This window comes from Musca autumnalis, unplaced genomic scaffold (assembly GCF_047663935.1).
Source record: "Musca autumnalis isolate F117 unplaced genomic scaffold, ASM4766393v1 scaffold_3, whole genome shotgun sequence".
NCBI classification, from domain to species: Eukaryota; Metazoa; Arthropoda; class Insecta; order Diptera; family Muscidae; genus Musca; species Musca autumnalis.
The window spans coordinates 162626803-162698891 of NW_027411866.1; positions in this window are offsets into that span (position 1 = coordinate 162626803).

The following is a 72089-nucleotide window of genomic DNA, read 5'->3' on the forward strand; positions in this document are numbered from 1 at the left end:
AAAATATCTTAAAGTGACGCGTACGATATATGGGGCGTTATATGGGGGCTATACCAAAATGTGGACCTATATAAACAAACTTTTGTAGAAATGTTTTTTAGCCTCTGGAGACACAAAATACCAAATTACAACCAATTCGGTGCTCAAATGGGACTAATACATTCAAAATATCTTAAAATGACGCGTACTATACATATGTATATGGGACGTTATATGGGGGCTACACCAAAACGTGGACCTATGTAAACATTTTATGGTAGATATGTTTCTTAGCCTCTTGAAACGCAAAATGCAAAGTTACAACCGATTCTGTGGTCAAATGGGTCTAATACATTCAAAATATCTTAAAATGACGCGTACTATATATGGGGCCTTATATGGGGGCTATACTAAAACGTGGACCTATATCAATAAAATTTCAGCCTCCAAAGACACAAAAATGGGACAACTGTGTTAAAATTTCCTTAAAACGACGACGTGTCACTTGTCACTTTGTATGGGGGCTATACGAAAACGTGGACCTACATAGCCCGCTTTCAATACCAAAAGTCCTACATACATATAATAAATTTTACCAAAATTTCATCCACCTACTTCAATCCGTTCGGACGCTAGAGTGATTTCCACAGACGGACAGACGGACATGGTTATATCGATGTAGAAATGCACGCCGATCAAGTTTATATATAGTTTGTGGGGAATGACGGAATGACAAACTTAATTTACCTCCCATCCTATGGTGGAGGGTATAAAAGGAACATAGAGATGCGTACCTATTAGATTTAAGCACATCGGTAAGCTGCAAGCACAACATACTCGTATAGCTAGAGCTCAGCTGGCCCAAATGCTTGATCAAAGTACTCATACGAGGGGCACTAGAAAACCTTTTGGCCCAGGTAAGACACAGTGCAGCCAGGCACCATTTGACATGCTTTTGGAAAGTTTGACAATTTTTAGCCTAAGCGTACCCAGGACAGTTCGAACTGCGACCATGTACTGGGTTGTTTTCAGTGGCTTGATTGAGACACCTCCAAAACTTGATTTTTGAACGCTTTTACAGCAACTTCTGGCGACGAAAATCGTTGAACACGCATTGTCATGATGCAGAGCGATTCGTTTTCTCTTGACCATTTTTCGAATACTTCGGGAGACTTCAGGCAAGCAAATCGTAGTGTAACACTCAGAATTAACCGTCCTACATTTCTCAATCCATACAGTCGCCACACGGTCAGTTTTGCCGAAGAAACAGGCGACCATTGGCTTCGAAGGTCTTCTTCCATGAACCACTTTCGTTGATTCCTGTTTTGTTTCGGGCTCCTAACCATAAATCCAAGATTCGACGTGTGTAAGGATCTTATAAATGTAAAATTTCTACCAGACTTAGATGAGGTTCTAGTATGGACACAATCGGTCCAATCCTTCTGGTGCCTCCCACACAAAATTTCGGAAAAGTTGAATTTAGGACCTGTTCTCGAATCTATTTGATTTTTGCTGTAGCAATTTGTATTCACTGTCCCGCTTACTACGGTACATGTCTCATTAGTCCATACTTCCTGAGCAAATAGCTTGAAAGTTGCAGAAAACCCCCATGACACCGTGCGTAGTGGTTGAAGCGCAAGACAATTCCCGAACGGATCAACCGATTTGGTCCAAAATTTGGCCTTCGTAATATTTTGTCCAAACATAGTTTAAGTTCGAACATAAACCATAGCGGTCCACTCCTTCAGGTACCTCCCCCACAAAAGTTCAAAAATGTTCGGAAAAATTGTTCGCACGAAGGGAGTGACGGATTTGGTCCATACTTTACACATCCTAATATATCTACCAGATATAGATCAGATTCGAATACCAATCACACAAAATTACGGATAAGTTCAATTAAATACCTGTTCTCGTATCACTTTGATTTTTTTGAAGCAACTTGCATTCGCTGCCAAATATTTAAAAAGGTCACTTAAATAGTATGCACGATATCTCTTGAACAAATTTGGTCCAAACTTTGGATCTCCTAATGTTTTGTCCAAATTAAGTTTAACTTCTAAAATGGAGGTACCTACTCCTCTATAAAAGTTCAACATTTGCGTCTAAGTCCAGTTTCAGGTCTGTTCGAAGATCCTTTGGAAATGTATGACGATGCAGTTTGTTCTTGTCCTGCTTACAACGGTATTATGTTTTCCATGGACAAGACCATACTTCCTGGCATAGTGGTGCAATGCAAAGGCATATATGGTTAGGATGGTCGTAGAGAAAATCTGATTAGACAGAAACTAGTTTTATCACAAAATAAAACGAATTAGGCCAAGATTTGTTTGCATATATTGCATATCGTGCATATTTTGACATATTTCTTCATATTTGCATAAAATGAGCATATGCAAAACCATATGCAAAAATATATACAAGGATTTTTTATTGTTGGACTGCAGAATTTTACATCTTTGTGTTTATTTCAGCTTTAGTCCATATTTTGTTGTATTCAAGTATTTGAATAACAACAAAATGTTTTACAGTGGATATGAAATTGATTAGTTGCGGGCGGAGGGTAGGGAATACTATAGTTTCAGTTGTCACCAAACAACTTCATCAGTTCCCTTTTCCGCCGACTCTGTATCGATAAACAGGTCAATAAGCCCATCCAGCAAATTAAACAAAATGATAAATTTGCTATATGGCCCTAAAACTGATTACCCTACAATTTGAGTCGAACTAAAGAATTTTATATCCACCACTGTTTTTATGTCGTCTTTGCTTTGCAAAGAATACGAACATAGGAGTGTTGCTTCAATAAGCGGGGGTAAAACAACGAGAAAGTTGTTGTTTTTGCATTATATGGACTAAAGCTGAAATAAACACAAAGATGTAAAATTCTGCAGTCCAACAATAAAAAACGCCAACAACAATAATAGGCATCAGCACGGCCTTGTTGATCAATGAGTATATACAAGGATATGTGGTCTAAAAATCCCACTGAAATGGCTGAAATGTGGTATTAAGTCTTCGTTAGGGGTATGAAACTTTACACCTGAAATTTGTCCGGATGGGTCCACGTCTTCATATAGCCCCCATAGAACAGTACCTCCCGATTTTCGATATTTTGAAAGTTGTATCGTCAATAACCCACCGAAAGTACTGAAAATTGGTATTTAGTCTTCGTTGGGGGTATAAAACTTTCCACCTGAAATTTCTCGGTATAGGTTCACATCTTCATGTAGCCCCCATAGAACGGTACCTCCGGATTTCTGGTACTTTGAAGGTTGTGGCCTCACTATCCCTCCGAAATGGCTTTAAATGAAATGGTATTAAGTCTTGCTTGGCGGTATAAAACATTCCGAACGGTACCTCCGGATTTCTGGTATTTAGAAGGTTGTGGCCTCAATATCCATCCGAAATGGGTGAAATTTGGTATTAAGTCTTACTTGGGGGGTATAAAACTTTCCACTTGAAATTTGTCGGTTTAGGTTCAGGCCATCATCTAGCCACCATAGAACGATACCTCCCGATTTTCGATATTTTGAAGGTTGAGGCTGTGGTTATATATTTCTCTATTTTATTGACTTGTCTGAAAAGAATTTTAAACAGAAAAATTTTACATACAAACATTTTTTTTTACCTATTTTTGAAATATTTGTTGCATAAGAAAATATGTAAGATGCATAAATTTTGCATATGTCATATGTTTCGATTGCAATTAAATCAGAAGCCAAAAATATGCCTAATCCCAAAATTTGACATGAATCGGACCAAAAATAGGGGTTGCATAAAACTTCCGCTGTCTATCCATAAGTTATACGATTACCCACTGAAATGATATCTATCAAAAAGATATGAGTCTAAAATAAGATCCACTTCCATTATGGACTATGTCAGTCCTTTCCTTTAAGTACCTCCTCTGCAACACTTTTGAACTTTAATCCTAATCCATATTCGGCAAGTTCAAATGTCCAAAATAAGGCCACAAAATAATGGAAAGACCATACATATATTCGATCTGACCGTAGATTAAAGTTTCAATTCACATAGGCCGAGGGTATATCTCTGTCGGCAAAGCCGACTGATAGTTTTTTGCTTGTTTTTGTATGAAAAAGGCAATAACTTGTTTCAATAAGTCAACAAATTTTATTCGACCAAAACAGTTCGTACGTCCCTGCTACCGAGTGTGGGAATTAGCTAAAGCGAATGGACTATTTTTAAATCCACTTAAATCAAAATGTTTAATCGTTGATAAAAAAAAAGTTTCACTGCCACACTTTGATATCCTTGTCAACAACGTAAAAATTTAAATAGGACTCATTCTGTTTCTTTGAAAATGTGAAATGAAAACTTTTATAAAGGAGAATACTGTCAAATGAAAAAAAACAAGTAAGCAAGCGCTATAGTCGTACGGGGCCGACCATGTGATACCCTACACCACTTCCCCTGCAATTAGCTACTAGCACATCAAAATTTAACAAATTAACTTATTGTAAGAAATAACGTTATGGATTCTACCGTGTCCTAAGACTCCACTTGTAAAGTAGTTGTTCATGGCTGAAATACTCAGGAAATATCGCCAACATTACTGAGGGCATTTTGCACCATTAAAAATTGTATGTTGCCTGACCGGAAAAATTCATATTCAATTATACGTCAGGAGGCTGTGGGTGCCTTCGCCTTCATCAAAATTAATATTAAAAAAACTTTAACGACAGCTACACCGAGTACATTTTGCAAAAAGTGGCTAAGCGACCCCATGCTGCAATATATGTATAAAAATCTAATTGGACAATTAATACGAGGCTCCACGTAATTTGCAATAATGCCATAACTGGGAATTTCTCTGTCATGATAGAGACAATTTGTAGCATGGGAGGAAACTGTGGTTATCTACAAAAAAAAACCCACTATATATTAGGGAGTATGCCCGTTATCTAACAGACACATTATCGCAATTTACATCAGGGGAAGCGTCAGTATCTCTTTTTTTCATATGTAATCTACTATACGAGGGGCACTAAAAATCCTTCTAGCCATGTGTTGTGTTGTTAACAGTGACTTGAAAAAATCACTTTGCACAAAAATGGAATTTACTTGTGAACAGTTTCGTCCTATAATTTTTCACAAATTTCGACATGGATAATCACGGCAAGAGTGCATCGACCAAATTAAATCTGTGTATGTCGATAAAGGGCCATCCTATATCACTATGAAAAGCTGGCTTAATAAATTCAATCGTGGCCGACAATCCCAAAAAACCGAAGTTCGTGAGAGCCGTACGTGAACAGATAATGCAAGATCGCCATATTATATACCGTGAGATAAAGGCATTCTTGGGCATTTCTTCCACCAACTAAGATTTGATATTGCATTTCCACAAAAATGGATTTTTCTCGCTGGATCCAGCAAATTGGTCAATCGTAAAAACGATCGTTGAGCTTCAAACGACGTTTATAAGGTCGTCACAAACAACGAATCTTGGATCTATGCTTAGGAGACCGAAACATAACAGGAATCGACCATTTGGGTCTTCGAAAGCGAGCCCATTCCATCGAAAGCTGTTCATGGAAGAAGACCTTTGAAGCAAATGGTCCCCTGTTTTTTCTGTGTCTAGTGAGAAATGCGAAGAACGAACAAGAGAAATCGAATCGTTCTGCATCACGATAATGCGAGTTCTGACACATCGACTTAAACCAGCGCCTGTTTGACCGGACAAAACGTTCAATTGACCCATCAACCGTACAGCCCTGACTGGGGAACCAATGACTTCAACGATTTTCGTCGTCAGAAGATGCTGGTAAAGCGTTCAAAAATCATGTTTTGGAGGTGTCTCCTCAAACCACTGAAAACAACCCAACACATGGTTGCATGTCAATCTGTCCTAAGTACGCCTGTCAAACTTTCCAAAAAGTCAAATAACGCCTGGCGACACTGCGTGTTGCCTAGGCCAGAAGGTTTTTTAGTGTCCCTCGTATGCCCTTCAGGAATTAAAATATGGACCAAAATTAATTTTTTATATCTTTCATACAAAAGTAATGGTCCACTTCACGCGCTAAATAATATCAGATCATCGTTTAAAATTGTAGGCATCTTCTTAGACCTAAACTCTTACATCGTGCAAAATTTCGTGACTAATGAGCTATCCCAATAAAAAAACGCCACAATGCTTCAAATTGAAGACACTGGCACGACGTGTGTTGTTTTGCTGTAAAGCAGACCAACCAAATTTTGGTGTGTGCATTCGTCTAAATTCGACGACACATACAAGTGGAAGAGGTTTGAATTGTTTTCGCAGACACTTTCGTCGGAGTTGTATGAGGTTGCCAAGGAAAAACTTCTCATTGAACTTTTTTCTTCGCTTACCTTTATACTTCGAGCTGACGATTGATGTTTGGGTATAAAAAGTTTCTTGTTGAAGAAGTTATTGAAAAATAACTTCGGTGGAGAATATCCACAAACAAGAAACAAGGGAACTGATGAGATCCAGTGGCGTGGATCGAAACTATAGTATCCCCTGCCTTACCCCTTGGCGAACAATGCCAAATCTTTTCCACTAATAAAATAGTTGTTTTAAAATATTAAAACAACAACAATGGGATTAAGCCAGACTATTTTGAAAAAACAAAATATATCTTTCATACAAAAGTAATGGTCCACTTCACGCGCTAAATAATATCAGATCATCGTTTAAAATTGTAGGCATCTTCTTAGACCTAAACTCTTACCTCGTGCAAAATTTCGTGACTAATGAGCTATAATTGTGACAAACAAACAGATAACACGATATATTAGGCTTTAGCTCTGTTATCTGACCTCGTACATCAACATAATTGGCATCAATGCAAAGGTCGAGAGATCGTCTTCCAAACATAACTCACGTGGGCGAAATATGCCTTCCAGAAATAACGATTTAAGCTGAATATTAAAAATTTTCACAATTTTCACACAACTGTCGTGGTCCATTTAACCCTCTAAATATTATCTGATCATCATCTCAATTTGCAAGCTTCTTCTTGGTCATATACTCGTACCTTACTTAAAATTTCTAGGAGATCGGACTATTATTGTGACCTACAGAGCCGCTACAACATTGGATAAAAATAATGTTTTTGGTCCATTTCACCCGCTAAATATTTCTATTCTGTCTATGTCTATTCTGGTCTGAACCCGACATCCTGTAAAATTTCGTGACGATCGGTCCCTAATTGCGGCCTGGAGTTTGATTACAATTTATAATGGACAGACGGACGGGCGGACGGAGCGACGGACGGACGGACGGAGGGACACACATCTCAAAATCGCTTTATCTCGTCGAGATATGAAGATTGGTATACCACATTGGGGGTCACCGACGAAGATTTCGCGGTGTTACATGAATTTTTGCCAAAACAAACAAAACCCTTTCCACATAGTGGTGTAGGGTATAATTATAAAGGAAATATTTTCATTTCAAATTTTCATAGAACAAGAATCCAGCGTCAAAAATCTTGGCGTAATTTCCCCTAAACTGGAACATCCATATAAACGCTGTCGTTGGACAAACCTACTCCAAACTTCGCGCATTTTAGCTCCTCTCAGCATTCTTGATGCCAGGTTTATTGTATGGGTGTGAAATATTTGCTAATTGCGATTCACTGAGTCGTCATAAACTGAATGCGTCATTTAATAACATAACATGTTATGTATACGGTTCAAGAAAAAGACAAAATGTCACACAATTCTCCAAATCCCTTTATGGGATAAATTTCGACACTCTTCTTAAAACACTGTGCGACAACAAACAAATGACAAGGAAAATCGAGTAGATTATGAAAGTAGAGCTAAAAATATGAGACACGTGTATCGGCGTTTTTAAAGTTTACGTCGGAAAGTAACCAAAATAGGCGGGGCAAATTCCGCCCATTTTAAAATTTTTCGAAATATTCGAGTATAGATATCTTTGAATCCTTGCATTTCAGGTATATAGTGTCTTTGGCAACTTTATTTAGAAGGGTTTGGGAAATATTTTTGTTAAAAATTTTAACCCTCATGCGGTTCATCAAAGTGGTCATTTCTGTCCTTTTTTCGAAAATCTTTCAAAAATTCATTAAAAATATGATCGTATCAAATCCGAATATTCTACAAAATTGTTCGCCATAAAATTTTACTATCTGTCTCAGAATACACCAAATGTGTAACTCTTGTCTAATCGCCAGGAATCTCTAAAAATGAAAAACACGTTTTAGGGTTAAAGTCGGACTTCATCTGAGTTTATTCAAAATTGTCCCACAAAACATAATTTTAGAGAGATGATGTCAGAGACAAAAGTATTCTTCGTCAAATTCCACCATAGGTCACCAAAGAAATGAATTGTCTATTTACATTCTATAGCATAAAAATATCAGTATCAATTTTGCTGAAAAAACATGAAAGTATTTCCCAATTTTTTTGATGAAAATTTTTTCCTTCTTTTTTCTAGTTGATACATGGAAGTAATATAAAACTTGGTTATAGGTGAAAAGTGTCAAAGGATGAAAAATTCTACACAAAATTTCACTATGAGTTTCAAAATACACCATAAATCTGTCTACACTATTTCCATTAAAAAATTAGATTACAAATTTATATATATTAGGATGAAATTATATGTTTTAATTTTGGACTGTTAATTTTACATAATTCTATACTGGATCAAAATTTAGCAAAATCCTTTACTTTTTGGGAATATTGTTAAAGAAAGAAATGTTCTAAATGAAATTTCATCTGTCTCAGAATACACCAAATCTGTAACTCTTGTCTAATCGCCAGGAATCTCTAAAAATGAAAAACACGTTTTAGGGTTAAAGTCGGACTTCATCTGAGTTTATTCAAAATTGTCCCACAAAACATAATTTTAGAGAGATGATGTCAGAGACAAAAGTATTCTTCGTCAAATTCCACCATAGGTCACCAAAGAAATGAATTGTCTATTTACATTCTATAGCATAAAAATATCAGTATCAATTTTGCTGAAAAAACATGAAAGTATTTCCCAATTTTTTTGATGAAAATTTTTTCCTTCTTTTTTCTAGTTGATACATGGAAGTAATATAAAACTTGGTTATAGGTGAAAAGTGTCAAAGGATGAAAAATTCTACACAAAATTTCACTATGAGTTTTAAAATACACCATATATCTGTCTACACTATTTCCTTTAAAAAATTAGATTACAAATTTATATATATTAGGATGAAATTATATGTTTTAATTTTGGACTGTTAATTTTACATAATTCTATACTGGATCAAAATTTAGCAAAATCCTTTACTGTCAATTGCTAGGGTTAATTCCGTAAATGCCACCAAAGTAGGAGTGAGTCCCATCATTGTAATTTTTTGGGTCACACCAAATTGTGCATGTGAGAGCCCATATGACACCTATATTTTCACTGGACCATAGCCGTAGACCTCTAATGTATTTTCGCATGCAATATAAGTAACCAATGGCTTATCCTAACTACGGAATTTAAGTTGAAAGTATTAAAAATACGCAATTTTGGCAGGTCCGATCTGGGTTTTTTTATATTTTTCAAATATATATTCACCACAAATGCTTTTAAAGCTGTTTCAATTGAACGCACAACATCTTCTGTATGAATTTAGAACGAAAGACCATCAATAAGATATTTATATTTTTCAATCACAACGACAATCTGTATGAAAATGGGAAAATATGGCCCTAAACCCTATGTATCAAAAACAAGTGCTGCTAAGAACGTTATATGTTATGGTTACAGATTTCTTTTATTCAGAGACTCATAATGAAATTTCATTTAGAACATTTCTTTCTTTAACAATATTCCCAAAAAGTAAAGGATTTTGCTAGATTTTGATCCAGTATGGAATTATGTAAAATTAGCAGTCCAAAATTAAAACATATAATTTCATCCTAATATATATAAATTTGTAATCTAATTTTTTAAAGGAAATAGTGTAGATAGATTTATGGTGTATTTTGAAACTCATAGTGAAATTTTGTGTAGAATTTTTCATCCTTTGACACTTTTCACCTATAACCAAGTTTTATATTACTTCCATGTATCAACTAGAAAAAAGAAGGAAAAAATTTTCATCAAAAAAATTGGGAAAAAAATTCATGTTTTTTCAGCAAAATTGATACTGATATTTTCATGCTATAGAAATTAAATAAACAATTCATTTCTTTGGTGACCGTTGGTGAAATTTGACGAAGAATATTTTAGTCTCTGACATCATCTCTCTAAAATTATGTTTTGTGGGACAATTTTGAATAAACTCAGATGAAGTCCGACTTAAACCCTAAAACGTGTTTTTCATTTTTAGAGATTCCTGGCGATTAGACAAGTGTTACAGATTTGGTGTATTCTGAGACATATAGTAAAATTTTGTAGAATATTCGGATTTGATACGATCACATTTTTAATGAGTTTTTGAAAGATTTTCGAAAAAAGGACAAAAATGACCCCTTTGATGAACCGCATGAGGGTAAAAATTTTTAACAAAAATATTTCCCAAACCCTCCTAAATACAGTTGCCAAAGACACTATATACCTGAAATGCAAGGATTCCAAGATATCTAAACTCGAATATTTCGAAAAATTTTAAAATGGGCGGAATTTGCCCCGCATATTTTTGTTACTTGCCGACGTAAACTTTAAAAACGCTGATACACGTTTCTCATATTTTTAGCTCTACTTTCATAATCTACTCGGTTTTTCCCATCATTTTGAAAAAAAAAATGAATTTTGTTGCACAGTGAAATTGAATCATTACAATTTCTTCATAAGCCTATTATCAAAGAAAAACCGAAGTATCTGTTTAAAAGACTAATATTTACAATAAATTTGCTGCCTATTGATAACTTACAAGAACGATCGATTCTGATATGGTATGTCTTAAATCAAATCGTTCCTTGGTTAAAGCAAAAGTGGAATATTTTCATATCATTCCCTCTGTGTCTCCCCCATGTGTGGGAAGAAGGCAAACAACTTTCGCTTACAATGTAATGCTCATAAGTGCGTCATCATTTGCATTCTTAAGTCCGATGACTTTCCATACAAATTTCCCTTTCTCATCTACATATTTTAAACGGTTTGTCCTCTTTGACTTCAGCTTCTCAATTATAAGAGCTAATAATGTAAAATAGCAAATATTCCCATTTACATTGTTGAATACGAACTTATTCAAAAATTTAAGATATGCAAACTTGAATTAGCCAATCAATTAACCACACTTATTACACAGCATCTAATATTCGTAAGAAGTCATCGTCTGAAATTCTTTGATTTGATGTCGTTACGCAGTTGGAATGTGAATGTGACAGACATTTCTTGGTACATATAACAACAAAGCCTCCGTCTCCACCGAACCGTACACTTGATGTTGTGTGTGCTTATATTGTGGCAAAATTGGCATTATAAGCAAAGAAGAATGTCAAATTTTCGCATGCGAACATGAAAGGATGCATAACTAAATGAAATTGTTTGGGCGAAAAAACAAAACAATTTTCGATTACACTCCCCTCCCGCCTTCATTTTGCATATTTTATAGATTTCTAGAACTAGCAAACGTTTGTGTCCACTTTCATTTCAATTTCAATACCAACACAATTTTTTTTTTTTGGTGGGGGTCGCTTTTTCTTGCACGATTCGCATGTTTTTTGTTTTACGCCCATTATCGGCAATTTCATTCTCGGTCTTCTTCTCTTGACAATTTCAGCATAACATGATTTTTTGTTTTCATGCACGTTTCTTGACCTTCTTATTTATTATGCATTCTAAGGACATTTTCATGTTAGAGTTTTTTGTGCTTGGTTTCATTTGCGTTTTAACCAATTTTGGTATTCTTCAAAAAAAAAAGAACGAAAAAACAAAGGCGTCCTTAATGGGTCTCAGTTTTTTAAGTGCTGTTGATTTTTGATAAACAGCACAATGCAAAAAAAGGCATTTCCAGATAAAAAGGTTTTAACAAAATTCGTGTTCAATTTTTTCTGCGAATTTGAGGCACTAGACAGACAGACCTTCAAGCCTCTCAATTGCCGCTCCATTGATTTTATGCTAAATAAATGGCCAAAATAAATAATTTGCAACTTTTAATGGACAAAAATGATGGCTTTTAATTTTTTTAACTGGTCCGCAAACATCAATTTCCGTCTTAACAAATTAGCTGTGCGCAACTTATTTCAACAATAAAATTCAAGCAGACTGTACTCCAGAACTGAAATAATTTATGACACCATTAAGTGAGGATAAGAGTTCGCAATAGCAAATATTTCAAATAAAAAAGGTACAAATTAAGCAAAGCACACATTTTGTTCCAATGAATTCATTGTATTTGTTTTCATTGAAAACAAATTAAATTTGCATTGGGTCATCTAAGATTGATTAATTAGGGCTGCCTTTTTTCAACAAAATATCGAAGAGTTCCCTTTAACTAAACCCTACATAATTTTATTTATATACAAGCCGACCCGGTCCGTGTTGCTGGCCCTTGAAACAGTTTTATGTTACCTTTTCTTAAGTCATCAACTATAAATAAAAAATCTTCAGAAATGTTGGTATCGATATGCAATTTCAACATACCGCCAAAGAACTGATGACTTGTGTCGTGCATTTATTTCATCTACTGGAATAGTATAGCTGGAAGTGTTTGTCTTAAATCTAAACATGAATTGTTCCTTAAATCCTTCAAGAATCCATTTATAGCTTCTAGGGAATGTTTATGTGTCATCGTACATTCGTTCCAGACGATAACTTATATTTAATATTGCATGTGTGCATTTCATTCAATGTCCAGTGACAACTTAGGGCCGACTGTGTCGTCCTTCCACCTTCTTATAATGTATCTTATATACCTGATGAAGCTATCGATATGTACTCTTCTAATCTAAACACTTGCATTCCAATAAGACCAACGTTTCGTTATGCATAACATCATGTATTTCCATTGATTTGTAACATTGAAAGTGGCAGTGGTCGGGTCTTATGGTCAAAATATGTCGGGAAAACGAACACGTTCGTAAGGTTTACATAAATATATTTCGCATTTAAAAAGCTAGTAAGAATGGCGTTACCCTCCACCACCAGTTGTACTAAAGGAAAATGGAACAATTAGTTTCCTTTCCTTTATGGAAAGACTATATAAAATTTCAGCAATTTCAAAATACCGAAATTCGGGAGGTACCGTTCTATGGGGACTATATCAAGACTTCGATTTATACCGAAAAATTTCTGACGGAAAGTTTTCAAGACTCACATAAGACTAAATACCAAACTTACGATTTTTCGTGCAGAAAATGTGGCTTAAACCTTCAAAATTCCGAAAATCAAGAGGTGCTCTTCTATAGGAAGACGTGGACCTATAATGATAATTCTCTTTTGGAATATTTCATAATCCCATGGAAGACTAAATAACAAATTTCAGTCATTTCGGTGGGATATTGACGTCACAGCCCTCAGAATTACGAAATTCGGGAGGTACCGTTCTATGAGGGCTATATCGAAACATTGACCTATAACGACGAATTTCAGTCGGAAAGGTTTTTACCTCCAACGTAGACTAAATATCAAATTTCAGAAATTTCGGTGGCTGATTTTCAGTATTTTGAAGGTTGTAGTTACAAACCTTCAAAATACCGAAAATCGGGATGCACCGTTCTATAAGGACAATAAGAAGGCGTGGACCTAGATCTAAAATTTTAGGTGCAAAGTTTGGTACCCCCAACGAAGACTAAATACAAAATTTCAGCCATTTCGGTGGAATATTGTGGCCACAACCTGTAAAATATCGAAAATTGGAATGTACCATTCTATGGGGCTATATGAAGGCGTGGAGCTATACCGACAGATTTAGAGTGGAAAGTTGAATACCCCAAACGGCGACTAAATACCAAATTTCAGCCATTTCTATAGATTATAGTGTTTACAACCTTCAAAATACAGGAAATCCGGAGGTACCGTTCTATGGGGGCTATATTAAGGCGTGGACCTGTACCGACAAAATTCTGGGGGAAAGTTTTATACCTTTAACGAATACTAGGTACCACATTTCAGCCATTTCTATAGATTATTGTGTTTAGAACCTTCAAAATACTGGAAATCCGGAGGTACTGTTCTATGGGGGCTATATTAAGGCGTGGACCTGTACCGACAAAATTCTGGGGGAAAGTTGTATACCCTTAACGAAGACTAGGTACCAAATTTCAGCCATTTCGCAGAAATATATTGCGACCACAACCTTCAAAATACCGGAAATCGGGAGGTATTGTTCTATGGAGGTTATATGAAGACGTGGACCTGTATCGACAATTTTAAGGTGGAAAGTTTTATAACCCCAAATGAAGACTAAATACCAAATTATAGCAATTTCTGTGGATTATTGTGGCCACAATCTTCAAAATACCGAACATCACTAGGTACCGTTCTATTGGGGGCTATATGAAGGCATGGACCTATACCCATAAAATTCTAGAAAGTTTTATGGCCCCAACGAAGACTAAGTACCATATTTAAGCCATTTCAGTGTGATAATGAAGCAAAAACCTTCAAAATACCGAAAATCGGGTGGTACCGTTCTATGGGGTCTATATCAAAACGTGGACCGATATAGCCCATTTACAATACCAAACATCTTAGGAGTAATAGAAACTTCTATACCAAATAACAAAGCTCTATCTTAAAAATTGCGAGCTGTATATTGATTTCAACAGACGGACGGACAGACGGACATGATTATATCGACTTAGAATTTTACCCTGATCAAGAATATACATACTTTATAGGGTCTCCGATGAATATTTCGATGTATTACAAACGGAATGACAAATTTAATTATACCCTCCATATTATGGTGAAGGGTATAAATAGGACACAGGGGATAACTCGCTCCTCCGAAACTCAACAAAATATGTTGCCTATTTTCACCAAGAGCCATCCCTGTACATCATAAATGATATACAAATCGGTCCAGAAGTTCTGAAGATATAACATATTTAACAAGTAAAAAAAGTATCAGTCGGCTTTGCCGACAGAGATATACTCTCAGCCTATGTGAATTGGAACTTTCATCTAAGAACAGATCGAATGTATTTATGGTATTTTCAGAATTTTGTGGCACTTTTTGAACATTTGAACTACAGACAAAAATGTGGATTATGATTAAGGTTGCACTTGAAGGAATGGACCGACATAGTCCATTATGAAAGTCGATATTATTTTGGGAGGAAGCATGAACTTGTCCACGGAACACATAATATCACTGTAAACAGGACCACAACCAATAGCATCCGTATACATTTCCAAAGGATATTCGAAGTTTTGCGGACAAAATAAATTTGGGCAAAATATTAGAAGATCCAAAGTTTGGACCAAATTGGTTACCCTGTTTACGAAAGTGCAACCTGCATACCATTTTAGTGACATTTTTAAATTTCGGTGGGAATCGCTGGAAGTTGTGGACCGGTATTGCCCATCTTCGAACTGAAACTCAGTTTGGACAAAACGAAGGCCAAATCTCGAACCAAATCCGTTGACCAGTTCGAGTGTTATAGTGTGCTCCAGCCACTACACCTAATGCCATAGGAATTTTTACAACTTTCGGGTTATTTTCTCAGAAAGTATTAACTTGCCCCTGAAAAAACTTGTACCATCGTAAAGGGGGTCAGTGAATGCAAGTTTCTTCAACAAAAACCAAAGTGATTCGAGAGCAGGTCTTAAAGTGAACTTATCCGAAATTTTGTGGGGGAGATACCCGAAGGTGTAGACAAATAGAATTCATATTCGCGACTGATCTATACGACTGATCTATACCAGGCAGATATATTCGGATGTGTAAAGTATGGACAAAATCGGTCACTCCCTTCAAGAGTTATCGTACGCACAAAATTTTTGAACTTTTATGGGGGAGGTACCTGAAGCAGTGGACCGACATGGCTTATATTCGAACTTAAACTATGCTTGTGCAAAATATTGCGAAGGTCAAATGTTGGACCGAATCGGCGAATCCGTTCGATAGTTATGTTGCGCTCCAACAACTACACACGGTGTAATAGGGGTTTTTTCACCTTTCAGGCTTTTTTGTCAGGAAGTGTAGGCTTGCCCCTGATGAAACTTGTACCGTCGTATGAAGGACAGTGAATACAAGTTGTTACAACAAAAATCAAAGTGATTTGTGAGCTGGTCTTAAACTGAACTTTTCCGAAACTGTGTGTGGGAGGTAGCCTTTTCAAAAAATAGGGCCTAGGGGAGTTACCCCGCCCCTCCGAAATTCAACAAAATATGTATTTTCACCAGGGATCATCCCCCAGTAAATTCTTTGAAATTGTTAGGAAAATTGGTTCAGTAGTTTATGAGGTATAACATACTTAAAAAGTGGGCGTGGTCGGGTCTTTAGGCCCCAACTAGGTACTTATGGTCGGAGTTTCAACCACCGCTTTATAACCGATAGGTTGGTAAGTTTTGCAAAAACAGCGTTTTTAAAAAATAGGGCCTAGGGGTGGTTCCCCGTCCCCTCTGAAATTTAACCAAATATTTAACCAAAGACTATAGTTTCAGATCTCGCCACAGATCTTCATCAGAAACTATAGTCTTCCCTGCCTTACCCCTTGGTAAACATAGCCAATTTTTTTCACTAATAAATTAAAGTTGTTTTTAATAAAATATTAAAACAATGACAATGGGATTAAGCCTGACTATTTTGAAAAGCAAAATAGAAGTCGTCATCCCAAATAAAAAACGTCAACTCTCCTAATATCGTTTTTCTTGATAAGGGACACAACCACCGTTGCCTCGAAAATTAGTTTGAAAGCCGATGCATTCATACGTTTAGCAAATATAGAGATTATAAAACAATAGGCTGCCGAAATTCGTCTACAAATATATATCATTTTGGACCACGGGATATTCCTGAACATTTTCTGAAAATTTCATGAAATTAGGTTCAGTAATTTTGGATAAATAGTGTATTTAAAAGAGTGGGCGTTGACATAAGTTTTCAAGATATAACATATTTAAAGAAGTGGGCGTGGACCGATATTTTGGCTCCAAATATGTACCTGGAGTACACACAACTCCACTGCCTCCCAAAATCTATGCTGAAACCGATATAATCATAAGTTTGGCTTATACGTATAGCGTTTAAAAGAAAGGCGTAGGGAAGTTACCCCACCACCTCCGAAATTCAAAAAATATACATAACAACAACAAACATTGAGTTCTTGCTGCAAATTTGATGGAATTCGTTTCAGTAGTATTGGAGATATAACATTTAAAAAACAGTCGTGGTCGGTTTTTAGGCGCCAAAGAAGTATTACATTGTAGATTAATCCGTAAATTTTTAAGCCAATACATGCTTAACTTTTGCAAATATGGCGTTTTTTCGCATTGGGGAGGTACACCGCCCTCTCTGCAATTCAATAAAATATGTAGCCTGTTTTCGGGGGCATCTTTGTACATTCCCTGACAATTTTAGGAAAATCGGTTCAGTAGTTTTTGCGGAAAAACTTAAAATTGCAAATTAAATATTGAAATTGAAATGAAAAATGAAAACAGTGGGCGCGGTAAAATTTTCTTTCCATAAAAACCTAAGTTATGTTATGACGGCATTTGATTTTTATTCATAAAAATATGTCGTTTTTTAAATATGGCAAAGGGAAGTACCCAGCCCCCTTCTAAATTCAAGAAAATATACATCCTATTTCCACTGGAGGCCATCCCTGTACATTCCCTGAATTTTTCAGGAAAATCGATTCAGTAGTTTTGTAGATGTAACATATTTTAAAAAGTGGGCGTGGTCAAGTCTTTGGGTCCTAGAAAAGTAGGAAAGGTCGAAGACACAACCACAATTGTCTCGCAAATTAATTTCCAAACCGATACATTCGTAATTATTTTAAATATAGCATTTTTAAAAAATAGGGTACAAGGGAAGTGTCCCGCCACCTCCGAAACTACATTTGTAGCCTATTTTCACCTAGGGTCATGCCTGTACATTCCATGACAATTTCAGGAAAATAAATTGAGAACTTTTTGTAGAAGAAATTAAAGTTGAATATTAAAAACAGTGGGCGTTATGAAATTTTTTTGCATAAAAACCTAAGCTGGGTTATGACGAACATTTCAAAAAATACGCTATGTACATATGTCCATTTTCAATAATATTCAGAATGTGTGACGGAATTTGCTATAGAAAAACTATTTCCAAATTATATTGAAATCGGTTCAGATTTTGATAAAGATCCCATATTAAAGGTATTTGTGCAACAAAGACAACATCTGTTCAATTTTCATATATATTTTCTGCCGATTCCATGTATTTGACGTACCAGACACAAAACTGGGGGCGATGTAGGGGATGGAAGATATCAAGGAACGGTCCTGACAGGCTTTAACAAGGCAAAGCCCAGGATTTTTCTTGGTCCCTCTTTCATCTCAAGTGGACACTGACCTCCCCGTGGTGTCACCTGGGGAGCTGCCTTTAACAACCTTTAAAGGTAGTGAGCTAACATGTGCCGCGCGCTCACCCATAAGAACGTTAAAAACGGGTTAGTAACCCTCCCCTAGAAAAAGCAGCCTACTATGAAAAAACGAAAGAAAAGGAAAACAAATCCCTCTAATGTTGACGAACCCCACAAACGTTTTAAGGACCATGATCTGTGAATCTGCACCTGGAAGAGAAGGTGCAGTTTACGCATTGGCAGATGAACTTGAAAAGTACAAGGCCGATATTTATGTCATACAGGAATTACGATGGATTGGGAAAGGCGTCACAACAACACCTAAAGGTGGCGCACTGTATTATAGCTGCCATGACACAATGCATGAGTTTGGTTGCGGATTTGTAGTTAGTCGGAGGTTAAAACATCTGGTCTCCAGCTTCACCCCAGTGAATCAAAGACTCGCTGCAACTCGATTAAAAGCAAAATTCTTCAACATCAGCTTTATTTGCGCTCATCCTCCCACTGAAGACAAGGACAAATAGACCAAAGTTAAATTTAAAAGAAACTTATAACCGTTGCCGTGCCCATGGAAAGGAGAATATCTTTTGGCCCAACAGTCGGGAAATTCAGTCTCCACAGTGAAACATCTGACAATGGTATGAGCCTGATAGACTTTGCAGCTGCAAAAAACATAGTAGTTAGCAGTACCAGATTTAAGCGTCTCGATATTTATAAGGGCACCTGGTTGTCTCCAGATCAAAGAACAAGTAATCAAATTGATCGTGTTGTGATAGATGGAAGACATTCATCGAGCGTGTTTGATGTACGATCGTTCCAAGGAACAAACATAGATTCAGACCACTACCTTGTTGCAGCAAATGTACGTACTCGTCTAAACATTGCAAATAAACAACGCGGAAGTTGGACATCGGTAAGCTGCAAACACAACAGATAGCCACAGCATATTCCACTCAACTGGCCCAATTGCTTAATCAAAGCACTCCTCGTCCCGATAACATATAAGGACAATGGCAAAACATTGCCGCTCCATGCAAACAGCCTCAAAATCACTACTTGGACACCAGATTCCTCCACCAAGGAATCCATGGTATGACCAGGAGTGTCGTGTTGCTACCAAAGAGAATAATACGGCATATAGGGCTACACTACTATCAGTAGCAACGCGTAGCGCACGAGAGGTATCGGGAGAAAAGGAGAGAGGAGAAACGCCTTTTCCGCAGGAAAAAGAGAGAATCGGAAAGACGAAAGTTCCACCAAAGAGTGAAACATCAAGCTGATGCTTTGATACAGGCACATCCTTCTGTAGAGACCAGCAAGGTAATTTTGTAACTGATACAGATAGTGTACTAAGGACATGGAAAGAACATTTCTCCAAACTGTTGGTATCGGATAGTAGTGAAGACGGAGAAAATACCACAGATCCAATTCCAGAAGATGGTATAGAATGTATACCGCCCAGCCAAGATGAGGTAAAGACAGCAATAAGTCGGCTGAAGAAAAATAAGGCAGCAGGAGCCGACGGCTTACCAGCCGAGCTGTTCAAAACTGGAGGCGACACGCTGATAAGGTGTATTCATCAGCTAGTTAGCACCATCTGGCAGGAAGAACGAGTACCCAACGATTGGAACCTGAGCGTCCTGTGCCCTGTCCACAAGAAAGGAGATAAGACTGTATGCTCTAACTATAGGGGCATAAGTCTTCTCCCTATTGCATATAAAATAGTGTCAGGGATAATGTGCGAACGACTAAAGCATATGGTCAATGAAATAATTGGGCTATATCAATGCGGCTTTAGACCTGGCAAATCCACCATTGGCCAGATATTTACCCTGCGGCGAATCCTGGAGAAGACCCAACAGATGCTGATGGACGCCTTCCACCTTTTTGTCGATTATAAAGCAGCCTTCGACAGCCCACTACGTTCAAAGGTATTCCAGGCCATGTCTGAATTTGGTATCACCGCAAAGCTCATTCGGCTTTGTAAAATGACTTTAACTGACACGAGATCCTCAGTTAAAATAGGAAAGAACCTCTCCGAAGAATTTTGTACCAAAAGAGGATTCAGGCAAGGATACAGCCTCTCGTGTGATCTCTTCAACATCCTGCTGGAAAAAGTTATTCGAGAGGCAAACGTCAAAAGAAGTGGCACAATCTACACCAATAGCCACATGTTACTTGCTTATGCTGATGATATAGACATCATAGCTCGATCGGTAAAGGAAGTAACTGATACCTTTGAAAAAGTCGAAAGAGATTCTGCTAAAGTGGGTTTGGCGGTAAACGGCGAAAAGACAAAGTTAATGGTGTCGTCGCGCAATGCGTCCATAGAGATCGGGCCAACTGTTAACGTTGGTTCCTATAATTTTGAGGGAGTAAGGGACTTCGTCTACCTCAGCACCGCCGTGAACTCAACCAACAACATCAGTTGTGAAATACGAAGAAGAATAGTGTTGGCCAACAGATGCTACTTCGTGCTGAGTAAGCAGTTTAGGAATAAAGCCACATCTCGTCAAACAAAAACAACGCTTTACAAACGCTGATAATACCCGTGCAGATGTATGGTTCAGAAGCCTGGGTACTTGCGCACGCAGACAAGGCAGTGCTTGGTGTGTTTGAGAGAAAAATTATTCGTATGAATCACGAGCTGTATCTGCTATACAACGACATCAGTATAGATAAACGTATCGAGATGCAACGATTGTGTTGGCTAGGCCATATCATAAGAATGAGCGATGATGAACCCGCTAAAAAGGTGTATAGATTCGGACCGCATGGCGGTGCACGCAGAATTGGCAGGCCAAAGAATAGATGGCGCAAACAAGTGGATGAATAGATGACAAGGTGCGGTATTCCAGAAAGCGAAGCACTAAACGGAGAGATTTGGAGATCTTTTCTTAGTTCGGCTTATGGAACAAATGTTCTGTAATGGGCCAGCTAAGTAAGTAAATAAGTAAGACACAAAACTGGATGGATAATTTAATGAAATTTGGAAAGTGTGACGCAATTTTGTCTTAAAAAATTTCGCCAAATTATATTAAACTCGGGTGCCACCATGGTGCAATGGTATGCACACCCGCTTTGCACGCTGAAGGTCGTGGGTTCGATTCCCCGGCCAAGAAACATCAAAGAATTTTAAACGGTGGCAAACTACCCCTCAGTAATGTTGGCGACATTTCCTGAGTATTTCAGCCATGTAAAACTTCTATACAAGTGGTGTCTTAAGACACGCCGTTCGGACTCGGCGATAAACAGTAGGTCCCATATCATTGACCTAATATGAATCGGGTTGCACTCATTGATATGAGGGAGAAGTCCCCCTTGTCCCATCTGGGATGTTTGTGGAACAATTATTATTATTTTATTAAAATCGTAGTGGTGGAGAACATCATATACTAGGTCCCATCCGACTTTGATTCTTTCCTTACTGATTTCTTTCATTTCTTCAATACAAAATGTATTTATTATATTAAAAGGTTTTCTTCATAAAACTGTTTTTGAACGCTTCACCTAAAACGCTTTCGTTCTTTATCAAGCAGCGACCCATTCTAGATTATTCCTTTAAAAACTTTAACAATGCAAAATTTAAATTTAAACACAAAATTAACTTATTTAAATTTCTTGTGAATATGTGACAGTATAAAACTAATAAATGTAAACACAATTAATTACTTCCGTTTTATTTCTTATTTTCTCGACAATATTTGCATTTCAGTCAATTAAAACTTATAAATGATGTTCTTTGATTAATTGAAAATGCGTTGAAGTGAGACAAAGATTTTGTAAATATTGTCACCATCAATATTTGACAACACAGTTGGAAAGATAAAAGTGAAATCTTTCTAAAGACGAAAAGGATGTAGGAATGTGTTTGTCTATTTACACCAAGCCCAGAAAATGATTTATCATCATTTCGGTATTTAACTGAGGTGGTATTATTTTAAACATCTATGTATGAGTGGGATGAAGAGAGAGTGAATAATGAAAATCTTAATGTCTGATTAATTTATTATACAACAACAAGAAAAAAAAACAAAAATGAAGTGAATATTATCTGATTTCATTTCATTAAAAATTATACAAAAGAAAACAACAAAACAAACAGCATTGAAGGAGACAATAATTTATCCGAATACCCTAAATCCCATAAAGACATTCAACACTTAATCATACCCTTGAAGCTGACGCTTCCTTGTAAAGAGAAGAATATTAGGGCGAGACAGAAGCTTAGCTATTTTGCTATGATAATACGACTCGTGCCGCTTACTTGCATATTCCTTATGGATGTTGACAAGCTATACCCGACGATGGCGACGACTACGCAATTTGCTGCCAACACCATTTCTTCTTCTTCTTGGTTTCCTTTGTTCTCCCTGTGTATATGTGTGGGTATTTGGGTCATTTCAAGCAATTTGACATTTAAATTTTAATGCGTACATAATACAGTGATTAACGAGGACGTGACAGATAACTTTACAAAGGAAAATAAAACAAACAAATACAAGCGACAACTATGATTGTCGGATGTGTCCTCGTCGCTGTGCTAAGACCAGAAGCAATGCGAAATAATCGTAGATAATCAAGGAGAATGTAAATAAACAAATCGAGAACAAACTCTTGAAGAGTATAGAACGAACTTTAGGCTCAGTATGGAATTTTGGAAAAAATGTTATGTGAATGAAAGTATATTGAAGTGTAGGAAAACTAAATTAATAGCTACTTATATGTAATTGATTGTGCCGACACTCTAAACGTGTTCTATTCGCCGCTTACCGGCGGGCCCTCTTTAGTAGATTCTCCTTCGACCTGCTTAAAGGTATCAGTTACTTATTTTACTGATTGGCCCATAATGTCTATATCGTCAGCATAAGTACCACGTGGCTATTGGTGTAAATTGTGCCATTTCTTTTAACGTTTGCATCTCGTATGACCTTTTCCAGCATAAAGACGAATAAGGCACACGAAAGGCTGTTTCCTTGTCTGAAACCTCTTTTGGTACTAAACTATTCGGAGTGGTTCTTTCCTTTTTTAACTGAGGAATGTAATTTTACAAAGCCGAATGAGTTTTGCGGGGATACCAAATTAAGACATGGCTTGGAATACCTTTGAACGTAGAGGGCTGTCGAAGGCTGCTTTATAATCGACAAACAAAAAATGATGGTATGTGTCAATCTGGATCTCTTTAGTCTTCTGCAGGATTTGTAGCAGGGTAAATATCTGATCAATGGTACCAGGTCTAAAGCCGCATTGGAATGGCACAATTGTTTCGTTGACCAGAGGCTTTAGTCGTTCGCACAATATCCCTGACACTATCTTGTAGGCAATAGGGAGAAGAATGCAGTTTTATCTCCTTTCTTGTGCACAGGGCACAGGATTCCTAAGTTGCAATCGATAGCTGATGCATACACCTTATCAGCGTGTCATCTCCCGGTTTGAACAGCTCGGCTAGTAGGACATCGGCTCCTGCTGTTTTTTATTCTTCAGCCGGTTTATTGCTGTCTTTACCTCATCTACCATCTTCTGGGATTGGATCTGTGGTATCTTCGTCGTCTTCGGTACTAATGGATACCAACAGTTTGGAAAAGTGTTCTTTCCATAACCTTACCACACTATATGTATCAGTTACCAAATTACCTTGCTGATATCTACAGGAGGATGTGCCTGTACCAAAACCATCAGTTTGATGTGTCACACTTTGGTAGAACTGTACATTTCGATTTTTTTCACACTCCGGCCATTCCATTTCTCTCTTTTTCCTGGGGAAAAGACGTTTTTACTCTCTCATTTTCTGCCGATACCTCCCTCGTAAGCTACGCCTTGCTACTGATTGTAAAGTAGTCCTATATGATGCATTTTTATCTTCAGTAGCAGCGTGACGCTACTGGTCATACCATGGAGTCCTTGGTGGAGGTCTCTGGTACTCAAGTATGGATTTTGCGGCAGTTTGGATGGATTGGGCAATACTTTGCCATTGTGCTGATATGTTATCAGGACGAGGAGTGCTTTGATTGAGCAATTGGGCCAGTTGAATGGAATATGCTGTGACTATCTGTTTTTGTTGTTGTAACAGTGTTTATTATTATGTTTGTATGTTCGTTCTCCTGTTCAATCTGGCTCTGGGTCTATCTCCAGTTCCAGGAAAGTGACTACTTCGATGGGATGTAACCACAGATCCACTGGAGTAGGCTTGGCGGGGCAGTTGAATAGGTGCTTAGTATATTAGCGCGCCCATCTCGCATTCTGGGCGGATGACTTGCACGGTGCGATCGATTTCCGCCCAATAGGAATTTAGGCGATTGCAATATTCCGAGCGTAATTGAGCTAAAACTACTCTGGTTTGTCGTGGCAGCTGACGCTCTTCAGCTGCGATAGATGGGGGATTAACTTCGATGACTGCATTAGCAACTGTGTCCGTGTGAATGCTGTTCAAACCTGCCTGATATGCCTGTTGATCTAGAGGTTCTCTCCTATATTGTTTGACCTCCGTCTCTAGAGCATGAATATCCTTCTTGATATGCCTGGGTGTATCGATGGCCAGCAGATGGTGATTGGGATGGCTCTCACGGTAACACCCGAGCAAGTACTGAAACGATAGCATCTCATTATGTTGTCGTACTGGAAGAATCTTTGCCTCCTCATGTAGATGGTCCACTGTAGATTTGACGAGGCACCCTGTTGCTGTTCTCAGGGCGGCGGTCTGACAAATTTGAATCTTATCCCACTGCGTGTCACATAAATTCGGTGACCAAACTGGCGCCGCATAGCTTACCACAGACCGACCTATCGCTTTATACGTGGTCAACAAGGTTTCTTTATCTGCACCCCCAAGTGCTGCCGGGTAGGGACATTGTTCCTACATTTCAGTTTTTCGCAGATAGCTGTGGCATGCGCGGAAGACGCAAAAGTGGTGTCGACTGTGACCCCTAGCATTTTGGGACAGTTTGTGTTCGGAATTCTGCTACCATCTACCCTGATATTCAACTCTCTTCTATACTGCGCCGTCCATGTGGTGAACAGAGTGGCCGTCGATTTAGTGGCGGATATTTGCATATTCCTCGCGTGGAAAAAGGTGGTAAGATCGGTTAAATAGGAGTTAAGTCTTTTACAGATGTCATCAGGGTAGGTACCTGACGCCAGGATCGTACAATAATCCGCATACGTTACGATCTCAATGCCGTATGTAGGGGGTGGAATACAGGAAAGGTAGTGGTTAAACAGTTCCGAAGATATCACCCCTCTTTGGGGAATTCCCTGTTTCACTCTACGGGGCTTGAATTTCTTGTTCCTGAATTCCACATACGACTGGCGACCACACATATAGTTGATTATCCAACGTTTCAGACTTGGCCGGAGGGTTGTCTGCTCGATGTCCTCGAACAGCGTGGAGTGCTTGACAGTATCAAAGACTTTTGAAAAGTCAAGCGCCACCATCACTGTTCTATCACACGGCCGCTCCTAATTGAGTCCTCGACAAATATGTGTGGAGAAGGTGTGCAGCGCTGTTGTCATGCTGTGCTGCTTACGAAATCCATGTTGATGATCGGCATTTCGGCTATTTCTAATGCTGGGTCTCAAGGGTCTTCGCTACAAGTGACAAAAGCGAAATCGGCCTGTACGATTCACCTTTGCTGGCATCCTTGCCGGGCTTCCGTAATTGGACCACCCAGCCCATTTTCCTGACTTCGGGAACAATAAGGGTGGCTAGCGACAGGTTGAGAACATTAGTGAAATACTCCAATCCCGTCTCATCCAGCTGTTTCAACATTACCTTGGAAATTCCGTCAGGGCCCAACGCTTTGGATGATTTAGCGTTTCTGATGGCATTCGCAACATCATCCATTGTAAACTGTGGTGGTTCATCCTCGGCAGGAAGAGATCTAATGTGACGTAACATTATCTTCGCCCTGTCACTCTTGGCGTGCTCGACAAACTGTCGATTGAAGTAACTTGCACACATCTTCGGGTCAGTCAAAGTAACGTCGCCAAAAGTGGCTGAGGTCCTGTCATCCCTCCTTCCGGGGTTCGAGAGTGACTTAACCGTTGCCCACAATTCACCTATACCGGCTCCAATGTTGCAACTATTAAAATGATTTAACCACTTGTTCCGCTTATGTCCGCTGACCAGCCTGTTAACTTCCAGTGTCAGCTCCCTTACTCTGGGATCGTCGGGGTTGGTTCGATGAAGCTCATCACGCTGATATGCTAATCCCGTCGCCTCTGCTGGGAAATTTGGTCTTACTTCGGGTATTCGACCAGCAGGTATATGGCAAGCGGCTGCAGCATTGATGATGTCTCGGAACGTCCTTTCCGCTACCCGAACATCTGAAGGATTGGGCAATTCTCTGAAGCAGTGATTGGCGAACTCTCTGAAACTCGGCCACTCAGCTTTTCCATGATTGACAAATGTGCGGCGTTCAGAGGTGATGAAATCGGGTGGTCTGCTGATGGAGACAATTATGGGGAGATGGTCTGATCCAAGGGAAATGACGGGTTGCCAGGTGACGTCATATGTCAGACCAGGCGACACGATGGTTATGTCGGGCGAACTGTGACACCCTCCTCTAATTCTGGGAGGGGCGTCCTCATTGACCGAGCAAAACGTAGAGCTATCAATCAGCTCAGCCAGCGCTATACCCCTCTGGTCGTTTCCAAGGGCGGAATGCCACATCTCATGATGCGCATTAAAGTCCCCCAGGACCAGACGATTATGACCTTCCAAAAGCGGGCCAGTGTCAGGCTTGTAATCTGAGATACAGCTATTTCTCGGCGGGATGTATACGTTCAACAACTCTATCTCGGCAGTTCCACACCTGATTGCTACCCCCATACATTCCATGTACGGATCGTTAGGCAGACGCAAGCGAGATAGGTCTGTATTGAACAGACTGGTGCAGAAGGAAAGCTAATCCCCTACCTCCACATCTGGTGCGATCCCTCCTTATTACCTCCATTGCAATTAAATTGCACAAAGAATGCATTTTGTGGGATTGGAACAACAACGGCTGGTGTTAAATGCTGCACATAATTTAAATGGTGGGACTGCCGGGGAGTTTCGTAATCCGCCGACGAAGGAGTTTCCTAATCTGACAACGACGACTCACTGGGGCTGTGTTCGCGCAGTATGCAGCAACATAGTCCCTCGCGTGGGCAAGTCCAGAGCAACCCCTTAAATGCACCCACTCCTGACGTCTATTGCATCTCACCGAAGATTGGATATGGGTGAAGATGCGGATGTGACAAACCGAGCACAAATATATTGGTCTTGGGTTTTCTTCCGTCCCGGCACGGACCAAAAGAATCCGGAGCAGACATTCCGAAATATGCCGCTCCCAGCACAGAAAAACGAAAGAAATACAAACACATGTACACTGAGGTGGCAGCCGCTGGCCGGAACGCTGATGTTGAGTGGTCCCGGGTCAATCCGGTACAGAGTACCCGCTGCCGTAGGATCAGTGACTATCTGTTGTGATTGCAGCTTTCCGATGTGTAAATTTCGTGTTGTGTCTGTTCGTACTTTATTTGCTACCTTCACTGTGGAGACTGAATTTCCCGACTGTTGGGCCAAAGATATTTTCCTTTCCAATTTTGGCATTAAAATCGACTAGAACAAGTAAAAAAGTATCAGTCGGCTTTACCGACAAAGATATACCCTCAGCCTGTGAAAATTGAAACACTTTTTTCACAAAAAACCTATGTATGTAGGGGGTTTCAAAATTTTAGTCGCATGAACCGACAAAAATATTGATTAGGATTAAAGTTCAAAAATTTTGAGTAAAAGGTACTTAAAGGAATGGACCGACATGGACCATGGGGTGCCATAGGGGGTTTTTACACCTTTCGGGCTGTTTTCTCAAGAAGTATGGACTTGCCCCTGAAACAACTTTTACCATCGTAATTGAGGCAGCGAATGTAAGTTGCTTCAACAAAAATCAAAGTGATTCCAAGAGCAGGTCTTAAAGTGAACTTATCCAAAAATGTGTATGGGAGGTACGGGATGGAGTTGACAAATATAGTCCATATTCGAACCTGATCTATATCTGGTATATAATATGAGAATGTGTAAAGTATGGACCAAATCGGTCACTCCCATCAAGAGTTATCGTGAGCACAATTTTTCCGAATATTTTTGAACTTTTGTGGGGTAGGTACCTGAAGGAGTAGACCGATATGGCTTATCTACAAACTTAAACTAAGTTTGGAAACAATATTACGAAGGCCAAATTTTGGCCGGAATCGGCCTATCCGTTCGAGAATTATCTTGCGCTTCCACCCCATAAACATGGTGTCATAGGGTTTGTTTTTCAACTTTCAGGCTATTTTTTCAGGAAGTATGGACTTGCCCGTGAGGAAACTTGTACCTTCGTATAGGGGACAGTGAATACAAGATGCTGCAACAAAAACCAAGGCGATTCGAAAGCAGGTCCTAAACGGAACTTTTCCGAAATTTTGTGTAGGAGGTACTCGAAGGAGTTTAGCGATTGAGTCCATATTGGAACCTCATTTAAGTCTAGTAGAAATTTCATAATGTACAAAGTATGGACCAAATCGGTTGCTCCCTTCAAGAGTTATCGTACGCACAAATTTTCCGAACATTTTCGAACTTTTGTGGGGGAGGTACCGGAAGGAGTGGACCGATATAATCCATCTTTGAACTTGAACTAAGTTTGGACAAAATATTACGAAAGCCAAATTTTGGACCGAATCGGAAGATCCGTTCGAGAGTTATCTTGCGCTCCAACCACTACACACGGTGTCATAGGGTTTTTTGTAACTTTCAGGCTATTTTCTCAAGAAGTATGGACTTGCCCCTAATGAAACTTACAGCGTCGTATAGAGGACAGCGAATGCAACTTGCGTAAACAAAAATCAAAGCGATTCGAGACCAGGTCCTAAACTGAACTTATCCGAAATTTTGTGTGGGAGGTACCCGAAGGAGTGGACCGATTGAGTCCATATTGGAACCTTATCTAAGTTTGGTAGAAATTACACGATGTGCAAAGTATGGACCAAATCGGTTATTCCCTACAAGAGTTATCGTGCGCACATGTTTTGCGACAATTTTTGAACATTTGTGGGGGAGGTACCTGAAGGAGTGGACCTATATGGCCCATCTTCGAACTTAAATCGAATCTGGACAAAATATTTCGATACCCAAAATTTGAACCGAATCGATTGATCCGTTCGAGAGTTATCGTGCGCACCAGCCAGCCAGACAGACAGACAGACAGACAGACGGACGGACATTGCTAGATCTACTCAAATTGTCTGAAACGGATATCGTACAAACATACTTGGGGTCTAAAACCATTATTTCGATGAGGCACATTTTTGGTCGTATCAAAGTGTAAATACCCTCTTTAGCCTAAAGGCTGAGGGTATAAAAATTTTAATGTTATGGGCAGGTCAACGATGACATGTTTTTTCTAAGCGTTCGTAAAATATATCATTGATCTGTTCGGCCTTGTCTTCAGTGGGAACATGAGCGCAAATAAAGCAGGGGTTTCGTTCACTGTAGTGAAGCTGCTTTAACCTCCGACTAACTACAAATTCGAAACCAAAGTCATGCTTTATATCATGGCAGCAATAATACAGTGCGTCACCTTTAGGTATGGCAGTAATATTGGACTTGTACTGCACCTTCTGTGCGAACATTCCAGGTGCATATTCAAAGATCATGGTTCTTAATACGTTTGCGCCCAAACCCAAGTTTTTAACGTTCTTCTGGGTGAACACGCGGCACGTGATGTTAAAGGCAGCTCCTCAGGTGACCCCAAGGGGAGGTCAGTTTCCACTTGAGATGTATGAGGGACCATGATAAGTCCTGGGCTTTGCCATGTTAAAGCCGGTCAGGACCGTTACTTGGTATCTATCATCCCCCTACATCACCCACCGTATCACATGCCAGTGAATTATTTATAGAACTATGAGAGAGAAAAACATCATGGTGTAATTTTCACCAACAATTTAGGACATAGGAAACGTGACAGAATAAGGCGATCCGTTGAAAACAACATATGTTCAAATCGATCCGATTTTAATCGACTTTGGGTTACCAGGAGAAAATCGAAAACTGATTCTAATATAATTTCGTAAAATTTTTAAAATATAAAAGTTGACAGTAGCTTTTATAAATGTATCTTAACGCTGTTTTGGATAATAATTATGAACTACTTAAATTCATTATATGTACATAATTTTTAATCTTTGGAATTCAGGTATGTGATGGAAAACGATTCGGCTCGTTTTGCCATAAATCGAAATCGTATATCTCTTATTTTGGTGAATATTTTAATGAAATTGAAAATAGATTTTAAAAATATTTTTCAAATAATGGCCGTTTGCGAAGCAATACTATATGTATCATCAACGGCACTCCGATTATATTCTGCAAATCGAGTCGATTCGGGTTTCATCACATACCCGATAGTCTCTTTTGCGAGTTATCTCTGAATTATGTAATTAAAAACTTATTCACTTTTCATTTTTTTATTATACCCTCAGCCTTTAGGCTAAAGAGGGTATTTACACTTTGATACGGCCAAAAATGTGCCTCATAGAAATAATGGTTTTAGACCCCAAGTATGTTTGTACGATATCCGTTTCAGACAATTTTGAGTAGATCTAGCAATGTCCGTCCGTCTGTCTGTCTGTCTGTCGGTCTGTCTGGCTGGCTGGTGCGCACGATAACTCTCGAACGGATCAATCGATTCGGTTCAAATTTTGGGTATCGAAATATTTTGTCCAGATTCGATTTAAGTTCGAAGATGGGCCATATAGGTCCACTCCTTCAGGTACCTCCCCCACAAATGTTCAAAAATTGTCGCAAAACTTGTGCGCACGATAACTCTTGTAGGGAATAACCGATTTGGTCCATACTTTGCACATCGTGTAATTTCTACCAAACTTAGATGTGGTTCCCAATATAGACTCAATCGGTCCACTCCTTCGGGTACCTCCCACACAAAACTTCGGAAAAGTTCAGTTTAGGACCTGGTCTCGAATCGCTTTGATTTTTGTTTACGCATGTTGTATTCGCTGTCCTCTATATGACGCTGTAAGTTTCATTAGGGGCAAGTCCATACTTCCTGAGAAAATAGCCTGAAAGTTGAAAAACAAACCCTATGACACCATGTTTATGGGTGGAAGCGCAAGATAATTCTCGAACGGAAATGCCGATTCCGGCCAAAATTTGGCCTTCGTAATATTTTGTCCAAACTTAGTTCAAGTTCAAAGATGGATTATATCGGTCCACTCCTTCCGGTACCTCCCCCACAAAAGTTCGAAAATGTTCGGAAAATTTGAGCGCACGATAACTCTTGAAGGGAGCAACCGATTTGGTCCATACTTTGTACATTATGAAATTTCTACCAGACTTAGATGAGGTTCCAATATAGACTCAATCGGTAAACTCCTTCGAGTACCACCTACACAAAATTTCGGAAAAGTTCAGTTTAGGACCTGGTCTCGAATCGCTTTGATTTTTGTTTACGCAAGTTTTATTCGCTGTCCTCTATATGACGCTGTAAGTTTCATTAGGGGCAAGTCCATACTTCCTGAAAAAATAGCCTGAAAGTTGAAAAACAAACCCTATGACACCATGTTTATGGGTGGAAGCGCAAGATAATTCTCGAACGGAAATGCCGATTCCGGCCAAAATTTGGCCTTCGTAATATTTTGTCCAAACTTAGTTCAAGTTCAAAGATGGATTATATCCACTCCTTCAGGTACCTACCCCAAAATATTCGGAAAAATTGTGTGCACGATAACTATTGAGGGGAGTGACCGATTTGGTCCATACTTTACACATTCTCATAATATCTACCAGATATAGATCAGGTTCGAATATGGACTATATTTGTCCACTCCATCCCGTACATCCCACACAAAATTTTGGATAAGTTCACTTTAAGACCTGCTATTGAATCACTTTGATTTTTGTTGAAGCAACTTACATTCGCTGCCTCAATTACGATGGTAAAAGTTGTTTCAGGGGCAAGTCCATACTTCTTGAGAAAACAGCTCGAAGGGTGTAAAAACCCCCTATGGCACACCCATGGTCTATGTCGGTCCATTCCTTTAAGTACCTTTTCCGCAACATTTTTGAACTTTAATCCTAATCAACATTTTTGTCGGTTCATACGACCAAAACTTTGAACCCCCTAAATACATAAGTTTTTTGTGAAAAAAGTGTTTCAATTTGCACAGGCTGAGGGTATATCTCTGTCGGCAAAGCCGACTGATACTTTTTTACTTGTTTATTTCTTATTTTTTATGTGTCCTTTTATTTAGTGACAAAACGTTAATTTAACAATAAAAAAACAAAACTCGACTAAAAGAGCATGTAGTAGCTCAACATACTCGTAAATGTGTAGAGTTTTTTTTTCTAGTTTCATCGTTGTTATTACAGTTGTTTTTTTTTTCTTCTTTTCTTTCCTTCACATCATGTTTTGTTTCGACTTACCCACAATCATACCCATATCTAAGATTAAATCCCTCCGTTTGCAATGTGTTAATGAAAATGACAAGAAAAAAGGTATAAAAAATGGAAACACAAAGAAAGTTGATTTTGCAAACAAACAACTCAACTGAAAACGAGGGAAAAAAACTGAGCTGTTCCTTGAATAAGGGAGAAAAAAACGGAATAAATACTTCCACTTAATTTATGCTGATTTATTTGTTTGGTTTTTTTCTTATTTTCCTTATGTTTTTTATGAGCCATTAATAGTAGAGGGAAGTATGCAAACACCAATATAGAGGGTTGTAGAAACCATAATATGCTCTACACCATGTAAGCGGAAAATAAAGAATTTTAAAATTGACGAATTTATCGAATTGGTCGTAGATGCGATTGCCAAATTATAATATTGTTATTTTTAAGCATATGTTTCCAATATGGACAATTTTGTTTACTCTAGCCATGTTGTCTTCTATAGGCAAAATGTCATTATCTACCGACAGACTTTTTTCAAAGGTGGCAAAGGAAAAGGGAGTTTTTAAAGTTTCCAGCATAAATTATTGTTGCTTGTGGAGTACATACCACAAGGCCTGCCAATTCTGCATGCACCGCCATGTGGGACGTATTTATACGTCTTTTTAGCGGGTTTATCATCGCTCATTCTTATGATATGTCTTAGCCAACGCAATCGTTTCATCTCGATAAGTTTAACTATACGTATGTCGTTGTATAGCAGATACAGCTCGTGGTTCATACGAAGTCGATATTCACCGTCAACGCAAATTGGTCCATAGATCTTTCGATGAATTTTTCCCTCAAACACACAGAGCACTGCCTTGTCAGCTAGCACAAGTACCCAGGCTTCGGAACCATACATCAGCACGGGTAGTATCAGTATTTTGTAAAGCGTTATTTTTGTTTGACGAGATGTGGCTTTGTTCTTAAACTTCTTACTTAAGCCAAAGTAGCATCTGTTGGCCAATATAATTCTTCTCTATATATATGTTTGTTGTGTTTACGGCGGTGCCGAGGTATACGAAGTCTTTTACTACCTCAAAATTATAGAAACCAACGTCAACAGTTGGTCCGATCTCTATGGACACATTGCGCGTCGACACCATCAGCTTGATCTTCTGGTCGTTTTCCGCAAGATCCAGTTTAGCGGATTCCCTTTCGACTTTTGCATTGCACAGTGTGGCCAAATTCAATATTTTGTGCCAAAAATGCCAAAAATTTTTTTTTAAAAATTTACAAAAATTTTACATGGAGGGATAGAAAACATTCTAGCTATGAGAGAAAAAATTTCGTTGGTTGTACCGCTATTTTTGATGTAACGGTACCTATAACATGGACTTTTTTTACGGCAAACGAATACTCAAAAACACAGTGAAATTTGTCGATTTTGTGTGGACCATATTGTCGCGAGTTATTGAAAAATTTTAATGGTTCTTTTTGCTAAGCTATAGTACGAAATCTGACGTATTAAAATATGTTTATGCATTGGTAACAGTTACTTCCTTTACTGATCGACCCATGATGTCAATGTCATTGGCATAAGCAAGTAACATATGGTTTCTTTTGACCTTAGCATCTCGTACAACTTTTCCAGCAAAATGTTGAATATGTCACGAGTGAGGAGCGAGTATCAGTGAATGTTATTCTACAAAGCCGAATGAGCTTTGCAGGGTTACCAAATTCAGACATGGCGTGGAATACCTCAGAACGTAGGGTGCTGTTGAAGGCTGCTTTGTAATCGACAAAAATGATCGTAGGTGTCGATCTGCATATCTTGGGCCTTCTCCAGGATTTACCCAGGGTAAAAATATGGCCGATTTGCTAGGTCTAAAGCCGCATTGGTATAGTCTAATTATTTCAATGACCATCGACTTTAGCCATTCGCATTATATCCCTGTCACTATCTTGCAGGCAATAGGGAGAATACTTATGCCCCTATAGTTAGAGCATACAGCCTTATCTCCTTTCTTTTGGACATGGCACAGGATGCTCAGATAACAATAGTCGAGTACTCGTTCTTCCTGCCAGTAGTGCGATTCTCTAACTAATTTTTTGAGTTACCGACAATTGTCGGTAAAATTAAAATGCATATAATTTGGGTAATTACCGATGTTTTTCGGTAAGCTAGCGACGAATAAAAAGTTGTCGCAAAGTTCTACCGATATCAAGAGTGTTGTTAACTTTTATTTAAACTTTTCATTCATAATTTTGCGTTTTAATTTTACCGATTTTTGTCGGTAACTCAAAAAAATAAGTTAGAGAATCGCACTACAGATGTAGTTAACAGCTGATGTACATCTCGATTTTTTTCACACACCCGCCTTTCCATTTCTCTCTTTTTCCTGCGGAAAAGACATTTCTCTTCTCTCCTTTTCTACGGATACCTCCCTCGCTCGCTACCCGTTGCTACTGATCCTAGAGTAGCCAAATATGCCGCATTTTTCTCTTCCTTGCTGGAGGTTTCTGATATACAAATATATATTTTGCGCCTGTTTCATGGAGTGGGCAATATTTTGCCATTGTGCTGATATGTTATCGGGAGTGCTTTCATTAACCAATTGGGCTAGTTGGGTGGAATATGCTGTGGCTACCGGGTACGTGCCTTTGATGCATCAAGGTAGTGATCCGAGTCTATGTTTGCTACTCGGAATGATCGTACATCTAACACGCTCGATGAATGTGTTCCATCTATCACAAGGTGATCAATTTGATTTCTTGTTTTCGGATCTGGAGCCAGTCAGGTGCCCTTATGAATATCCAAATGCTTAAATCTGGTACTGCTAACTACAATGCTTTTGCAGTGGCAAAGTCTATCAGCCTTATACCAAATTCAGATGTTTCACTGGGGATACAGAATTTCCCGACTGTTGGGCCAAAGATATTCTTCTTTCCAATTTTGGCATTAAAATCGCCTAGAATAATTTTAATATCATGGACAGGGCAACCCTCATACATTTCCTCTAAGCGCTCGTAAAATATATCTTCGGCCTGTTCGTCCTTTTCTTTAGTGGGAGCATGAGCGCAAATACAGCTGATGTTGAAAAATTTTGCTTTTTTCGAATTATAGGAAGTCTTTCATTCACTGGTGTGAAACTACAAATCAGCAACCAAACTCATGCTTTATGTCATGACAGTGCGTCACCTTCAGGTGTTGTTGTGACGCCTTTCCAAATCCATCGTATTTCCTGTATGGCATTAATGTCGGTCCCGTTCCTTGGTATCTTTCATCCCCTACGTCACCCATGGGCTTCCTTAGCAAAAAATATTAATGTTGTAGTCAGCATCACAAGCATTACCCGCTACTAACATTTTAAGACGATCCGAGAAGCACCAGAGTGTTGAACTTTTGTGCAGGAGATTCTGAAGGATTTTGGAGCTTGATCTAAATTACGAAGCAACTGCTTTCAATAGCTATCGCACTCACCATTTTGGGGTATTCGAGACATTATTTCAGGAGTTATGGACTAGCCCGCGAAAAACGAACGTAGGCAAGACCACAAGTACTACCATTGATGGACATTTCAAAACTATCCACACTCCGTGTGACTGGGAAGACTTCCTTCTGACAGACGATGAGATGGATATCACAATTATTCATTCTTAAAGTCCAAAGAAATACTTTCCTCGGTTACCCTAAGGAGCTCAAACCCTGCTGTCGAGGATCAACTCCCTTGGGGGTATAAAGCGTTGGTCGTATCCGACAAGCCTATACTGTCCAAGCAAGACGCCGTATGATGCACCCGACCCTCCAAAAAAATTGGTGTGCAAACTAGTGGTGCAAATGCTCATCACTTCCACTGGGGAAGCAGTGATACCAATGTTAGAGGTGAGTCCGTATTCAGATTTTGGTGATGACGGTAAAATATTTAGGAAGTGAAAAAGATCAAAAACAAAATCCAAAACTTTGTAGCGGCTCTGTAGGTCGAAATTACAGACCGATTGGCGCAAAATTGTACGTAAGGTTTCGTTTTACGATAGAGAAGAAGCTTGTAAATTAACATGATGATCAGATAATATTTTGCGGGTTAAATGGACCAAAACCTTTGTGGGAAAATTGATAAAATTGTTGGTGTAATGACTATATATTTATTCCGGGAAGATTGTGCGTGAGGGTCGTCCAAAACGGCCGCTGTGACAGAAAAAATTAAGCAGTGTGCATGAACAAAATATATTTCGCTTTGTTGGAACAAAAATATCAATTTTGGTTCCAAAATTGTATTTGATTTGTTCAAGCATTGTATTGCACATCCAAAAATACAATCTTTTGCTCCAAACATAAAAAACAAAAACAACTTTCGAAATTCCGCAATATTGTAAAAATCATTAACAATACCGATTGGTAGGAACTATCATAACCAAGATTTTACAAAAAATATTGTCGTTTAAAAACTTCGCTTTTGTTGTAGTTTTAAATACGTATTGTTATTTTGTTTTTTCAGTAGATACACAATTTTGGATTGAAAATTTCTATTATTAGTTCAAAAATACATATTTTTGAATATACTCTCTCCCGTTAACTTGTTGAGTATTTGCTCTGGATTCTAGCTGCGCTCTTGTTTTGGTCTCTTTAGTTTATGTATGGCAGCCGGGGAAGTTATGTGTTTGTGTATTCTTTGTCCCTAAGTAGTCTTTGTTTGACAGTGAAAGAAAGTGGATCAAAAAAGTAAAACATTAGTGATTATAAACTTAGAAAAACAACATTCCAAGACAAAAATGCACAAAATCTAATAATAAAAGTGTCATACATTATTAAATCTATTGAATTCTTTATTATTTTAAAACTGTCTGTGTTTTTTGTTTTTATGGCGTTATCTACTTTTTAAATGCCATGCAGTTTTTTTGTTTTTGGTTTTCTCATGTGTTTTTGTGAAGCGGTAAATATAAAAGTGGCGGTTGATACAGAATTTGCGTTGCAAGGAGATATTAAAGAAGAATTCCTATAATTCATACATCTTTGACACAATAAATTAAATGTTCTTGAAAACGTCGATCCAACTTGGGTTCTTTTTGTACTGAATAATGTTTACAACACGCGTTCGTAGTTTTGACCAAAACTATTGTAAATATGGATAATTTTTCCTCAACTGTTCTGAATTCTAACAACATTTATTGTCCATTTTTACCAATACTATTTTTCATTGTTGTTTGACACCACCTCTTTTGAATCTCTTCTTCTACTATCGTATGTAAGTTATGTATGTGTTTTGTGGAGAGCTAAAAACAAAAAAGGTGGTTGAAACTTCCCTGTAGGAAATGTCAATAATGAATCTATACTGACTTACTACTGACATTGTCAACAGTACTACTGACAAACTGTAGACAACTAATGTAATTTCCTATAGACATTTTGTATGAACGTGTCATTCGAAAGTCAGTACTGACAATGGAACTAGTATGTCAATAGTAAGTCAGTAGTGCCTGAGGAACCATGTGTTGACATTGGAGGTAGTGAGTCAGTATAGACATTGGAGGTAGTAAGTCAGTATAGACATTGGAGGTAGTAAGTCAGTATCGACATTGGAGGTAGTGAGTCAGTATAGACAATGGAGGTAGTGAGTCAGTATAGACATTGGAGGTAGTGAGTCAATAGTACCAGATTTTCAATACTAAATTTTTTAGCTTATTTGGAACTTTTCGTAGATAAAACAGCTATATAGTACGTTTAATAAGGAGATGAAGCTACACATTTGTTTAAATACTATATTTCATTAAAGAATAAAACAAATATTATTGAAAATGCTAAAAATGTACAAATTGCGTATTACAGTATTTTTATCTTTTTAAATGGCTAAGCCAAAGATTCCACCTAAGTAAAAATTAGTAAATAAAGACAATGTTTTCAAGGCTGCTTAAACATTCTAACACATAAATAATAAAAAACGTTTTCGTTTTATTTTCTTGGCCAAGTCGCACCAATGACTTGTTTGCTTAAAATAGTTCTTCTTCTATTGCACTTAACGTTTTGTCAGGCGATTCGCTGAATGTTGATATAACATCTAGGAATTGGAAAGCATAAACATGTATAAATAAACATAAATAAAAAATATGTCCTTAAATTTGCTTGCCTATTACAGCTGTATAACATTGGCAAAATCTCACAACCGAGTTTTGCCAAATAATTCTTCAACATTGTAATGCATTATTATGTTTAGTTGCATTCAGCATTTCCAGCGAGACGGGACAATATATATCAGGCTCCACAATCTTCTCTAAAGGTTCCACATAATGTCTACTTGTCGAAATTTCACCACAAATGTTGTTAGTCGCCTCAGAATTCGTACTTTGCTATAGAATTGTTTATTTTTCACCTGTCTTTTATATTTTCTTTTGCTCATACTTGTTATTGAAATTATATGCTTTAAGTTTTCACGATATTTTATTGATTTTTACAAAAACACTTTTTTCACCAACCGCAAAAATTATTTTATGGCAAACAATTAAGAAAATTAAAAAAGATGCTTCGTTGGGCTATCATCTGTCAATATACACAATGCTTCTTCTTATTAAGGTAAACGTATCGATAGTTGACAACCTGGTGACAAAGTGTTGACTTTGTCACCATATTAGTAGACAAAGTGGCGACATGTCAACACATGACCCCACACTTCCTACAGGGTTATTATACGAAGAGAAAATAGAAATAGTTTTTGTTTGTGTTTTTGTGAACGAATTGTCGGAATTCTATTTTAATTTAAAATATAAAGAGCGCGTTGAAACAGTCTAATAATTTTTGCAATGCATGCTCAATGAAAACCAGGGATGGAAAATTAAAAATTTCAAAAAGTACTAAAATGGTATTTTTTTCATTAAAACTTTTTATTATTTTTTAAGAAAAAAATTAAAATATTTTATTCAGTAAAAACAACAAAGCCTTAGATTTTTGAAATCTGAAGAATGTTACAGAATCGTATATATTTGTATATCCTCCTAGAGGGTATAACTAACAGTGTCCGTCCGTCTGTTGAAATCATGATACATCTCGCTATATTTAAGATATAGCTTTTTAATTTGGTACAGAAGTTTCAATTAACCTTAGGATGTTTGGTATTGAAAAAGGGCTCTATTGGTCCACGTTCTGATATAGTCCTCATACAACGGTACCTCCAGATTTTCGGTATTTTGAAGTTTTGATTCATATTATCATACCACACTTGTTGAAATTTGGTATTTCATCTTCGTTGGGGCTACAAAACTCTCCTCCAAAAATTTGTCAGTGCTGATCATAGAACAATAGCACCAGATTTTCGGTATTTTTAAGGTTTTGGCCTGATTACCCATTGAAGTGACTGAAATAAGGTATTTTTTATTCGATATGGTATAAAACATTCCTATAGCCTAGAGCTGACAAACTATCGATAGTTCGACTATCGTTTTGAACGCTGTCGTAAAGCTTTGTTTGTAGTGAACTCTAAACTATTTTTTTTAAATTTTTAAAAAATTTTTAATTATTCGCGACGGATAACCCAAAAAACATGTTTTGGTGGCCGATGTACATAAACTTTGTCTTACGTCAGTAATCAAAACGATAGTCGGACTATCGAAAGTTCGCCAGCATTCATATAGCCCCCATAAAAGAGGTATTTCAGGTTCTCGTGTTGGAAGGTACTACGAAAGTGGGATTCTTTTAGTTTCACATACAATTTTCAACGTGTGTACGTGAAATGGTACTGAATTGCCCGCGGGGGTACTTCGGTACTTTTTATAGTGAAATGGTACTGAAAAAAGTACTATTGTACTGAATTTTCCATCCCTGATGAAAACCAAAGAAACGACTACTGCTGAGTATTTTATTGCGTAGTTTTGTGTGTCTGTTTTTAATTAACTTTTTTATTTAGCGGGTTAAGGATTGTTTGCTGCAATTTTTTTTAAATTTAGTTAAGAAAACATAGAACAAATCACCGACAGCTGAATTAGAAATTTTTAAAAGGAATACTCTCTAAAACCAGTTATATTCAGTAATTTGGTGCAACAATACATTTCTTCAATCGATTTAGTTTTGGGCATAAACTTAATTAGTAAGTATCTTCTTGTTGTATTTTTACTAAGCGATATTTCTAACACATTTTCTTTTTCTAATTTAGCTTCAAATTCTACTAACGAATTGGATTCACAATTTTCCTGACCGAATAAACCACAAGAAATAGTTTACCAACATGCTTTATTTGCACATCAAGAGACGAATCTTTGTTAAACTAAATGAAATTGGCGTCAATCGAAATTAAAATTATCTCAAATCAATTTTATTTAATTTTTTAAAAATCATATATGAAATAAATCATACAATGAAAGTTTTTATATTTTTTTAAATGTAACACATTAAAAAGGTAGGTATAAAATTTTTATTCCAACCATTTCGCATTGCAACAATAAATATTGTTACTTCTGACCACAAATATTGTGAATTGCAAAAATAAATATTGTTACTTCTGACCGAAACTATTGTAAGTTCTAACAATATTTATTGTCCATTTTGACTAAAACTATTGTGAATTGCAAAAAAAATATTGTTACTTCTGACCGAAACTATTGTAAGTTCTAACAATATTTATTGTCCATTTTGACTAAAACTATTGTGAATTGCAAAAATAAATATTGTTACTTCTGACCGAAACTATTGTAAGTTCTAACAATATTTATTGTCTATTTTGACCAAAACTATTGTGAATTGCAACAATAAATATTGTTAATTCTGACCAAAATGATTGTAAGTTCTAGCAATATTTATTGTCTATTTTGACCAAAACTATTGTGAATTGCTACAATAAATATTGTTAATTCTGACCAAAACAATTGTAAGTTCTAACAATATTTATTGTCCATTTGGACCAAAACTATTGTGAATTGCAACAACATATATTGTTACCTCTAACCAAAACTATCGTAATTACATGTTTGGTCCAAAGCATTATAGTGTCAAAGTGACAATACATATTTATATTTAGAACACATAATATAGTCCAGTGTGACAATAACGATTGTTGGTTTGGCAATACTACATAAGGAATCCAACAATAAGTTAACAATATATATTTTGCTCTTGGAATATTGTTGGATCAAACATATTTTTGTCTCTGCGTGCGGCAAAAAAAAGCGTTTTTCTCGTTGGATCCCCTGTCGATCGGTGCATGAAATTTCGAAAAAAAAAAAAAATACAATCGCGGCGCCTCAATCAAGCCACTGTAAACAACCCAACACATGGTCGTATGTCAAACTGTCTTGAGTACTCTTAAGCTAAAAGCTGTCAAACTTTCCAAAAAAAAAATGTCAAATGACGCCTGGCGACACTGCGTGTTGCCTAGGCCAGAAGGCTTTTTAGTGACCCTCGTATCTACTTTCAGCGACTTCAAAAATTGTCGAATGAATTCACTTTTTCAATACAAAACTCCTTAGGTCATGTTAGCTCGATTAATTCCAGCCAGCAAAAAAAGTACTCCCAAAATAATGGGTTTTTATAGTACTTTTTGGTAGTCGTAACTAACTTACAAAACCCCCTACTAACACATTATTTTTACAAGGGCATGTCGCACCGAATAACTAGTTATTCTATGACCAATATAACCACAAGAATAACTAGTTATTTTATGGCCACTGGAAGTTGAAAAATAAACTATAATTTAAAAAATTATATTTTCTATTTTTAGAACATTGAGGTGGAGTTTGTTTTCAATTTCAACACAAGTCATATTTGTTATCTTCTTTTTATTATATCGCCCTCTACTGGATTTGAACACACGAACTTTTGCTTTGTAGCCTAACACACTACACACTCGGCCACGCGTACGAACATTAAGGGTTGTTTAAATGCGTATATGTGCTTACATGTGCACCAGCAAATGTTCTTTGCTTTTTTTTTTAAAGTACCCGGCCGACGGTGAGCGTTGAACACACAACCTTGTTGGGAATTAATTAAAATAATTATTTTATGCGTAATTTTTTTTATCGAATCACCTTATATGTAAGTAAGATTTTATCTAGTCTTAAAAAAACTCATCAAAAATGATGCAGGAATATGATGTTGTAAAGAAATCATCACTCTAATATAGATCATCTTTGCCTCTGGAGTCTAGGTAGGAGGACTTGAAGGCAACATCTACATGGTCAAGGTCACAACATGCATACTACAGGAAAGAAATTTCCAGATCTCGCCAATAAAAATAGGCTACAAACATCTTTACTAAGAATAAGAACTAACATTGTAAGGCGTAGGTACATGCTGATGTATGATAAAGAAAAAACGGGCGCGTTTTAGCATCACACCTCTTTCAAAAATTTCTACAAACTGCTGACATATTATAGTGTCATTAAATCTAAAACATACGACAAGTCATCAAATGGAAATTTCAGATATTATTTATTGGAAAAGTATGAATTAATCATCAACTGTCGTCGTCGCAAAAAATGATTTCTCTGAGTTTGATTTTATAATAAACTTTTTAGTATTTCCCCAATTATTGTTTTTAAGATAATAAAAAAGGGGTTAACTTCAATGTTTGTGTGTGGGGTTAATATTATTCTTATCCTTGAACTTTTTCATTAAAGAATTTAAACAAGGGGAACATTTTTTCTCAATCAGCATAAGAAGAAAAATAACTACAAAAGAGAGAAAATAAAGAAAGTTGAATTCATGCAAAAAATTCTTAAAATACTTTAAAAACACAAAAACAGCTGGCAGAAACACATTTTTATGCTTCCTTTTCTTTTTCGTCGTTACTGCACTGACTAACGTTGATGATGAGTTTGATGATCATTTTAACTATAAAACAATTACAGCAGCAACAAAATCACTTGCAATAATTTTTGTTGTTCTAACTACAAAGCAAAAAACGGGTTTGATGATGGTAGTAAGAGTTTAAAAGTCTGCTTAGCAGCCGCATTCTTCAATTTTTCTCCTTGGTTTACTTTATTTGAAGTAGTTAACTCGTTTATTTGCATGGCGCAAACCAACATGTAATTGTGACATTGGGGTGGAATTGAAATAAATATATATGCCACTAGTAGAAATATATTAGGTCACACGGGTGAGAGGTATATGTTAGAATGTCTTCATAGGGATTGAAAGATACCAAGCAATGGCCCTGACCTGGCTTTAACATTGCGTAGCCCAGAACTCATCTTTGTCCCTCTTTCATCTCAAGTGGACGCTCACCTCCTCATGGTGTCACTTGGGGCGCTGCCTTAACACCCGTAAATGATAGTGAGCTAATATGTGCCGCTTGGCTTTTGCGTTGGCTAGTAACCCATACTATGAAAAAAAAACCTCTCTTAAGTTGACGACCCCCGCAAACTTTTAAGGACCATGACCTGCCAATCTGCACTTGGAATGTTCGCACTCTTTATACAGAAGGTGCAGTTTACGATATTCTGCTATACAGGACATATATACATATATATATACATACCCGATTACCAAATAAAGAACCAATAGACACAACACGGAAGTTAAACATCGGTATGCTGCAATCACAATAGATAGCGACAGCATATTTTACTGAACTGGCCCAATTGCATAATCAAATCCCTTCTCGTCTTGATAACATATCCGTACAATGGCAAAGTATTGCCGAACCCAGCAAAATGTTCGATGCCAAAGATGACATTCAATCATGGGTGCAAGTGATCTAGCATGTCATCTTTTTAGCATCTTCATCGATGAATTTTATATGAGCGTGGACCCCAAAAGATGACGTTCTTTTCTGGATCCTAAGCATGTCATTTTAACCAATGCGTTGACATGTCATTTCCACCAATGCTTTGGCATGTCATTTCCACCAATGCTTTGGCATGTCATTTCCACCAATGATTTGACATGTCATTTTCACCAATGCTTTGACACGTCATTTTCACCCATGCTTTGACATGTCATTTTAACCAATGCTTTGGCATGTCATTTTCACCAACCCCTTGGCATGAAATTTTCATGTCTTGTTTGGAAAATGGAAATGCTGTATTGAAATATGGTTTTCATGAAAAACAAAACTCTTTATTAATTCAAACGAATTCATGAAATAGCTACAATTAATTTATCAGTTTAGTTTTTCAAAAGTTTACATCCAAAATTGCAATGTAATCACCACCGCTACAACGCAAAAGATTACTTCCTCCGTTCTCCGCAACTGATATTCTTTCATCTTACAAAAGGTTTTTTCAATTATCTTCCCATCACCAGTTCAGATTTCAACATGGACTCCAAATGCACTCCTTTAAGTATTTTTTTTTTCGTAAATTACTTTTATTTTATAATTTTGTTATTTTATAACATTTTGGTAATTTATACTCTTTTGTTTAGTGACGGAAATATGTAGGGATCTACAACCCGGCTTGCTTTAGGGATCTCTAAGAACAAAATGTAAAGAACGGGGAGGAGAGACTTTTTATGGAAAATACCATTTATGCTTAATTAATTTATTTTTAATTGTTTCTTTCCAAAAGTAGTTTCTTCTTTATTTTCAGATTCTTGTTCCTTTTCGTTTCGGACTTTTTTTTCAAATTCCAAGAAGCGAGATTTGATTGATTTCATTCTATGTCAGATTTAGAACAGACAAGGGAACTTTTAAAATAGCAATGTGTGCAGTCCGATTCTATTTTTATCTCGATGGTTGGGACTTCATATAATACCAATTGTTTATAAATTTTTGTTGTTTGATATGCAGGAAATGTAAGACAACATCACGACGACAGTTCTAACAACTTTGGTCTGTTCCAGAAACTGCAAGAATCTACTTATTTTTACTACGATAACAATTTTTCCTTTATGTTATCGGAAAAAATAGTAAAAATTAGTAGATTTTTGCAGTACTGGAACATACCAAAATGAAAATAAAAAGGTGTGTAAATAAAAACACAAACATCATCTCTATTGGATCGATGGAATGGGTACAAATGCTGATGAAAAGATCGGATCTTTCACGACTTCCTTGGCATTGGTTCAAATCCTAATGAAAAGATCGGATCTTTCACGACTTCCTTTGAACCAATGCAAAAGATGACATGAAATCACGTCATCGCAAAGAACCCCTTCCGTCAAATTTTGCTGGGAATCCATGCAAACAGCCGCAAAATCCATACTTGGATACCAGAGACCACTACCAAGCAATCCATGGAGACCCAGCAAAATAAATTGGAAGCAGTGCAATGTGGACTAGTTCTGTCACGGCATGTTTTGATGCAGTTCAAACGGAGTCGTGAAAAAGGCACTCCAGTCCTCACATTTTAACTGCATTTGGATGCAATCCAAAGAATCACATTCACTTGTCACATTTTAACAACATCCGGATGCAGTTCAGCGGAGTCGTGAAAAAGGCACTCCAATTCCTCACAATTTAACAGCATCCGGATGCAGTCCAAACGGAGTCGTGAAAAAGGCACTCCGTTCGCTACATATTATTAGCAGTTGTTAGAGATCCCTACATGTACATAAATCAGTTTGTACATCTCTACAGGCAGCGGCATAAATTTTCCAATAAGAGATAAGCGTGTTAATATTTTCAAACATTTGTTAATACAAACTGAATAATATTTCATTTGTGAACATTTTTCCGGTAACTCAAGAGAAGAACATTTCCGAATGGAGTGCTGTTGGAGTACATGTCGAAATCTTAACTGGTGATGACAACCCATTTAGCAAATGAAACAAAAACTGTTCAGCTTGGAACAAATGGAGAGCGGAGGAAACACACATGTTTGCGATTGAATTCAATGGAGAATTTTCATAATTTGTGTTAATGTAATAAAGTTCTTAATATTTTTGTTTTACACAAATAATGCATTTTATTTGTTCTGGCATATTTTGTAATGGCTTGCACAATTTCCGCAGAATGCCTGTATATAAACACGTGCTTTGGACTGCCTCCTATTCTACCCCAAAGGGTTAGTTAAAATGCAGTGCCAAAGGGTCAGTTAAAATGCAGTGCCAGAGGGTCAGTTAAAATGCAGTGCCAAAGGGTCAGTTAAAATGCAGTGCAATGGAGTGCCTCTTTCCGTAGTCACGCTCTTGTAAAAATCATGAGTGAAAATGCATAATTTGATGCACTTCCAGATCACTTGTACATATCATTTAACTGCCTCTTTGGAGGCAAACTTTTTGCTGGGGAGTCGTGCTACTACCGAAGTGAATAATACGGCAAATAGAGCTACTTAATAATCATTAGCATCGCGTATCGCACGAGCTGGTTCTTGGGAGAAAAGGAGAAACGTCTTTTCCGCAGGAAATAGAGAGAAATGGAAAAGTGGGGATGTGAAAATATCGAGATGTACAGGAACCAGAATGAAGTCCAAAAATTCTACCAAAGAATGAAAATTCTTCCTGATGGCAAGGAAATTTGGTAACATATACAATAGTAGAGAAGACCATGAAAATACCACAGATACTATCCCAGAAGATTGTATTGAATGTATACCGCCCGGCCAAGATGAGGTAAAGACAGTCATAAACCGACTGAAGAATACTAAAGCAGCAAGAGCCGATGGCTTACAATCCTAGCTGCTCAAAACCGGAGACGACAAGCTGACAAGGTGTATGCATCAGCTAATAAGCATTATCTGTCAGGAAGAACGCATACCCGACGACTGGAAACTGATCATCCTGTGTCCACAAGAAGGGCTATAAGACTGTGTGCACAAACTACAGGGGCATAAATCTGTTTCCTCCCTGCCAGCATTTTCAAGGTAGTTTCACACTCCCTCGCCTTAGATGTCACTCCGGAGACACGCCAAGGAAAATCGTTAGTGCACAAACAATTTCTATAGCATTATTACGATTACCTTTTATCGCGCATGCCGACATTTCGGAGTGACTTCTGAGTGACTTCCAAGGCGATTGTTTAAATTTCTTTAATAATTCAACACATTGAACAAATATGGGACATTTTTCTATGTGATGATTATATGACACGGTGGTGCAGTGGTAAGCATACTCGCTTTGCACTCTGAAAGTCCGGGTTCGGTTCCCAAGTCAGGCAACAACACAACATCACATTTTAAAAATGAGAAAAATTAATTTAGGCTGAAATTTCTAATTAAAAGTTTTCTAACTGCGTACACTAATACCTCGATTTGCGTTGTTTCGATTTGCGTCAACAAAAAACATAATAGATTTTGTTTCGATTTGCGTTACTGATTCGATTTGCGTTATAAAAAATAATATATTTATATCGCTTTTAATCTCACGAAGAGGACATTCATGAGTTCTTAACGTCACACTATGAAATAATTAACATCATTATTTATTTTCCATTGAAGAACCATCTGCATCTACTATGGTTGCAGCAGAAAAAAAGAGGTTTGAAGGTTACTCAGATATCAGAAGCTTTGCAACTTATAACCAAAGAAAAAAACCTTTTTTCTCAGAGGAATAAAATGTTATGAATCATTTGCATAATGTAACGATGGTTTAAAACAAAATATTTTATAAGAATAAATTTATAATATTTTTAGTTAAGTTTTTCATAAATGAACTGATTTTGATGTATTTTATTAATAATATCATTTATATAGCACTTGTATCAATGAATGTTAAAAACCACATTCATATGAATTTTTAGTGCAAAATTTAGAAAATAAATTCCAAAAATAATTTTTTGGAACCAATTAAAAAATTCTTCACACAAACGTATGGAAATATGTGTTTCGATTTGCGTTGTTTCGCATTGCGTTGAAGTTCGCCGGAACCAATTATTAAGGCAAATCGAGGTATTAGTGTACTTAAAACAATAAAAATAAAAAATTAAAACAGAAAATAAAAAAATGTTTGTTTTTAATTCCAACAACTATCGCCGAAATGATATCCAAGATGTGTCGCTGTAGTGACATCCAAGACAACGTGGTTCATTTCTTCACAACGTAGGTCACTTCAGGGTGACTTCAGCGACTATCGCCGCGACTGTTTTCATCACCTCTGGCGTCACGCCTAAGTCACTTCCGCGATAGTTTTTGCTTGCAGAGCTATTGCTTAAAAGATAGTGTCAGGAATATTGTGCGAACGGCTAAAACCTATGGTCAACGATACTGACATTATGAGTCGCCCAGTAAAGAAAGTAAATGATACCTTTAAGAAGATCGAAGGGGAATCTGATAAAGTGGGTTCGGCAGTAACCGGCGACAATACCGAGTTATGGTATCTATTTCAAGTCGATCAATCAAGAACCGTGGATGTAGCATCACACACTATTTTTTGGGATAAAATGAATGTAGCTCCCTTTTCAGTGAAGTTTTCAAATCTCTCATTTGGATGGAGATTTCTATGAAGCTGTGTAGACTACTTTCACGACACATATATCAAATAACTCAGAATCGCGAGTTCTACAATCCTATATATGATCTTTTGAAACACCTGTTTGCGGAATGAAATTAGAAGAAAATTTCAAAAACACTGTAAATCTGGCTTCAAAATGTCAGCATTATTTAGCAGATCAAATTTTGAAAAGAGATACATTAGTAAGATTATCCTCATTTAGTTGGCTTCTACTTTTACTTTGACAAGAAAATGGTGAGAAGTGTGGTTTACTCACAAATCGACAGAAAACAAAAAAAGACACGTTGGCTTCAACCCATTTTTACCCACTTTTTAACATAAATATAGCCACAACTTCCACGCAAATTATCTTTTAGGGCCATCATTTTTTGCCACGCCCAAAAACCTTTCATTTTATCCAAAAATATTTAATTTGAAAAATCACAAGTCGCGTATTCTAAAAGGGTAAACCTTGGCTTCAGCTATGTTAAATTTTCAAAAATATTGGTGATATACACTTTCATAGGGGAAAAATTTGCCTCATCGAAATAATGGTTTTAGACCCCAAGCATGTTTGGACGAAATCCGAAATTTCTACCAGACTTAGATGAGGTTCCAATATGGACCCAATCGGTCAACTCCTTCGGGTGCCCCCACACAAAATTTCGGAACAGTTCAGTTTAGGACCTGCCCTCGAATCGCTTTGATTTTTGCTGTAACAACTTGTATTCACTACCCATATACGACAAGTCTTATGAGAGGCAAATCCATACTTCCTGAAAAAATAGCCCGAAAGGTACAAAAAACACCCTGTGTAGTGGTTGGAGCGTAAGACAACTATAGAACTGATCTGCCGATTCGTTCCAAAATTTTGCCTTCTTAATATAATGTAATAATATATAAAATACAGAACTAATGGGTTCAACATTCGATTACATATTTCTGGAAGTGCTACCAAGCAAAAAATGATTTCGATTCCACCTAATGTTTCCAGTTTTTACTTAAAACTATTAATGTAACAATTTCTTAAAATATCCACAAGAGAAATAAAATTATTTCTTTTTCAGGGAACCCACAAACAAAATAAAATAAAATAAAATTTTATTCTTCCTTAAAAACATACTTAAAATTCTTGCAAAAGTCAAGTTACATTCAAACTTTCTGCACACAGATGATAGGCAACACCGCAATGTCGGTTGCAATGGTTAAAACAACCCTAAAATAAAATAACAATTAAGTTGATTAGTTTCCTTTGCATCACAACTCGTTGTTTTTATGTGGAAACTCCCCAACATTTTCATTTGGAGTTGCGGTGTTTTTCCTCTTCTTTTGAAATAAAGTCATTTTGATTCTCCTGAAACAAGCCAAAAAAGGTACGACGAATGTCTTCTCTATTAACAATGCTGCTAACTGTAACCATTGCTACGGGTTGCTGTAACAACTCAAGTTGAAAGTGAACACACACACAAATTGTTTGCACCTACCATCATCTCCAGCCACAAATGGAGTGGGCGTGCATGATAGAGTTGTTAAAATCTAGTTCGTTTCAACGCTCTCGTTCACTATATAGTTCATTGGGCACCGAACATTTGTATGAACGAAGTACGAATGAGTTATATTATCTCTTTGTTTTTATGAAATAACTCATACGCAAACGAACTATGATGCTGAACTAATTCACTAGATTTAACAGCTCTAATGCAGGACGCCATCACTCTCCATTGTATATACATATCTTTCTTCCGTGATGCGTATTACGAAAATAGTAGTCAGTTGCAAGTGACTCGCCTTAACAAACAACTCGATTAAAGTGTAAATAAAGATAAATAACGTTGTCTTTCACTTACACTTCCATGATGAAAGGATGGCGAGCGAAAGAGTTTGTTAAGTGTTTTTTAAGCTACACAGAAAGTAATTGTTTGACGTCTCTCTAGCGAAAAATAAGAAAATCTGCAAATAAGACTTTCGTAGTATGTTCTTTACACAGCAATTTTAAAAGGAATCTACGATGTCATAATTGAAAGCACACATACCGACTAGTCGTACATGGAGGAAAAAAAGGCCTCTCTAAAATATGTCCCAAACATATTTTGCAGCAAACATATGTATATACAGTCCCAAACATAATATATGTTTGGGTCCTGCAAACAAATATATGATTGGGTGCAAACAAATATGTGCTTGGGTGCAAACAAATATTTGCTTAGATGAAATATAAATACAAACCCAAAATCCACAAAAACACATACACCAGAGTAAGGCAATGGGTCTCCCGTGATCGTAAATTTACTCTCGCTCACAACCTGTGTAGACTATAACTGGTGGAGACCGAGAGTAAATTTACGATCACGGGAGACCCGTTGCCTTACTCTGACATACAAACATTTGTAAATAGTGGTGGTTTTTCTTTTATTGAAACGTACAGACGCGTAAATATATACCAAAATTCTAAATAAAAGAAATATTGTCACATTTTTAGAAAGAAAAACAAATGAAAATTATTAATTATAAGATATAGTACAGTTCCGCTGAAGTGTTCATATTTCGCACTGTGCGCCGTCCGGATCTTATATGAGCTGCCCAGCTGCTGGCGTTCTTCCGCTGCCATGGATATACATTTGGGCTGCCTGTGCAACTGCATCAGTGTGAATGCCATCCAAGCCTCTAGATCTATGAGCCTATCAGACAGACTCGTTCATCTAGAGGCCTTTCAACTAGATTGTGGCAGTGATGCTTACGGCAATACCGCCCAAGCAGGTATGGTGAAGACAATATCTTGTTGTGATGATGCATCAGTAAAATCTTCTCATCCCCATCAAAATGGTCCACTGGTGTCATGAGGAGACATCCTGTTGCAGTTCTCTGGGTGGCATTCTGGCAACTTTGAATATTCTTCCACTGCAAAGCGGTAACATTCAAACAGTCCGGTTTATTGTTTTAAAAGTGGTCACCAAGGTTCCATTTTCAGCACCCCAAGTGCTGCCGTCCAGCAATTTTAAGTCATTGTTCTAACTTTTGAGACTGTCACAAATAGCAGTGGCTTGCGCGGACGATTTATTTTGGGGTAGTTATTGACCGAAATCGTACATTCATCCGCATACATTAGGATCTCTATGCCGTCTGAACGGTATGGAATTTCAGAAAGATAGAGTTTAAACAACTCACCCTTATTTGAGGAACTCCCTACTTCACTCTACGGGCTTAGGCTTCTTAAGGCTGATTACCACAAACGATTGATGTCCACAAATTTAGCTGATTCTTTAACCTTTCAAACATGTCAGGAGGAATATCTTCTCTGTGACCTCAAACAGCTTGACATGGTCCAACGGTATTCAATGCTCTTATATGGTGTAACTCACTCATCTTCGCCCTATCATGCTTGGTGTAACCTATAAACTGCTAGTTAAAAGAACATGTGAATCTCTACGAATATGTGACTGCCACGCCGTTGACAGTAACAGCAGCTCTAGCATTCTTCATTCTTGGATTCGAGATTTATTTAATCCGTTACCTTACATTGCTACCTTACATTGCTTCAGGTGGTCTAGCCACTTTTTCAGCTTATCTTCGCCAGTTGACTTTAAGAGAAAGGTTCTTAATTATTAATTCTTCAAGGTTCGTAAGACAAAGTTCAGCAGGCTAATTTGCTAGTGCCGCCACTGTTGAAAATTTGTCTAATTTCGGTATGCGACCAGCAGATATGTAGCGAGCGACTGCCGCTGTCACGGAAAATTATCTTAGCTACCCGAGGTTCTGAGGTAGTGGCAGATTTCTGAAACGGTGATTGCTAGATTCTCCAACAATGATAGGAAGGTGGTCTGAACCATTCAGTTGCCAGGATACGCCATTTATCAGAACGGGTGTCTGTCGAGCGGTGACAATCTCCTCTTATTCTCGTAGGAGTGTCTTCGTTCACCCTGCAAACCTAACGAAAATTGTTCAATGTAAGAAGCACTTCGAAGCAAATGGTCGCATGTTTCTTCGGCAAAACTGACTGTGTGGCGACTGCACGGCTTGAGAAATGTATGTGTTTGGCTAAAACTAGTTGTGAGGGAGGTCCCCCGGCCCCTCCATTTTTCGGTATAAAACTATAATACGATCTTTTCTCACACCTAATGAATCTACAAACAAAATGTTATCAAATTCGGTCCAGCCATTTCAGAGGATTTATATTTCGAACTTCATGGCATACCTGAAGAATTTCTATATATATCTAGATATATGTATATTAGGGTGGGGCGATTTGCGGGAAGGAAAAAAACCTTAATGAGCCCTTCGCGTTTCTGATTCCTGGGATTGAACTGAGCAAAAAAGTCCACTGGACCATATATCTACCGTGAAAATCGAGCCTCCCGATTTTGACTTTAAGTTTTTTATTGACGTTTTTTGGATATTTTGGCATATAACTGCCAAACCATTGAGATTTTTCGATTCAACGCAAAGGGGTGAATAATATCTTTAGAACAAGTTATTATTTGTTTAAATCGGTTAACAAATGGCTAAGTTATAGTGGTTTAAGTCTGAAAACCCCCTCAAAAAACTATAACTGAATTTCTCATAATTTTCAAAAATATAATGTTTTTTTGTTTTGTTCAATAACACCTCCAAATAATAGTATGCTAAGTCTAAAAAGTGAGTTTTGCAGGAGAAGCTCTCAAAGTTTGGAATTTTTTTTTTTGAACTTCAGTATTATGCTAAGTCAATATTTGCTTATAACTTCTGTTCGGATTGACCGATCATCACCAAAATTAGACAGAATTTAAGTTAAAGGACGTTCGACACCTCCAAATAATAGTTTGCTAATTCTGAAAGCGAGTTTTGCAGGACAAGCTCTAAAAGTTTGGAAATTTCTTTGACCTTCAGTACTATGCTAAGTAAATATCTGTTTATAACTTCTGTTCGGATTGTCCGATCATTACCAAAATTTGACAGAATTTAAGTTAAAGGACGTTAAATATAAAGGACGAAATTATGAGAAATTCAGTTATAGTTTTTTGAGGGGGTTTTCAGACTTAAACAACTATAACTTAGCCATTTGTTAACCGATTTAAACAAATAATAACTTGTTCTAAAGATATTATTCACCCCTTTAAAAGGAAGAAGGAGCATTAGAAATCCGTTGTTAAAAAAAGAAGATATGTCCGTTTAAATTTGAAAATGTAAGAAACCCAGATGTTCATTACTTTTACCGTTATAAAAAATAAAACGAAGTGACCCCAACGAACTAAAGGCATTGTCGTTGTCCATGGATCCCAACACGATATAATTTTGCATCAGAACACTTGAATAGTTTTCTGGTCAACTTTTGTAGCACAGTGTCATTTATCGACATTTTTCGAAAAGTTTGCACCTTCTCAAGGCCAACACTGCCTGAAGGAGCGTTCCAATGCTTTTACGATGTATTAGAGAGTTTTCAATTACTGTCTTGGCTACAATTTTTGTCTTTGCGTTGAATCGAAAATCTCAATGGTTTGGCAGTTACATGTCAAGATATTTAAAAAACGTCAATAAAAACTTAAAGTCAAAATCGGGAGGCTCGATTTTCACGGTAGATATATGGTCCAGTGGACTTTTTTGCTCAGTTCAATCCCAGGAATCAGAAATGCGAAGGGCTCATTAAGGTTTTCAAATCGCCCGGGCCTAATGTATATACTCGTATATCTGAACCGATCAGAACCAATATTTCCCCACATGATTCTGAACTGAACAGGATTTACCATATCAAATTTTAAGGCCATCGGATGCAACTTGTGACCTTTGTGCAGCTTAAATATAAAATCGGATGAAATATATTTATGAAATCTATATCTGAGCCGATTCCTACCAAATCTTGCTGACGTAATTTTATCAGAACGAAATTTGAAAGCTCCATCTGCTTCCAGTGACTTGTTGCATCAGTCCACATGCCAAGGATGTGTTGGGTATCGTGATATCAATTCGGTGCCAATACGAATGAAGGGGGTATCATCCGAATCTTAATTGGGTTAAACCACTCGTGTTTGTCTTGGCAGCTGGCGTTCTTCTGCTGCGATGGATGGAGGGTGGTCTCCAAGTAAGGCATTCACACTGTATCTCTATACTGTCTGCGCAACCATGTCAGTGAGAATGCTATCCAAGCCTCCCTGATGGGCTCGTTGATCTAGATGTTCTCTCGTATACCTTTGGACCTCTCTCTCTAGATCATGAAGATCTCTCCTGACGTGACCGGGAGGGGAAGCGTGACAGGGATGCTCGCTGCGATAACACCAAAGTAGGTACTACATCGACAACATTTTGTTGCGCTGACGCTCGGGTAAAACCTTCACCTCCTCATGAAGGTTGTTCCACTGGTGTCATGAGAAGGCACCCTGTTGCAGTCCTCAGGGCGGCATTCTGGCAGATTTGAATCTTCTTCCACTGCGTAGCGCTATTTGCATACCACGCTGGCGCCGCATCGCTTACTACACACTTGCCTATTGCGTTTTAAGAGAGGTCAACAAAGTTTCTTTGTCAGCACCCCAAGTTCTGTCGGCCAGCGACTTGAGGACCTTGTTCCTACTTCTAATCTTATCGCAAATAGCTGTGGCTTGCGCGAACGAATTAAACATACACCCAATATTTAGGGATAGTTAGTGGTCGGAATCAGTACACCATCGACCAATATATTCAGTGGAAGCCTCATTTCAGCCGGACGGCTGTTGTTGAACAGTGTGACAGTGCATTTAGCGGCGGATATTTTCATATTCGTCAGATAGATGAACTGCACAAGGTCAGCTATGTAGACATTTAACCTATCACATATGTCATCGACGATAGGACCCGACGCCAAGATCGTACAATCATCCGCATACAAAGGTAGAGGTTAAACAGTTCCGGAGATATCACCCCTCCGTGGGGAACTCCCTGTTTCAATCTACGGGGTTTGGACGACTGCCGTCCGCACATATAGTTGATTGCCCAACATTTCAAACATGGTTGGAGATTAGTCTTTTCTATATCCTCGAACAGCTTGGCATGGTTGGCGGTACCGAAAGCCTTCGATAGGTCAAGAGCCACCATGACCGTTCGGTCACACGGCCTTTTCTGGTTCAGCCCTCTACTGATATGACGTCTAATGCTGCTGTTGTACTATGTATTTTTGGAAATTCAAGTTAATGTTGGGCAACTGGAAAACAGCTCCTCATCGTGGGGAGGAGCATTGCCTCTAGGATCTTTGCTACTGGCGACAGGAGGGAAATCGGCCTGCACGATTCCACCCTGGACCACCCTGTTAACTGTCCAGGCTTCTGGTACAATATCGGTGGCTAACAATAAGTTGAGGACACTAGTAAAATACTCAACTCCGGGGTCATCAAGTTGCTAAAGCGTTATCATAGATTTCGGTGTGCGCCCAACGCTCTCCGTTTAGGATGGCATCTGCAACATCGCGCACCGTAAATTGTGGTGGTACCTCCTCGGCTGGGAGGGCTCTTCTTATACGACGTAGCACACTCCTCTTCGCCCTATCACTCTCGGGGTGCTCTTCGAACTGCCGGTTAAAATAACACGCGCACCTTTTTGCGTCAGTTACTGTCACGCCGTGGAAAGTAACAGCCGTTCTGTGATCCTTCTTTCCCGGATTCGAGAGTGATTTAAGCGTTGCCCACAATTTACTTAAGGTGGTCTAGCCATTTTTTTCGCTTATGTTCGGCTACTAACCTGTTGACGTACGACGACGCTCATCACACTCATTCCCTAGTCTCGTCGCCTCTGCTGGGCAATTTTGTCTTATTTCGGGTATTCGACCAGCAGGTATGTAGCTAGCGGCTGCTGCAGTGACGATGTACCGGAAAGTGTTCTCAGCTACCCGAGGATCTGAGGGAATGAAGCGGTGGAAAGTACGCCGTTCAGAGGTTATGAAATCGGGTCGTCTATTTACAAAGACGATGATAGGGAGGTGGTCCGAGCCAAGGAAAATGACGAGTTGCGATGATACGTCCTTTATCAGACCTGGTGCCACAATGGTGATATCTGGCGAGCTGAGGCAATCTCCTCTAATCCTTGTAGTATCGTCTTCATTCACCGTGCATAACATGGAGCTATCAATTTGTACCCCTCCGGTCATTACCAAGGATGGAATGCCATCATGAGCTTTGGCATTCCATCCTAGGTAATGACCGGAGGGGTACAAATTGATAGCTCCATGTTATGCTTTGAAGTCCCCTAGCACTAGACGGTTATTGCCCTCTAAAAGCGAACTAATATCGGGAATATATACAGCGGCGCTATATACATATTAAGTAGCTCTATCTCGGCAGTACCACACTTTACTGATATCCCCATGCATTCCATGTATGGGTCGGTAGAGTCAAGCTCAAGCGAGATAGGTCTACACTGGACAGACTGGTGTATTGGGAAGGCAAGTCCTCCTCCTCCATTTCTTGTGCTATCCTTCCGCAAAACGTTGTAACCATCACAACGTTGCAAGCTACAGGTGACGGTGAGCTTTGTTTCGTGGATCGCGGCGACCATGATATTTTTCCGACTCATAAAATCCACAATATAACTGACTTTATTGCGGAGATCGTTGCAATTGAATTGTAGGAATGATGTATTTCCGTGCCGTATAACAACAACCTGTGATGTTAGATGCTACGTTTGTTTTTGTTGGGTAGACTGTGGGGGCGTCTCGTATTCCAACGACGCAGCAAACAGCAACATACCTATCGCTGTGATCCCGGGATCGACTAAGGCCAGAGCACCCTCGGCACCCATTCCCTACATCCATTACATCTCACCTATACTGACAGGTCAAGGATGCGGATATGGCAAACGGAACAGACTCATACTGGCCCGGGGTTCATCTCTATCCCGCAAGAACCAAAAGAGGTCGGAAAAGGTATTCCGGTATAAATTGCCGCTCCCATGGTGAAAAAATACACGAACACAGACACATAATTGTTGAGGTGACGGCCCCTAGTCGTAGATTCCACCGAGTCAATCCGGTGCATAGAACCGGCCGCCGGCCTATTATAGTCATTGACTTTGATGCGGATTGAATTGCAGATGCATTTCTGGTTCGCTGAACAACAACATTGAGTGCAATATGATGGGTTTGCTGTTATTGGGGTGTATTGTATTTCGACGAAGATGGAGTCACGTTTGGATTTGTTATGACCTTGAAAGCAAACTCAAATGAAAGAAGTCCCAGAGGCCAATAAGTCCTCAGCAGCCACTGAAGTGTGCCCATTCTCTACAAACATTACATCTCACCGATGATAAAATGTGATGGAGGCAAACCTGGCAAACGGAGCAGCTGCATGACCCTGGGTCTTTTTATATACCGACCCAGTCCAAAGAGACATTGTGGTATGTATGGTAACATGGAGCGCCTTCGCCACGTTTTTTTTTTTTTTTTAATGTTCTCATACCGACACCCTAAAATTTTTTCAAATATTATGTTTGATACAAATAATAACATATCTTGACTATAAGTTTTGATATATAAATGGTAATTATTTTTTTTAATGTAATTTTTGATCATTTACAACATGTATATAAAGTGGCGAAGCCTCACCCATGGGGCAACTTCGAAATCAAAATCGGAAATATATAAATCTGCTCCCATGCTAAACACGAACAATAACACAAAGCTGTCGGTGTGGCGGCGATTGGTAGAATTTTATTGCTATTCAATTCGGTACATAGAACCGGCTGCCGTTGAATTTGGTCACAACTGGTTGTTGTTGTTGTAACAGTGTTCATTATTATGTTTGTATGTTCGTTCTTCTGTTCAATCTGGCTCTGGGTCTATCTCCAGTTCCAGGAAAGTGGCTGCTTCGGTGGGATGTAACCACAGATCCACTGGAGTTAGATGAGTAGGTTTGGCTGGGCAGTTGAAAAGGTGTTTTGAGTCGTGTGGACCCATGCCACATACTGGTCAGATGTCGATTTCCGCCCAATAAGAATTTAGGCGACTGCAATATCCAGAGCGTAGTTGAGCCAAAACTACTCTGGTTTGTCGTGGCAGTTGACGATCCTCTGCTGCGATGGATGGGGGATGTACTCCGAGAACTTTATTCACACTGTATTTGCTTATGGTCTTAGCAACTGCATCCGTGTGAATACTATTTAAACCTGCTTGATATGCCTGTTGATCTAAGGGTTCTCTCCTATATTGTTGGACCTCCGTCTCTAGAGCCTGAATATCCTTCCTGATATGCCTGAATGTGTCGGGCCTAGCCAGCAGATGGTGATTGGGATGGCTCTCACGGTAACACCCAAGCAAGTACTGCAACGAAAGCATCTCATTGTGTTTGCTTTACTGAAAGAATCTTTGCCTCCTCATGTAGATGGTCTACTGAAGACTTGAGGAGGCACCCTTTTGCTGTTCTCAGGGCGGCATTCTGGCAAGTTTGAATATTTTTCCAATTCGTATCACATAATCCCGGGGACCAAACTGGCGCCGCATAGCTTACCACAGACCGACCTATCGCGTTTTATGTGGTCAACAAGGTTTCTTTATCTGCACCCCAAGTGCTGCCGGCTAGGGACTTGACCTTGTTCCTACTTTTTCAGTTTGTCGCAGATAGCTGTGGCGCGCACGACGTGAATGTAGTGTCGAATGTGACCCATAAAATTTTGGGGTAGTTAGTGGTCGGAATTCGACTACCGTCGACCACGACATTAAGTTCCCTTACAAACTGCGCTGTCCATGTGGTAAACAGAGTGGCTGTTGATTTTGTGGCGGAAATCTGTATATTCCGCGAATGGAAAAAGGTGGTAAGATCGGTTAAATAGTTGTTCAGTCTCTCACAGATGCCATCAGGATAGGTGCCTGACGCCAGGATCGTGCAGTCATCCACATACGTTACGATCTCGATGCCGTCTGCAGGGGCGGAATACAGGAGAGGTAGAGGTTAAACAGTTCCGGAGATATCACCCCACCTTGGGGAACTCCCTGTTTCACTCTACGGGGTTTGGACTTCTTGGTCCTGAATTCCAGGTACGACTGGCGTCCACACATATAATTGACTATCCAACGTTTCAAGCTTGGCCGGAGGGTTGTCCGCTCAATGTTCTCAAACAGCGTGGAGTGCCTGACTGTATCAAAGTCTTTTGATAAGTCAAGCGCCACCATCAGTGTTCTATCGCACGGCCGTCTCTGGTTGAGTCTTTGACAAATATGTGTGGTAATGGCGTGCAGCGCAGTTGTCGTGCTGTGCTGCTTACGGAATCCATGCTGATGATCGGCAACTTGATAGCTATTTCTGATACTGGGGAGGACTAAGGCCTCAAGGGTCTTTGCGACAAAAGCGAAATAGGCCTGTACGATTCACTTTTGCTGGCATCCTCGTCGGGCTTCCATAGTGGGACTACCCTGCCTATTTTCCCGACTTCGGTAACAATGCGGGTGGATAGCGACAAGTTGAGAACTTTAGTGAGATACTCCACTCCCGGCTCATCCAGCTGCTTCAGCATTACCATGGAGATTCCATCAGGGCCCAACGCTTTGGATAATTTAGCGTTCCTGAGGTAGTTCCTCCTCGGCCGAAAGAGTTCTGATGGGTCGTAATACTGTCGATTGAAATAACTTGCGCACCTCTTCGAGTCATTCAACGTTACGTCGCCAAACATGACTGAGGTCCTATCTTCCCTTCTTCCAGGGTTCGAGAGTGACTTAACCGTTGCCCACAATTCACCTATACCGGCTCCAATGTTGCAGCTCTTCAGATGATTTAACCATTTGTTCCGCTTATGCTCGCCGACCAGCCTGTTAACTTCCAGTGTCAGCTCCCTGACTCTGGGGTCATTGGGGTTGATACGACGAAGCTCATCACGCTCGTTTGCTAATCCCGTCGCCTCTGCTGGGAAGTTTGGTCTTACTTCGCGTATTCGACCAGCAGGGATATGGCGAGTGGCTGCAGCAGTGATGATGTCTCGGAACGTCCTTTCTGCTACCCGAACATCAGAAGGATTGGGCAGTTCTCTGAAGCGGTGATTGGTGAACTCTCTGAAACCCGGCCAATCAGCTTTCTTATGATTGAAGAATGTGCGGCGTTCAGAGGTAATGAAATCGGGTGGTCTGCTAATGGAGACAATTATGGGGAGATGGTCGGATCCAAGGGAAATTACGGGTTGCCAGGTAACGTCATTTGTCAGACCAGGTGACACGATGGCTATGTCTGGCGAGCTGTGACACTCTCCTCTAATTCTGGTAGGGGCGTCCTCATTGACTCTGCAAAACGTAGAGCTGCCAGTCTGCTCGGCTAGCGCTGTACCTCTCTGGTCGTTCCCGAGGGCCGAATGCCACAGTGTACATATCTTTGTCAACACTGGTCGGTGTGTTCGCCTTAATTTTATTTCTTTCTTGCATGGATTTTTTAAAAAGATTGGACGAATTACTCGTCACCTTAAACCATATATTTACCGCGACACATGTTAGTGTTAGATACACCTCTACAAGTGGCACTGCCAAACTATATGTCTGACTATATTACCCCAAATTTCAACTCAGTTTTGTATTTTTTTTCCGTGTAGACGTAAGTGCATAACAATAAGGAAACTTCCGTCAAGCAAGTGCTTCTACGTAGGAATGGACATAAGCTAAGACATTCGAACAGAACTACTTCAACATGATCACATGAAATAAACTTAACACGAAAATAATTAAATTCTCAGTTTAAGGTATGTATATATGTATGTATGTAGCTTATTCGATGATAGCCAACAAAGAAACCATGGGGAAAAAGGAAAATAAAATAAACAAAACTATTGCAACTTTCTTAAGTAATAAAGAAAATAATATATGTATGTGTCATGGCTAATAAGTGGCTCAAGTAGGTGAGCTAGAAAATTGTTATGATTGAAGCAAACTTCTCAAAAGACATAAAATATTATGGGGCACTTAAGAAAATAATAAAATTATTTTAGAGAAAACAAATTAGATTTCGTTGTCGAATAAAGTAATTAGTATCTGTGGTTTATTTGTTCCGACAGTTAAGTCAGTTGATGGTATAGGTAATTCTCTTGGACTATATACATATGTACATCATCATTTGCATCATAATTTCCATCCAATTTTTTTCTAATTTTCATAAGAATATAAATCATGTCATAACAATTTACTCCTCATATCATATGTAGTCTATAATATGCTCATCATAAATTCCAGGACCTCTTTCATGTTCTTCTTGTACATCATCATAATTTATAAAAAAAATAGAAATATTGTCGTAAAGAAGCCATGTGTTTATATTGATATCGACATGAATTTATATTCGTGTAAATGACAATAAATTTTCTAAGCTCTTTATTCCCGTTGAGCAGTAAGTATAAATTTACAGTTTATAACTGTTTTTACTTTATTTTTTCAAAATGCCACATATACGACGATACTCCATTACTGTGAGAGCTATAAAATGGTCGGACGAAACGTCTTGTGAACAACATAAAGAAAGTTGTTAAAATGTTAATATAAGGGGTGTGTTGTTACAGCATTTTATAACCGCCAAGAAATGCTTTTGCTACTACTACTGCCACGGTAAATGCTATTGGGTGCAATGATGGCGATCGTGATTATAGTCCCAATTGAAGTTCTTTTAAAACCTAAAGCAGAAATGCCATACAAAATGTATTTACAGTGGAAAACAACCAGAACAATAGCTTTTTATGGTGATGCAGCAAGATTTTCACTGAAAGCTATATTTTTAAGTTTGAATTATGGACAAACAAATGTATCGACGAGCAGTAACAAACTTCAGTCAAATAACCAAAAAAGTGTCAAATAACCATCGGGTACCGAGTATTTGGATCATCCAAGGACCAAGGAGTGACAGCTGTCGAGATTTGTATGGATGTTATGGCTGTGGAAACCGAAAGATATGTCAGGAATTTTCTCCATTTTAGTGCAATGGATTTATGAAAGAAAGGAGTTCATTGAGGAACCCGTTAGCGGAGGTGCACCACAGGACGAAGATCTCTCACCCTTTACTTCTTGAAATGCATGAAATCCTTGGAAGTGCACTAACTAAAAACCTGAACTGATAAGTGATAAATTTTTGCCGACTTTTTCGAACCTGATGCAAGGTGTTATGGAACAATAAGCAGGCTGGACTAAACCCAGCGAATACGAAACTTTTAGTTACTATATACCAGGAAGCTCAAACTTCACGATTTCCACCTACAAATTCTGAATAGAGTTGCACTACAGCTTTATTTCGAAGCTAAATACCTCGGTACAAGTAGGACCATAGCATGAACTGGAAATGAATGAATTGAACTCTATTTCTGCAAGACCTCCATTGCCAAGACTTGGGGACTCGGACCACTAGTCCTACATTGGTCCATCCTAATATATGCTGCACTTGTCTGGTGGGAGGCACGTGGGAATAGGTACTAAGATTTCAGGAGGATGAAGCGTGGCGAGTTTCACACTTTGAGCATACAAAGTTCTTCAACTTAACTGATAGCCAACTTGAGCATGACGATACTAAACACGCTTAAAAGTCGAAATCAAACGATTAAAGCTTTCAAGTTATGTACCATAATCTCATGGTTGCAGAAGTAAACGTTGCTGGGTTCCAGGACAAAGTCACAATTTATCCTTTGATCTCCATTGTAGAACTATTTCTCTCCTCCACTGTATAAGTTACGGATTCGATATTTAACTTCGAAATGAGATGACAGTGGCGTCAACTATTGTAGATGCAATCCCACGTCGGCCGGTTATATGCATCAAATTGGCTCGAGGTATTTTTACCAGGACTGTGTTGGTATGTTTTTCATCATGGGAACGGCAATATATCTCAGAATTCCTGCCCAGAGATAGAGTAGAACCACGGTCATTCTTATACACTCCACGTCAGTAGAATAGAACACCTACATTTTTGTTAATGTTAGCTTATTTATCCCAAAACGAATGAATCTGCGTTTTTAATCTTGTGGTGATTTAAAGTCTATGATGTTACGTATCAAGCACAGAAAAAATTATATTTCTAGCTCTTCGCGAAATGATTTTCTGATCAATTTGCCGATAGTACTATGAAAAATAGGCATTTATTTTTGGTCATCAGGATAGAACAGTCACCTTATTTTCGCGAATTTTGAGATATTAACGCCGAATGTCTTTCAGTCGATAAAGCGAGGCCTTCTAATAATTTTTCACCAAAGAAACCCTATAAATTATTCCGCGGACACGAAATAACAGCGTTAAAGGGTTTAAATTGACAGATATTTGAAACATCTCGGAATATCAATAGGAGTCGCGCAGTTATGTCATATTTCTTCACAATAAGATAGAATATGACACAACAACCTCGACGGATACATTCGAGTGCTGCGGATGCTGAAAAGATGGAACATTTTCAAAATAATTATGTAAAACGTCGAAATCTATATATATAAAAGAGTAAAGTGATGATGTGATCTACAACGCACAGACGAAACGGCTGAAGCTAGAATTCCCCAAATTTTGTGTGAGGATAGTCTTGGGGCCAAAGGTGCTCGATAAGGCTGGGTTTTTGGAAATTCGTCCTAGAAGGGTACGAAATGTACTAAAAATGGTACCATTTGTGTGGGGGGCCGACTAAGAATCAACGCCCAGACGAAACGGCTGAAGCTAGAATTCCCAAATTTTAGGTGAGGATTAGTCTTGGTGCGAAGGTGCTCGATAAGGCTGGGTTTTTGGGAAATTCGTCCTACAAGGGTGCGAAAGCACTAAAATGTACTAAAAATGGTCAAATTTGTGTGGGGGGCCGACTAGGAATCAACGCCCAGACGAAACGGCTGAAGCTAGAATTCCCAAATTTTGGGTGAGGATTAGTCTTGGGGCGAAGGTGCTCGATAAGGCTGGGTTTTTGGAAATTCGTCCTACAAGGGTGCGAAAAGCACTAAAATGTACTAAAAATGGTCAAATTTGTGTGGGGCCGACTAAGAATCAACGCCCAGGCGAAACGGCTTGAAGCTAGAAATCCCAAATTTGGGTGAGGATTAGTCTTGGGGCGAAGGTGCTCGTAAGGCTGGGTTTTTTGAAATTCGTCCTACAAGGGTGCGAAAAGCACTAAAATGTACTAAAAATGGTCAAATTTGTGTGGGGGCCGACTAAGAATCAACGCCCAGGCGAAACGGCTGAAGCTAGAATTCCCAAATTTTGGGTGAGGATTAGTCTTGGGCGAAGGTGCTCGATAAGGCTGGGTTTTTGGAAATTCGTCCTACAAGGGTGCGAAAAGCACTAAAATGTACTTAAAAATGGTCAAATTTGTGTGGGGGCCGACTAAGAATCAACGCCCAGGCGAAACGGCTGAAGCTAGAATTCCCAAATTTTGGGTGAGGATTAGTCTTGGGGCGAAGGTGCTCGATAAGGCTGGGTTTTTGGAAATTCGTCCTACAAGGGTGCGAAAAGCACTAAAATGTACTAAAAATGGTCAAATTTGTGTGGGGGCCGACTAGGAATCAACGCCCAGACGAAACGGCTGAAGCTAGAATTCCCAAATTTTGGGTGAGGATTAGTCTTGGGGCGAAGGTGCTCGATAAGGCTGGGTTTTTGGAAATTCGTCCTACAAGGGTGCGAAAAGCACTAAAATGTACTAAAAATGGTCAAATTTGTGTGGGGGGCCGACTAAGAATCAACGCCCAGGTGAAACGGCTGAAGCTAGAAATCCCAAATTTTGGGTGAGGATTAGTCTTGGGGCGAAGGTGCTCGATAAGGCTGGGTTTTTGGAAATTCGTCCTACAAGGGTGCGAAAAGCACTAAAATGTACTAAAAATGGTCAAATTTGTGTGGGGGCCGACTAAGAATCAACGCCCAGGCGAAACGGCTGAAGCTAGAATTCCCAAATTTTGGGTGAGGATTAGTCTTGGGGCGAAGGTGCTCGATAAGGCTGGGTTTTTGGAAATTCGTCCTACAAGGGTGCGAAAAGCACTAAAATGTACTAAAAATGGTCAAATTTGTGTGGGGGCCGACTAAGAATCAACGCCCAGACGAAACTGCTTAAGCTAGAATTCCCAAATTTTGGGTGAGGATTAGTCTTGGGGCGAAGGTGTTCGAAAAGGCTGGGTTTTTGGAAATTCGTCCTACAAGGGTGCGAAAAGCACTAAAATGTACTAAAAATGGTCAAATTTGTGTGGGGCCGACTAGGAATCAACGCCCAGACGAAACGGCTGAAGCTAGAATTCCCAAATTTTGAGTGAGGATTAGTCTTGGGGCGAAGGTGCTCGATAAGGCTGGGTTTTTGGAAATTCGTCCTACATGTGTGCAAAAAGCACTAAAATGTACTAAAAATGGTCAAATTTGTGTGGGAGCCGACTAAGAATCAACGCCCAGGCGAAACGGCTGAAGCTAGAATTCCCAAATTTTGTGTGAGGATTAGTCTTGGGGCGAAGGTGCTCGATAAGGCTGGGTTTTTGGAAATTCGTCCTACAAGGGTGCGAAAAGCACTAAAATGTACTAAAAATGGTCAAATTTGTGTGGGGGCCGACTAGGAATCAACGCCCAGACGAAACGGCTGAAGCTAGAATTCCCAAATTTTGGGTGAGGATTAGTCTTGGGGCGAAGGTGCTCGATTAAGCTGGGTTTTTGGAAATTCGTCCTACAAGGGTGCGAAAAGCACTAAAATGTACTAAAAATGGTCAAATTTGTGTGGGGTGCCGACTAGGAATCAACGCCCAGACGAAACGGCTGAAGCTAGAATTCCCAAATTTTGGGTGAGGATTAGTCTTGGGGCGAAGGTGCTCGATAAGGCTGGGTTTTTGGAAATTCGTCCTACAAGGGTGCGAAAAGCACTAAAATGTACTAAAAATGGTCAAATTTGTGTGGGGGGCAGACTAGGAATCAACGCCCAGACGAAACGGCTAAAGCTAGAATTCCCAAATTTTGGGTGAGGATTAGTCTTGGGGCGAAGGTGCTCGATAAGGCTGGGTTTTTGGAAATTCGTCCTACAAGGGTGCGAAAAGCACTAAAATGTACTAAAAATGGTCAAATTTGTGTGGGGGGCCGACTAGGAATCAACGCCCAGACGAAACGGCTGAAGCTAGAATTCCCAAATTTTGGGTGAGGATTAGTCTTGGGGCGAGGGTGCTCGATAAGGCTGGGTTTTTGGAAATTCGTCCTACAAGGGTGCGAAAAGCACTAAAATGTACTAAAAATGGACAAATTTGTGTGGGGGGCCGACTAGGAATCAACGCCCAGACGAAACGGCTGAAGCTAGATTTCCCAAATTTTGGGTGAGGATTAGTCTTGGGGCGAAGGTGCTCGATAAGGCTGGGTTTTTGGAAATTCGTCCTACAAGGGTGCGAAAAGCACTAAAATGTACTAAAAATGGTCAAATTTGTGTGGGGGCCGACTAGGAATCAACGCCCAGACGAAACGGCTGAAGCTAGAATTCCCAAATTTTGGGTGAGGATTAGTCTTGGGGCGAGGGTGCTCGATAAAGCTGGGTTTTTGGAAATTCGTCCTACAAGGGTGCGAAAAGCACTAAAATGTACTAAAAATGGTCAAATTTGTGTGGGGCGCCGACTAGGAATCAACGCCCAGACGAAACGGCTGAAGCTAGAATTCCCAATTTTTGGGTGAGGATTAGTCTTGGGGCGAAGGTGCTCGATAAGGCTGGGTTTTTGACTCATTATTAATCAACGCTCAGAATCTTGAAATTTTGTGTGAGGGTTAATCTTGGGCGAAGGTGCTCGATAAGGCTGGGTTTTTTGGTAATTCGTCCTACAAGGGTGCGAAAAGCACTAAAATGTACTAAAAACGGTCACATTTGTGTGGCTGACCGCCTAATAATCAACGCCCAAACGTTAATATGATCTTGTACAAATTTTCAAGGGTGCGAAAAGCACTAAAATGTACTAAAAATGGTCAAATTTGTGTGGGGGCGACTAAGAATCAACGCCCAGACGAAACGGCTGAAGCTAGAATTCCCAAATTTCGGGTGAGGATTAGTCTTGTGGCGAAGGTGCTCGATAAGGCTGGGTTTTTGGAAACTTGTCCTACAAGGGTGCGAAAAGCACTAAAATGTACTAAAAAAGGTCAAATTTGTGTGGGGGCCGACTAAGAATCAACGCCCAGACGAAACGGCTGAAGCTGGAAACCTGAAATTTTGTGTGAGGGTTAGTTTTGGGGCGAAGGTGCTCGATAAGGCTGGGTTTTTGGAAATTCGTCCTGCAAGGGTGCGAAAAGCACTAAAATGTACTAAAAATTGTCAAATTTGTGTGTCTGACCGCCTAATAATCAACGCCCAGACGAAACGGCTGAAGCTAGAAACCTGAAATTTTGTGTGAGTGTTAGTCTTGGGGCGAAGGTGCTCGATAAGGCTGGGTTTTTGGAAATTTGTCCTACAAGGGTGCGAAAAGCAATAAAATGTACTAAAAATGGTAACATTTGTGTGGCTGACTGATTAATAATCAACGCTCAGACGAAACGGCTGAAGCTAGAATCTTGAAAATTTGGGTGAGGGTTAGACTTGTGGCGAAGGTGCCCGATAAGGCTGGGTTTTTGGAAATTTGTCCTAGAAGGGTGCGAAAAGTACTAAAATGTACTAAGAATGGTGCTTTTTGTATGGCTGACTGATTAATAATCAACGCTCAGACGAAACGGCTGAAACTAGAATCTTGAAATTTTGTGTGAGGTTTAATCTTGAGGCGAAGGTGCTCGATAAGGCTGGGTTTTTGGAAATTCGTCCTAGATGGATGCGAAAAGCACTAAAATGTACTAAAAATTGTCTCATTTGTGTGGCTGACCGCCTTATAATCAATGCCCAGACGAAACGGATGAAGCTATAAGCTTGAAATTTTGAGTGTAGGTTGGTGTTGGTATGTTGGCGTGAGATAAGGCTCGGTTTTTGGAAATTCGTACTTTTGGGTACGAAAAGTACTAAATGGTACCAAATTTGGTACAATATGAATTTAAGTGATCGGATAGAGCTGGAATAGTGAAATTTGGAATTAAGATTACTATTGGAGTGTGGGATTGGGATACTTTTGGAAATTCGTACTTTTGGCAACGAAGAGTACTAAATGGTACCAAATTTGGTACAATTTGGATTTGGGTGATCAGATACATTTGGAATCCTGAAATTCGAAATTAAGATTAGTTTTGGAGTGTTGGATAGAGGTAGGTATGGAAATTCGGACCTATGGGAACAAAAAGTACTAAATGGTACTAAATTTGGTACAATTTGGATTACGGTGATCTGATGCAGCTGTAATTCTGAAATTTGGAATTAAGATTACTGTTGGCGTGTAAGATTGAGGTAGTTGTAGAAATTCGTACTCATGAGTACGAAAGTACTAAATGGTACCAAATTTGGTACAGTTTGCAATTGGGTGAATCGATATAGATGGAAACCCGAGATTTGGAATAAGGATTACTGTTGGAGTGTACGATTGATAAAGTTTTGGAAATTTGTACTTATGGGTAGGAAAAGTACTAAATAGTACTAAATTTGGTACAATTTGGATTTCAGTGATAGGATACATTTGGAATCGTGAAATTCGGAATTAAAATTGATGTTGGAGTGTTGATAGAGGTAGGTTTAGAAATTCGTACTATGGATACGAATAGTTCTAAATGGTTCCAAATTTGGATTTGAGTTATCGGATATATCTGGAATCCTGAAATTCGGAATTAGCTTATTGTTTGAAAATTTGTACTTATGGGTTCGAAAAGTACTAAATGGTACTAAATTTGGTACAATTTGGATTTCGGTGATCTGATGTAGCTGCCATCCTCAAGTTTGGAATTAAAATACCTGTTGAATTGTAGGATTGATAAAATGTTGGAAATTTTTAGTTATGGGTAGGAAAAGTACTAAATAGTACTAAATTTGGTACAATTTGGATTTGAGCGAACGGATAGAGTTGGAATCAAGAAATTTGGAATTAAGATTACTTTTGGAGTGTAGGATTGAGATATGGAAGTAGTTTTTGAAATTCGTACTTATGAGTACGAAAAGTACTAAATTTGGTACAATTTGGATTTGAGCGAACGGCTAGAGCTGGAATCTTGAAGTTTGGAATTAAGATTACTGTTGGGGTGTAGGATTGAGGAAGTTTTGGAAATTCGTACTTATATGTATGAAAGGTACTAAACGGTACTAAATTTGGTACAACTTGGATTTGAGCGAACGGTTAGAGCTGGAATCTTGAATTTTGGAGTTAATATTACTGTTGGGAAATGCGTGCTTATGCTTACCAAAAGTACTACATTTTGTACAATTAGGATTTGGATGAAATTATAGCGCTCGAATCCTAAAATGTGGAATTAGGTACACTTAGGGGTACAAAATGGTTCCATGTATGGTACAATTTTGTATTGGATGAACGGATAGATCTGGATTCGATTTAAGAAATATGTGCCATAAATATACGAAAAGTTGTAAATGGCACAGGATTTGGTACAATTTGTTATTGTGTAAAGGGAATTTTGAAATAATTGGAGGAGGTTCGTATTTATGTATTTACATGTAAAGTACTAAATAGTTCTATAATTGGTTTTGAGGGAACAGATAGAGCTGGAAATGAGGATGGCGGTTGTTGGATTAGGCCATATTTGCGCTGAGAACCTCAATTAAAATATCTTAAAAAATGTGGATTGCTCTTGTGTAGGCGTGACAAAATGTTTCCACCATTCTATATTATATATTGTTTATTTGTTTTGCATATTTAACGCATACGAAGTAGCGGGCACTTTGCTAGTTTCTTATAAAACCCTTGATGTTTTGTTAAATAAAATGGTTTTTGCGCGAACAAGTCCGCCGTTTAAAGGTTTGGAAATAGGCTCCAGATTTGGAGGAAGATAATCTGATACGAAAACAACCGTTATTTTAATGCACTGAGGGAAATTTTAGCACATTTTTTAAATTGAACACACCCTTTGGACTTCGAGTTTTATATGTGTTCTTTTTTCGGTGTCCGCGACTGTTCTCAACAGTGTTATGCTCCAATATAAATGGACCAGGTTATGCTCTCTATGCCGGATTTTAAGAATTAGTAGTTTTTTTAACTGAGCTCGCAAATGTAAAAGCCCCGTTTTCGCGGGAAAACACAGTCATGGAAATTGAGGTTTTAGGTTTCGTATGTTGTTTTACAAAGTACTAAAATTTTCCTCAGTGCATTAAAATAACGGTTGTTTTCGTATCAGATTATCTTCCTCCAAATCTGGAGCATATTTCCAAACCTTTAAACGGCGGACTTGTTCGCGCAAAAACCATTTTATTTAACAAAACATCAAGGGTTTTATAAGAAATTTCGACGTTTTTCATAATTATTTTGAAAATGTTCCATCTTTTCAGCATCCGAAGCACTCGAATGTATCCGTCGAGGTTGTCTGTGTCATATTCTATCTTATTGTGAAGAAATATGACATAACTGCGCGACTCCTATTGATATTCCGAGATGTTTCAAATATCTGTCAATTTAAACCCTTTAACGCTGTTATTTCGGTGTCCGCGGAATAATTTATAGGGTTTCTTTGGCGAAAAATTATTAGAAGGCCTTGCTTTATCGATTGAAAGAAAATTCGGCGTTAATATCTCAAAAATTCGCGAAAATAAAGTGACTGTTCTATCCTGATGACCAAAAATAAATGCCTATTTTTCATAGTACGAACGGAAAATTGGTTAGAAAATCATTTCGCGAAGAGCTAGAAACATAATTTTTTCTGTGCTTGATACGTAACATCATAGACTTTAAATCCCCACAAGATTAAAAACGCAGATTCATTCGTTTTGGGATAAATAAGCTAACATTAACAAAAATGTAGGTGTTCTATTCTACTGACGTGGAGTGTATACCAGTCTGTCCAGTACAGACTAATCTCGCTTGAATTTGACACTAGTGATTCATACATGGAATTTACGAGGATTGCAGTAAAGTGTGGGACTGCCCAACATAGTTGTTTAATTTGTACAAACATCATATGAATAGTAGACTTCACCATTGTGGCCCCGGTCTGATAAATTAAGTGTTCTGGCAATCCATCATTGACCTTGGCTCCGATCACCTCCCGCAAAGTAGCTA